The sequence below is a fragment of the Cervus elaphus genome, chromosome 3 (genome assembly GCF_910594005.1).
Source record: "Cervus elaphus chromosome 3, mCerEla1.1, whole genome shotgun sequence".
Taxonomy (NCBI): domain Eukaryota; kingdom Metazoa; phylum Chordata; class Mammalia; order Artiodactyla; family Cervidae; genus Cervus; species Cervus elaphus.
The window spans coordinates 25387383-25448330 of NC_057817.1; the positions used below are offsets into that span (position 1 = coordinate 25387383).

The 60948-nt window shown below is 46.4% G+C and overlaps 2 protein-coding genes across 3 annotated transcripts; both read left to right on the plus strand.

Annotated features, from left to right (window-relative positions):
• Positions 1–25887: 25887 nt before the first annotated feature.
• Positions 25888–28701, plus strand: LOC122677985 (glycosylation-dependent cell adhesion molecule 1-like). Its single transcript, XM_043878338.1, has 4 exons — positions 25888–26086; positions 26987–27031; positions 27831–28055; positions 28452–28701. Exons 1-4 carry the CDS (start codon positions 26023–26025, stop codon positions 28580–28582), a joined length of 465 nt encoding a protein of 154 aa, XP_043734273.1. The 5' UTR covers positions 25888–26022; the 3' UTR covers positions 28583–28701.
• A 23849-nt stretch (positions 28702–52550) lies between these two features.
• PPP1R1A (protein phosphatase 1 regulatory inhibitor subunit 1A) lies at positions 52551–60610 on the plus strand. 2 transcript variants are annotated; one of them, XM_043881784.1, is made up of 7 exons: positions 52551–52777; positions 56454–56514; positions 57484–57521; positions 57897–57927; positions 58530–58685; positions 59579–59685; positions 60473–60610. In XM_043881784.1, exons 1-6 carry the CDS (start codon positions 52694–52696, stop codon positions 59653–59655), a joined length of 447 nt encoding a protein of 148 aa, XP_043737719.1. In that variant the 5' UTR covers positions 52551–52693; the 3' UTR covers positions 59656–59685; positions 60473–60610. The 2 variants fall into 2 exon arrangements, with proteins under 2 accessions (XP_043737719.1, XP_043737712.1); XM_043881777.1 differs by having other exon boundaries at positions 52556–52777; positions 57864–57927.
• Positions 60611–60948: the final 338 nt, after the last annotated feature.

Below are 60948 nucleotides of genomic sequence, written 5' to 3' on the forward strand. Positions count from 1 at the left end.
GGTAAGGACAAAACTAAGGCTAAGGATAACTAGGCAAGGAAAAGATTTTTTGTGAATAAAAGTGGAAAAAAAGATGAGGTTAAATAACAAGGGAAATATCCCCACGGTATTAAGATCTTCACCCACAGACACCTCCCCTCACTGCTCCTCATCAACCTCACTCATTTCCAGCCCCACATTCCATTTCACTCCTTCCTGTACCGCCCACATCAGCTCAGCTGAACTTGTTTACATTCCCCACACCTGTCCCACCCATGCCCCCCTCCCCTCCACCCCCACCAGCTCTTGCTGACTCATTTCCTACCCCCCAAGGAAGAATTGATGCTTTTGAACTGTGGTGTTGCAGAAGACTCTTGAATTTTTTTAAATATTTCTTTATTTTATTTTCTGGCTGCATTGGTCTTAGTTGCAGCGTTTGGGATCTTTTCATTGCATCGCGTGGGCTTAGTTGACCCTCGACTTGTGAGACTTAGTTCCCCAATCAGGGATTGAACCCACATTCCCTGCATTGCAAGATGAAATCTTGCAATTGAAATGAAATCATTGCAAAATGAAATCTTGACGTTCCCTCAACATATAGATTTGAGAGGGGTACAAACATTCAGTCCATAACAGGTATATAGTGTGTAGAAATTTTATCTCCCTTAACAGGACAGGATTCATGCCACACCATTTCTGTATTCTGGCAGCCAGCAGCACACATCAGGTATCCTGACTGCCCATTCCAAAGGGAAAAAACACTTTTGATTTTGTTAAAATGAACAAATTGGTATGTTTGTACCTAAGTTGATGAGGGGACCACAGCTCCAACAGAATCTGCTTCACCCCAAAAATACAGCCCCAACAACCCAGGAGATTTCGAGAGCACCTCAAGAGAAGCCCAGCTCAGAATTCAACCCACTGCGTAAGTATCCTCAGAGGACTCTCCAGTAGCATGCTTGCATGACACCTCCAAGCAGAGACAAGTCCAGGGAGAAGCAGCCATATGCATTCACCTGAACACAAAGGCACAAATGGGGTTCACCCTGCACCCACCCACACACAGAGTTTCTACAGTAGGCGATGGTGCTGCCTGCACCGCATGTGGTTTCTTCCTGACCCACCCACGCTCCCATGAAAGAGAAGCTCAGTCCCTCCTTAAAACCTCTCCACTTTAGGAATTTGTCCAAGGATAATGTCTGGTGGGGGACAGGATTGGGGGAAAGGTGGGAGTCCTCTTTAAATGATGTGACCTTTCTGCTGACGTGATTCTTCTGCTCCAAAATTAGAATTCGGGTTAGGTAGAGGTCTCCCGATAGCCCAAGATATAAGAAAAAGAATACAAGAAAGAATTGAAGAAGGAAAGAAATTCTTCGAAGGTGAGTGCATACCAACTCAAAGTCTTGCGAAACTGAGAAGACTCACCCCTTTCCAGGGGTGGGAGGTGGACCGGAGCATATTGTCACCTGCCCCCCACACCTGAGTCCTGGCACTGTCACTGCCCATCCACACTGAAGCTGCCCCCATGCTGGGCCTTCACATGCCTCCAGCCTCTCACCCACATTCAAACCACCTGATATCAGATTCCCCCTGGGGTCTGACTGCCAGACTTCCCACTGCACCGCCTGCTTCTCTTCCTCTTGCTCCTGCCCAGGTTGCGGGGGGGTGGGGGGCAGTTTGGGGGGCAGGGATGGGCAGGTCCTTCAGCCTCTGCTGTCTCTAACCTCCATCCCTGATTCCTAGGTAAAGCCCTCCTGCTGGGAAGCAGGAGATGGCATGAAGGAGGGTGGAGAGGGTGGAGCTGGTGCCTGGGACCCCTCAAACCTCATTCTCATCTCCACTTTCTTCTAGAGGGAGCTGAAGTGGCACAGGGCATAAGGAGAAGACTCAGTCCAGTGACATTGTTACCCGGCTTTTTGAGAAGCTGAAAAAATGGAGTCCCTGGACTTCAAGCCTTAAACATACTTGTAGCCCATAGCAATTAAAGTGAATGCATCCAGCTTGCCCCGTGCCTGTGTTCTGTGGGGTGGGCCCAGGGGCAGAGGGGGAGGAAAGCCCGACGTGACCCAAGCTCCCAGTCTGTCACAGCCTGCCTTGAGGACACAGCCTGTGACAAGCGCTTTCATCCACCCTGAGCCACAGTCACATGGACTGGGCCTCGTTCAAGTCCAAATGCCACTCCAGTTCTGGTCTGCCTCCTTGCTCTTCACTCATGGCTCCCAGTGACCTTTGAGCATTTCCAAAAACTAAACCAACCTCCAGAGAAACAGGATTTATCATCCTGAAAAATAATCGAAGCCCGAACCATTGCTATTACAGCCGTGTTCTGGCACTGTTATTAAAAACACATCTCCCCTGCCGTACATTCATACTTTGTACACTGGGCCAAAGTGAATGGCAACGGCCAGTTAGATCAGACCAGTTAAATAATGAGCTGCTGCAGCAAAGGCTTGACCAAAAAGGCCAACTGAATCCATCACAATTACCCACGTGCTCATCCTGTTATCTCCTCCTTCCCTGCATCCCAGTCCAAGACAGCCCTTCACAGATGGACAGGAAAAGACATGCATGACCACAGAAGAAGAGAGAACCATCAGCTCTCCTCCCGCCTGCCCTCTCCTGAAGCCCAGTCCATAGCACGCCTGGGATCTAACACCCCCAGAGCCACTGACTCTAGACTAGCCTTCTCCCACTCCATGAGGTTCCCTCCCCTTCTAACCTGGGCATGAGGGGCATTCAACCTAGACCTTGTTGCTTTTGATTTTGTTTTTTTTGTTTTTTTGCCACATTGAGTCTTCACTGCTCTATGTTGGCTTTCTCAAGTTGCAGTGAGCAGGGGCTACTCTCTAGTTGCAGTGCTCAGGCTTAGTTGCTCCAAGGCATGTGGGATCTTCCCGGACCAGGGATCAAACTCATGTACCCTGCATTGACAGACAGAGTCTTATCCACTGTCTTATCCCACCAGGGAAGTTCTAGACACCGTTTTCAATGAATCAAGCAATGTATTCTCCTACTCAGCCCTCCTACCTCCACCGCAGATCCTCCGTTTCCAAGACACTGCCAAGGAAACAGAGGGAGACCCTCAGGAACAGGCACCCTTGGAGCACCCATTATGATCAACACGGTGCACAAAGCATGTCACACTCGAGTAGCCTACCATCCTGTACGTGGGTTGAATTGTTCCCCCCCCAAAAGGCCTATTGAAGTCCTAACCCCTGGCCGCTCAGAAAGTGACCTTATTTGGAAATTGTATCCTTGCAGATGTAGTTAATTAAGGTCCTACTGGAGTAAGGTGAATCCCCAAACCAAAATGACTGTTGTCCTTATAAGAAGGGAGGAATTTGGACACGGAGACACACAGAGGAAAGACAATGTGAAGACACACGGGATAGACAGTCAAGTGAAAACAGAGGCGGGGACTGAGTGATGCCTCCAGAAGACAAGGGAGGCCAGGAATCACCAGCAGACACCAGATGCTCTAAGAGGTCATAACAGACCACCGGCCCAGGTGGTATGCATGAGACAGGTGCTCCGGCCAGGTGCACTGGGAGGACCCAGGGGAATGGGGGGGGGGGGTGGGGGGGGGGGGGGGGGGGGGGGATCGGGATGGGGAATACTTGTAACTCCATGGCTGATTCATGTCAATGTATGACAAAACCCACTGCAATGTTGTGAAGTAATTAGCCTCCAACTAATAAAAATAATTGGAAAAAAAAAAAAAAGCTCCTCAAAGGTGCCACAACCAGAAAGGAGTCTCCTGGGACTTCCCTGGTGGTCTGCGCTTCCAGTGCAGGAGACACAGGTTCAGCCCCTGGTCTGGGAACTAAGATTCCCTATGCCACTTGCCCAAAAAAGAAAAAAGAAAAAAGGAGTCTCCTGTACAGATTTTGGAGGGAACATGGCCCTGATAACACTTTGATTTCAGACTTCTAGCTTCCAGAACTGTGAGACAATAAATCTATTTTGTTTTAAGTAATCCAATTTATGGTATTTTATTATGGCTACTGTAAGAAACTAACACACAACACCATCTCAGATTCATCCACACATCAGGCTACTCATCTTCTACCTAAACATTCAGATCCCGTGACCACCATCACCTATTTCTCCCACCTCCCAGCCCCTGACAACCACAGTCTTCTTTGTTTTGTGCAGTTTCGTTTTAGATTCCCCATATGAGATCACACTGCATTTGTCTTTCTCTATCAGATTTATTTTGTAGCATAATGCCCTCAATATCTATCTATGCTGATGCAAATGGCAGTATTTCCTTTTTTTCTCATGGCTGAATAATATTCATATAATATTATAATATAATATCCATATAATAAATAATGGGGTTTCCCAGGTGCTCAGTGGTGAAGAATCCACCTGCCAAGCAGGAGATGCAGGTTCAATTCCTGGGTCAGGAAAGTCCCCTGAAGAAGAAAATGGCAACCCATTCCAGTATTCTTGTCTGGGAAATTCCATGGACAGAAGAGCCTGGCAGGCTACAGTCCATGGGGTCACAAAGAGTTGGACATGATTTAGAGGTTAAACAGCAGAACAGCATAAAAAATAATATTTATATAATACATATTTTTATATATGTCCTGAATTTTCACCTCACAGATTTTTTACCTCCTTGGTTAAATTTATCCTTAAGTATGTTATTCTGTTTGATTCTATTGTATATGGGATTGTTTTAATTTCTCTTTCTTATAATTTGTTCTAAAAGAATTTTTTAAATGAAGTTTTAAAACCCCTTCACATATGTTAAAGCTGGCATCTAGAATTTTTTATTCAGAGTTTAAATAATTGCAAAAGATATGTATTAACATCAACATGTAATCTAATGATTCACCCCCTTACTGCCATCAAATCTTTGTTCAAATGCCACTTTTTCAGAGAGGTCTTTCCTGGCTAGCATGTCTAAAATTGCAACTTGCCCCCACATAATCCCTACTTTATTTTTATCTTTAGCATTTCTTTTTTTTTTTTCAGGTTTTTGAGGTGCAGTTAAGATTTTAAAAAATTGCACATATTTCATATATACATTTTGGTGAGTTTGGACATAGGCACAGACCCATGGTACCACTACTGTAATCAATATAATTAACATATCCATCACCTCCAAAAGATTTCTTGTGTCTCTTTGCTGTGTGTGTGTATTAAGGACACTTAGCATCTTAGCATGAGATCTACCCTCTTAACAAGCTTTTAAGTGCACAACGTCTTATTGTTAACTACTGGCATTAGTTCACACAGCAGATCTCAAATTCATCCTCTAGCATTCCTCACTATCTCACATACTGTATAATTTACTTATTTGTCTGTTTCCTTCACTGGAACTGAAGCATCCTGAGGGCAGGAATTTCTGTTGTTTTCACTGTTGTAGCCACAGGGCCTAAAACAATGCCTAGAATGTACAGGCACTCAATAAATGTTAGTGGAATGTTGAATGAATTCACCACTCCTGCCCACCTCTCCATTCTGATCCTGTGAAGTTAATGTCTCCATCCTCTTGTTTTATGCTGGTCTGAGTCTATCAAAGACGAATGCTGTGGCTGGACAGCCCTTGCAGTCCTTCAGCAGTAATTGTCAGGAAACCTTCCGGCCGGGGAGGGAGGGGGGGACGTATTTATTACCTTCAGAACTGAAACCTGCATGCCCCAGCTGGGACCACACAGCATGTTCATGGCAGCAGGGTGGAAAACTCAGGCCTAGGGTTCTGCTTTTATTGAAATTGAGGGCGTAGGCCTAGGGTTTCAAGGGCTCACTCTTTATTGGTGAATTTAAAATGTAAGGGCAGGAATTTAAAGTATGGGAAGAAAGGGCTTTTCTGCTGGCTCAGTGGTGAAGAGTCTGCCTACCGGTGCAGGAAACATGCATTTGATCCCTGATCCTGGAAGATCCCACATGCCGTGGATCAACTGCACCACAACTACTAAAGCCTGAGTGCCCTAGAGCCCTCGCTCCACAACAGGAAAAGCCGCTGCAATGAGAAGCCCATGCACCATCTCTAGCCCAGCTACAGGGCAGACCCTGCCCCCGCCAGAACTAAAGAAAAGCCTGCACAGCCACAAAGACCCAGCGCAGTCAAAATAAATAAAGTTTTTTTAATTAAAAAAATAAAGTATGGGTAAAGAAAAAGCAAGTGACCCCAAAGGCCATCTATCAAAACCAGCCAAGATCTCTAAAATAAAGGAGCCACTGGTGGGAGGTGGAGAGGTGTTTCTTCACCTAGTCCTATGGCTGGTAATTGTGTTTATTCAAAATAGTCATCTTTTCTTTTTTTTTCAAGATAGCCATCTTTGAAGTGGATGCCTCTCTCAAGAGGATGTCCTGACAAAGAGTAAGTTAGGCACTTGTGTTACCAAACTAGGAATCAGATTCTTTTGCCCAACGTGCAGCAAGCCAAATGCTGAGACACCAAGAGATTTGCAGCTTAGAAAGGATTCATTCACAAGGCAGCCTAGTGAGGAGAACAGATCTCAAATCTGCCTCCCTGAAGGCAGGGAGCATGGAATATTTAGAGAAGCAGGGTGGTCTGAGGTGTAGGCAATGGTATTTGGAGGTAAGAAAACGATGAGGTAATCCATGTTCTGTGCAGGCGTATCTGAATTACATGCTTCTTCATGGAATGCATGTTCAGAAAATAGCCATGTTAGCATGATCTGAGGATGGAGTTTCGGGCCCTCTGACGTCAAAAGGTCATTCACTGGACACTTACATGGACCTAGTTTGAGGGTCAGGGTCCCCATGACCTGGGTTCCCCTTACCCAGTTCAAACTGGACAAGCGCTGACTTCCAGTTCCTGAAAACAACTTAAGCAATTATTACTATAGCAACCCATCTCTCATCTGTCTGATTAAGCAAGTTTAAGGGATCTTATCTGATGACTGCCCTCAGTTTCACCTGCATTACAAAAAAAGAGAAAACTGTCAGGACTAATGTTACACCTCTCTATTCTCAGAACATGCTTTTTGCCTGTGTACTACCTCTTCACCAGACAGGTGACGATGCAGGTTTATGTGAAAGTCACTTCAGTATCCCTAATATGCAACAGGTAGCAGATGCTTCTTTCCATATATTAAAAGAAGGGGATTCTTATGATTCAGGCTCATACCTGCACACAACACTTCTCCATTTCCCCACTGACAGTACCCACCCAGGCTCCTGTGATGCCTGCCATCCAGCACCCCAACACAACCCAGATCCTCCCCCCTCAAAAGAGGGCAGACCAACCATCTCTCATTCAAACATCGGTGCCCTTATAGGCACAGTAATCACAGCAAAGCCTAATGAAGGGGAGCAGCTTCCCCAGGCAGTTTCAGAGGAAACTCCAGCTGGGATAAAATCTTTTTCAACTCTGAAGACAATGGTAGTAGCAGTCCAAAAGACCTAGACAGACTTTAGTCTGCCTTCCCTGTCTACAGGTCCCACATCTGTGGATTCAATTTGAGGCAGGAGGAAGGTGGGGCCCTTCCCCAGGTAAATGATTGGAGATTCATTCCATCCAGTGGATTGAAACTGCAAGACTAGAACAGCAGGACAATTAAGGGAGGAGGCTGGGCTCTGCCCAGATGACATGTTTCTGATTCTCAAAGTCAGGAGACCTCCCTGACCACACATGTGCAGAAAGACTCCTTGGAGGTCAAAGGGGAAGTGATGCCAAGGGATGTTCTAACCACAGGCCTCTTCAGTAGAATCCGTCTAGGCTAAAATTTGCATGCGCACACATGGAAGGGTCCTGAGATATACCAAATATGGACTGAGGACCAGGCAAATCAAAATGATTCATCAAAGGAAAACCAGAAGAAACACCCCATATAAGTGATTCAAACTGCCACGAGGGCACAATCAGGGACTCTCCCTGAGTCTGCCCATGTGTCTATCCACACATACTATACTCTTTTTCTCACTTAATAAATACTTTACTTGCTTCACTACTTTCCATCTTTGTGGAAATTCTTTTTTGCAAAGTCAAAGGGCCAGGGCCCTTGTCACTGACACTGGTCTTATGGCTAGGATCTGGTGTTTTCACCATAGTAACTCAGCCTCAATCTCTGGCTGGTAACCCAAGCCCCACTCCAAGTTGCTGCAGGCCGAGGTTGCCCGAGATCATATCGACCACAAATTGAAAATATTCAGAAAAAAATTCCAGGAAGTTCCAAAAAGCGAAACTTGAATTTGCTCTGCCCTGGCAACTATTTATATAGCTTTTAATGTTACATATATAATCACCTACATAGCATTTACATTGTATATACAGTTATTCATGTAAAATTTACATTGTATGAGGTGTTACAAGTAATCTAGAGATGATTTAAAGCATACGAGAAGATTGCATAGGTTATATGCAGACACTAGGCAATTTCATACAAGAGACTTGAGAATTCAAGTTGGTGGGGGTGAGGGGGGAGGCTGTCCTGGAACCAATCCCCTGAGGATACCTAGGGAGGGTTATATAAGAAAAAAAGAAGCAGACCACTCCTCCTTGTGGTATGGATCTGTACACTTGAACATTACTTTGGGTAAGGCAGGGTGCAATGCATATTAAAAAGCAGAGACACTACTTTGCCAACAAACGACCATCTAGTCAAAGCTATGGTTTTTCCAGTAGTTATATATGGATGTGAGAGTTGGATCATAAAGAAAGCTGAGCACTGAAGAATTGATACTTTTGAACTGCGGTATTGGAGAAGACTCCTGAGAGCCCCTTGAACTGCAAGGGGAGCCAACCAGTCAGTCCTAAAGGAAATCAGTCCTGAATATTCATTGAAAGGATTGATGCTGAAGCTGAAGCTCCAATACTCTGGCCACCTGATGTGAAGAGCCAACTCATTTGAAAAGACCCTGACGCTGGGAAAGATTGAGGGCAGGAGGAAAAGGGGGCGACAGAGGATGAGATGGTTGGATGGCATCACCAACTCGATGGACATGAGTTTGAGTAAGCTCCGGGAGTAGGTGATGGACAGGGAGGCCTGGCATGCTGCGGTCCATGGGGTCGCAAAGAGTCAGACATGACTGAGTGACTGAACTGAACTGAACTGAAGGTGCAGTGCATACATAGAGAGTCTGTGGGACAAACCACTCAAAGTACATACAAACACATCTGTGTCCAAAAGGAAGGCTAAGCGCGACTTTCTACCTCCCTACCCACCCTAAATTTCATGAAATGACCAAAAAATAATTATTTAATTAAAAATAGGCTTCTTTCAGGACTTCCCTGCTGGACCAGTGGCTAGAACTCCACACTCTCAATGCAAGAGGGCCAAGTTCAGTCCTTGGTCAGGCAGCTAGATTCATATACCATAACTAAGAGTTCACATGCCACAACTTAAAGAAAAGATCCCACATGTGTTGCAGTGAAAAAGGAAAAAAGAAGAATGAGTTTTTCTCTTTCCTTTTCCTGAGAACAAAGAGAATAAAGACATTAGTGAGCAGACCTGAACATTCCTACTTTTTTTACTTTCACTGAAAGTCACTCAGTCATGTCCGACTCTTTGCAACCCCATGGACCATCCAGTCCATGAAATTCTCCGGGCCCATACAGTCCATGGAATTCTCCAGGCCAGAATACTAGAGTGGATAGCCTTTTCCTTCTCCAGGGGAACTTCCCAACCTGGGGATTGAACCAAGGTCTCCTGCATTGCAGGCAGATTCTTTACCAGTTGAGCTATCAGGGAAGCCCTTTTACTATAGCTGCTCCTAACTCTATATGTCTATAACCAAGTGTGCTTTTCTGCCCCCTAACTCTGCAGGAGTTCCACCTCACACCTATTTTCCTTTGACTCTATGCTAAATACATCTTGTGTCCGGTGTTTACTCTTATGACACCCTTCCCCTTGTAGTTACATATCAGAGCCACCAAACTGCCAGACTCAATACTGGGTTACTGGCACCAGCACATGACTGTCTTTGAGACAATGCAAGAGGACGAAATCAAGATCCTAAACACCTCATCATCGACTGCTGACTGGGAGCCTCATCTTATAGAAGCCCCTAGGTTCCTCATGGGAAAGGGGGCACAGTTCTTTAGGCACGAGCCTGCTGTGTGCCCCTGTCCACTAGCTGAAAATTGAAACCACCCTTCTATTTCCTCCAAACTCTGTCTCCATATTTTTTATTCAGCTTCAGTGAGTAGAGGAAGTCAGGATTTTGGCCAAGAACAATTTCCACCCTAAATTTCATGAAAATGACCAAAAAAAAAATTTTTTTTAATTAAAATAGGCTTATTTCAGGACTTTCCTGGTGGTCCAATGGCTAAAACTCTGCACTCTCAACAGAAGAGGCCTGAGTTCGGTCCCTGGTCAGGGCACTAAATCCACATACCACAACTAAGTTTGCATGCCGAAACTATAAAAAGGAAAAGATCCCACATACTACATCTAAGATCTGACACAGTCACATAAATAAATAAAAATAAGTGTTTTAACATATAGACTTATTTCTGGGTTTGCCATTGTTTACCCGGTGTTATGGAAGTTTGATGTTCAGATATGAACATAGCAGCGATGGGGCAGGGACCCACGCAGTTACACAAATCCAAATGTAAGGAGCAAGAGTAAAGATACATCTACCAACCTCTTATCTCTGAAGTCAGTTGAATTGATTACAACAAGAAAAATAAAAGCAGATATGTAAATCCCATTTTGGATGAAAATAGAAAGTACTAACCCCAAATAACACTTTCTATGACAAACTTCTGCCAAGCCCAGTGAAACTGGAACCAAATTGATGGAAGATGCTGACAATATCCCTTAAAGACAGATCACAAGCAGACCTGGCAGAGGACAACTTCTCTGAAGTACATGATATATTCAGAGGAGCATAATCAAGGACACTTTATTTATAACTAGATTCAACATCTGTATAATGACTGCTGAAAAAAAAGAACTGAACGCCTAGAAAAGAAAAACATAATTGAAGACACTGTTTCTTAAAAAATAAAGAAAACATGAATCTTGCTGTAAGGAGTGGGAAACGGGGAGTTGTTCAAGGGTTACAGTTTTGCAAGATGAGAAAGTTCTGGAGATGGGCTATACAAATGAATATACTTTGTACCATTGGACTATACACTTAAAAATGATTTAGATTGTATCCACTGAAAAAAAATGCGCAACCTAAAACTGGAGAATTAGATTTTATTTAGTGTACTTGCTGAGTACTTAAGCCTGTAAGTCAGCCTCTCAGATAGCTCTGAGGGGCTGTTCCAAAGAGGTAAGGAATGCACCAGGATACATAGGAGTGTTTGCCAAAAAAAAAAAATAGAATAACAAAAAATTATTGTTAATTAGAGAAAACCAGACATCTCAAGTTAATGAATTCAGTACTTTTTTATGAATAGGAAGATGGAAGAGTCTGGACTCATTGAAATCATTTCTTTGATATGCACCTTAACTGTCTAGGACCCGTATCCTGTTCTTGCCCATCCAGAATCCACTCTGCGCACTCTGTTGGGGATAACTGCAGTGACTGAAGGCTTGGTGGCAGGCATCTATTTGTCTGCATCCAGAGTTCCCTTGGGGCTCACCGTTGAGCCGAGGCTGCTGTAATGGCTGATGGTTTGATGGCCGCAGCGTCCTTTGCTGATTTGGCAGGCAGCATTCTTTGTACCCAAGGTAAATTCTGTGTTACAGGTATTTTACCATAATTTAAAATTTAAATTAAAAACTTGGACTTCGCTGGTGGTCCAGTGGTTAAGAATCCACCTGCCAATGCAGGGTACACGGGTTGGATCCCTGGCTGGAGAAGATCCCACGTGCCTCAGAGCAACTAAACCTGGGTACCACAACTACTGGGCCTGAGACCTACAGCCGGTGCTCTGCAACAAGAGAAGCCACCTCAACGAGAAGCCAGCGTACCTCGACTAGGGAGTAGCCCCTGCTTACTGCGATTGAAGAAAGACCACACAGAGCAACGAAGACCCAGCACAGCCAAAAATAAAATAATAAACAAATACAGTTTAAAACTTGAAGTTATAGATTGAAAGGAAAAACTGATTCAAAATGATCAGTGCTGAGACTGGCCTAGTAAAGTTCCTTATCTTCAAAAATAAAGAGTCATTGGGCATTCAACATACCCACTGAGGTAAGGAAACAAAAATGCACACACACAAATATGGGCTTGCCTGGGGGCTCAGACAGTAAAGAATCTGCCTGCAATGTGGGAGACCTGGGTTTGATTCCTGGGTTGGGAAGATCCCCTGGAGAAGGAAATGGCAACCCACTCCAGTATGCTTGCCTGGAAAAATGAGGAGCCTGGCAGGCTACAGTCCATGGGGTCTTAAAGAGTCGGACACGACTGAGCAACTATCACTTTTACTTTTCTCACACACACACACATACACACACACACACACAGAGTCTCGTTTCAGACTTAAGCAACAAAAGACAGTGGAGAAATCCCTACAAAGTCCTCCAGGAAAAGAAATGTGAGATCCAAGCATTTTGTACTTCATCAAACCATTTTACCAGACTAAAGGCAACAGACAAATATTCTAGCATGCAAGAATTCAGGAAATTTCAATCCTATGAACGCTTTCCAAAAAAGCACCAGGCAATAAATTCTAGCCAACTGAGAGATTAAATGGAGAAAACTAGATAAAAGGATTAGTTGTGAGTTTTAAATCCACTTTAATGCAAGACAAAAGCTAAAACTGTTGCAGGAACCCACTCTAGTATTCTTGCCTAGAGAATCTCACAGACAGAGGAGCCTGGTGGGCTACAATCCATGGGGCCGCAAAGAGTTGGACATGACTTAGCGACGAAACAACAAATGTTAAAAACCATGAGAATGTAATGAAAGATCAGAATAGGAATGATAGAGATAGAAGAGAGAGCAGAGTAAATATAAGTAGGCAGATATACAACTTCTATAGTTGGAGTATCAAAAATTATTTTTAAATCAAGGAATAAATATAATAAAGGAAATTAGTAAGAAAATTAATAATAATAGTTGAAAATCAGTTGGTGAAGAGGAAGAGAGAAAGGAGAAAATACACTTTTTTAAATAGTTATTCTGTCGCTAAGTTGTGTCTGACTCTGCAACCCCATGGACTGCAGCACGCCACACTCCCCTGTCCTTCACCATCTCCCCGAGTTTGCTCAGACCCACATTCATTCAGTCAGTGATGTTACACCTCCTAACCTGAGGGGGCTCATCTCCTGGTGCCATATCTTTTTGCCTTTTCATACAGTTCATGGAGTTCTCACGGCAAGAATACCGCAGTGGTTTGCCATTCCCTCCTCCAGTGGACCACGTGTTGTCAGAACCTTTCACTATGACCCGTCCATCTTGAGTGGCACTGCACGGCATGGCTCACGGCTTTATTGAGCTACACAAGCCCCTGCACCGCAACAAGGCTGTGATCCATGAAGGGGTTTTTTTAATTGATGTTTAGTTAATTTACAATATTGTGTTAGTTTCAGGTGTATAGCAAAATGATTCACTTATACATATATATTCAGATTATTCTCCATTATAGGTTATCACAAGATATTGAGCATAATTCCCTGTGCCATACAATAAATTCTTAGTGCTTATCTATTTTATGTATAGTAGTGTATATCTGTTAATTATATACTCCTCGTTTATCCCTTCCCTCCTGCCCTTTTTCCCTTGGAACCATAAGTTTGTTTTCTATGTCTGTGAGTCTGTTTCTGTTTTGTATATGGATTCATTTGTCTTATTTTTTTTGGATTCCACATAAAAGTGATATCATATACAGTAAGTCCCCTACATGCAAACAAGTTCTGTTCCAATTTGTTCATAAGTCCAACACAGTTAGCCTAGGCACTCAACTAATGCAATTGGCTATGCACTACTGTACTGTAATAGGTTTATAATACTTTTTACACAAATAATAAAAAACAAACACAAAAAACATTTTTAATCTTACAGTACAGTACCTTGAAAAGTACAGTAGTACAGTACAATAGCTGGCATACAGAGACTGGCATCAACTGAACCGGTAAGAAGAGTTACTGACTGAAGGAGGGAGAGAAGGTGGGAGATGGTAGAGTTGAATGATCATCAGTGATAGGGGACAGAGGACAATTTAACTCACACCTTACGTGATTGGACATGTGATACACATTCTAATATTTGAAAGTTTGCAATTTGAAGGTTCATATGTACTTACTATACTACTTTTTCTCTGACTTACTTGGTATGATATTCTCTAGGTCCATCTATGTTGCTGCTATTTTATTTTTTTTATGACTGATTAATATTCCATTCTATATACATATAAACCAGAAAGTACACTATTTGAATGATTGCTAGTAGAGGGAGTCAACTCTAAATAATAAAGCACTGAGTATATTATTTGAAATTATGGTCATAAAGATAATCAAAAGGACAATAAACAAACTATAAATCTTTTCTATCACCAGAAGAGATACACATAAAAGAGGAAAAAGAAGCACAAATAATATAGCAAAGCATGGATAATAAAAAATTGTTAAAACAAGAGGACAGTATTAAGAAGATGAAACTAGTACCTAACACAACTTTCATATGAATAAATAAAATAACAAATTTATGGACTGAAAGCAAAAGATTCTCAGATTGGATCACAATGCAAAACCAAGCTATAAATGATGGATCAATAGATGTATCAATAACAAAGTAATTGCTTCATATTGTCTTTCTTCCAACTTGCTTGCACTCCTGCCTTCCTTCCCAGTAATTCAGCACAAAAGCCCATAGGTAGAGCCCAGCAAGACAGACATCTGCATGGGCAGGAGATGGGGGATTGCTGGAAAGCTGAACAAGATTTTGGAAGTGGAGTGAGATGAGCGTGTCTGCCCAAGGGACAAGTGTGGAGGAGGAAGTAGTGGCCCAGTCTGGGGTGTCTGAGCCCAAGGAGGGTAAGGAGGGGTCTCCCTGCTGCAGGGTGACGCAGCCTGTATTCTGTGGAGCCAAACTGGAATTGGAGGTAACACTGACAAATTATATATATATATACATATGGGTTTCCCTGGTGGCTTAGTGGTAAAGAATCTGCCTGCCAATGCAGGAGACATGGATTTGATCCCAGGGAAGATCCCCTGGAGAAGAGCATAGCAACCCACTCTAGTATTCTTGCCTGGGAAATCCCATGGACAAAGGAGCCTGATGGGCTACAGTCCATGGGGTCACAAATAGTCAGATACACCCAACAACAACAACAACAGCAAAATATGTATACATATATATGTGTATGTGTGTACATGTGTATATACACACATATACGTCTAGCTGTAAAATATGTATCACATGTTATTTATCTGCATGAACATACATCCATACATCCATATGTACATAGATGCATACATACAAACATGCACACATCCTCTATCTTTAACCAATGGGAAGGCCTGGAAGCAGCAACATCCCAAGAACAATGAGCATACCTACAGCCTGTATCTTTGTTTCTAAGTATCATTAAGAGGACAAAAGTCCTTGAAGAAATGGCTGATACCAGGACTGGGGTAGAGAGAGTACACGATGAGCCGAAATGCCTTGCTGTGCCAGAAACTAAAAAAGTGCTCAAAGGATGATGGAGATGTGTCAGAAGAATACACAGGCTAACCAAAAGGGCGGCTTAATCCCCTTACTGTCAAACTGTCTCAGACTAACCAAGTTTAATGCAAAAGAAAAGCACTATAAAGGATTATAATTATAATAATCATCATAATAATAACAAATAATTATGGCAACAGGATTATCATTCATTGACTAAATAGAAAATCACAAGTCCATAGTGATATAAATAAATGAATAAATAAATGAGGAAGTAAGAAACTGCTGTTTTCCTTCCAGCAGAATAGCAGCTAATGAACAGAGAAAGAATGATTGAACTAGAAAATCACTATTTGGCAACCGTTACAGGAGTAAAGAACTCAGCCAAGAAACATCAATGAATGTGAAAACTAATTGGTAAAAGTTTGATGAGGAATATGATATTTACACAGCCTCGAAGTAACTTGTCACAAAATATTTATTCATTACAAAGAGGAAAAAGGGTAAATCCCCAGCCGAGAAACCTGGCGGACACCACATTAATCAGTGATCAAAGTTAACATCACAAAAGTGGGCCAAGTCGAATTATGTCCTACCTGATAGAATGTGAATATGAAGAGTACAGTGTCACTTCTTGATATTCCTGACAAAAAAAAAAAAAGAAAGAAACTGAATCTAATTACAAGGAACATTCTGCACAACTGGTCTGTAATCTTCAAAAGTGAAAATGCCATGAAAATCAAGGAAAGACTGAGGAACTGTGACAACTAAATGATCTACAGAATCTTGGATTGGATCCCTTTGTCATAGAGGACATTACTGGGACAACCAGCGACATTTAAATAGGTCCTATGGTACTCATAGATACAGAGAACAAACTAATAGTTACCAGCGGTGGGGGAGAGCAATAGCGGGGTTGGGTAGTGGGAGGTATAAACTATTGTGTGTAAGATAGCTGATATTTCATAATAACTGTAAATGGAAAGTAACCTTCAAAATTGTATAAAAGTGTTTAAAAATTAAAACAAATCAATGAAATAAAATAAATGAGACCTGTGGTTTAGGTGGTAATAAGATATTAATAATATATCAAATGTTAATTTTCTAGGGAACCCTCCTAGGATGTTGGTGGGAATGAAAATTGGTATAACCACTATGCAGAACAGTATGGAGGTTCCTTAAAAAACTGAAAATAGAGCTACCATATGATCCAACAATCCCACTCCTGGGCTTATATCCAGAGAAAACCATACTTCAAAAAGATACATGCATCCCGGTGTTCATTGCAGCATGATTTACAATAGCCAAGACAAGAAAGCAACCTAAATGTCCATTGACAGATGAATGGATAAAGATGTGGTATGTATATACAGTGGAACACTACTCAGCCATAAAAAAGAATGAAATAATGCCAACTGCAGCAACATGGATGGACCTAGAGATTATCACACTAAGTGAAGTATCAGACAAAAACAAATATCATACGATATCACTTATATATGTAATCTTAAAAATTATCCAGATAAATTTATTTACAAAACAGAAATAGACTCACAGACTCAGAAAATAAACTTATGGTTACCAAAGAGGAAAGGTAGGAGAAGGCATAAACTAGGAAGTTGAAATTAACATATACACACTACTTTATATAAAATGGGTAATCAATAAGAACCTACTGTATAGCACAGGATGCTCTACTAAATACTTTGTAATAAGCTATATGGGAAAAGAATCTGAAAAAGAATAGATATATATATCTGTATATCTAGATAAATTTGCTGTACAACTGAAAATGATATGACATTATAAATCAAATATACTGCAATATAAAATTTAAATAATTTAATGTTAATTTTCTGATTTTAATGGTTGTATTGAGGTTATGATGAGGATGTCCTAGTTTGTCAAATTACACAAAACTCAATAGAAAAGAAAAGAAGTAACTCAGAAATTTGTTGTTGTTCAGTCACTCAGTCGTGTCCAATTCTTTGCAACCCTGGATTGCAGCACGCCAGGCTTCTCTGTCCTTCTCTATCTCCCAGAGCTTGCTCAAATTCACATCCATTGAATTGGTGATGCCATCCAACCATCTCATCCTCTGTCGCCCCCTTCTCCACCTGCCCTCAATCTTCCCCAGCATTGGGGTCTTTTCCAATGAATCGGCTCTTCACATCAGGTGGCCAAAGTATTGGAGACTCAGCTTCAGCATCAGTCCTTCCAATAAATATTCAGTGTTGATTTCCTTTAGGATTGACTGGTTTGATCTTCTTGCTGTCCAAGGGACTCTCAAGAGTCATCTCCAGAGCCACAGTTTAAAAGCAACAACTCTTCGGTGCTCAGCCTTCTTAATAGCGCAACTCTCACATCTGTACATGACTACTAGAAAAACCATAGCCTTGACTATACGGACATCTGTTGACAAAGTGATGTCTCTGCTTTTTAATATGCTGTCTAGGTTTGTCATAGCTTTTCTTCTAAAGAGCAAGCATATTTTAATTTCATGGCTGTAGTCACTGTCTGCAGTGATTTTGGAGCCCAAGAAAATAAAGTCTCTCACTGTTTCCATTGTTTCCCTATTTGCCATGAAGAGATGGGACTGGATGCCATGATCTTAGTTTTTGAATGTTGAGTTTTAAGCCAGCTTTTTCACTCTCCTCTTTCACTTTCATCATGAGGCTCTTTAGTTTCTCCTCACTTTCTGCCTTTAGGGTGGTGTCACCTGCATATCTAAGGTTATTAATATTTCTCCTGGCAATCTTAATTCCAGCTTGTGATTCATTCAGCCCAGCATTTCACAAGATGTACTCTGTATATAGGTTAAATAAACAGGGTGACAATATACAGACTTGATGTACTCCTTTCCCAATTTTGAGCCAGTCTATTGTTCCATGTCCAGTTCTAACTGTTGCTTCTTGACCTGTATACAGGTTTCTCAGGAGGCAGCTATGGTATTCTGGTATTCCCATCTCTTTAAGAATTTTCCACAGTTTGTTGTGATACACACAGTCAAAGGCTTTAGTGTAGTCAATGAATCAGAAGTAGATGCTTTCCTGGAATTCCCTTGCTTTTTCTATGATCCAACAGATGTTGGCAATTTGATCTCTGGTTGGTCTGCCTTTTCTAAATCAAGCTTGTACATTTGAAAGTTCTCGGTTCACATACTGTTGAAGCCTAGCTTGAAGGATTTTGAGCAATTTTGAAATATTGAAAGTCAAAGGATGGGCAAAAGCACATAAAGTTTTTCAAAGCAGAATATTGATCTTAATATCAGATAACATTTATATCAATACAAAGACATTAAATGAGAAGAGTATTTATATGAATAAAGTTTATCATTCACACACAAAAATCTCACAGACACAAATGTTTCTGCACCTTCTAAAACAGCACCAAAACTTGAGGACAAGCAAAATTAGTGATTGGAGAGGCTCTAATTACCTGTCTCAGTCCTCAAAGGTCTAGTAGAGCAGGAAAATATGGCTATGGAATATCTAAGTATCTTAAATAGTAAGATAGAGCTAATTTATTAGTCTTGAAAAGAACATATTTCTTTATTTCAAAACCTCAAAAAAATGCATCAAAAAGCATATCATGATAAATAACCACAACAATAATTATGACTAACATTTCTATAAACCTTAAAAATGTGTCCAGCCCTGTTCTAAACACTTTACAGATTTCAATTTCTTTAGTCCTCATAACAATTCTATGATGAAACTCAAAGCAGAGAAGTCAAATAAGGTCATGTAGCTAGTACACGGTGAACTGGGGTTTGAACTGAGTCAGTCTGGCTCCAAGTCCACTTTCTTAGCCAACACCTTAATAACCTCTAAAATGTGGAAACAATACAAACGGACATTCTCTCATCATAAAACTGTAAAACTAGAAATTAAGAATAGAACTAGATAATCCCCCTTAAAAAATTTTTATCCAAATGGGAATTTATAACCTTCTTAAACAGCCATTGATTTAAAAAAGAAAATAAAAGCAGAACTACTTAATATCTAGAATGCAACAGTAATAAAATACTACATATCTGAGATATTGCTAAAACAATATTCTTGGGGAATTTCAAAACCTTAAATATTAACATTCATTAAAGAAAAGATAAAAATACATTACTTGAGCAACCAACTCAAAAAAATTAAAGAACTAAATTTAATGAAAGTATATAGAAGAAATTAGTAAAATCAGAAATTAATTAAATGGGACTTCTCTGGTGGTCCAGTGGCTAAGACTCTGCACTCCTAATGCAAGGGGCCCAGGTTCAACCTCTGGTCATGGAAATAGACCCACATCCTAATCCTGCATGTTGCAACTAAAGATCCTGCATGCTGCAACTAAGACCAACCAAATAACTGAATAAATAAATGAACAAAAATAAATGTTTATAAAGAAACAAAATCTTTTTTAAAAATAAATTAATTAAATGGGAAAAAGTTATAAAACCTAAACTTAAAAAAAAAAAAAAATCCAAGAGCTGATTCTTTAGGGGAAAATAGATATACCATTATCAAACTTAACCAAAAAATGAGGTGGAGGGAATGGGGAGAGAAAAATCAGAATAAGAAATAAGAATGAAGACATACCAAAGATAAAAGGAAACAAATAGTTAAAAGATTATTTTGTTTCAATATGTACAAATAAAATTTTAAACCTGAATGAAAAGGATTGTTTTCTAGAAAAATATCCAAGAAAACTGACCCTAGAAGTGCTAAATTACATAAACAAACAAATTAATATAGAAGAAACAGAAAATATCAAGAGCTATCACACACACAATAAAGCACCAGGCCCAGGGGACTTCACAAATGAGTTCCATCATCCCTTTAAAGAACCTGATTCCATTTAAACTGCCCCAGAGCACAGAGTGAGGAGGAAACCTCACAAATAGTAAAATGAAGCCAGTAGAACATTGATTTAAAAAGCCAAAGGAGTGCCCATGAAGGGAGTGGAGAGAAAAAGAAAATACAGACCAAATTCTCTTAATTTCAAACACTGAAAATCCTAAGTGAGACATTACCAATAGAATCTAGCTGAAAGTAGAGTCCATTCTCCTTGTTTAGTCACTCAGTCATGTCCGACTCTTTGTGACCCCATGGACTATAGCCCACCAGGCTCCTCTGTCCCTGGGATTTTCCAGGCAAGAATACTGGAGTGGGTTGCCATGCCTTCTCTAAGGGATCTTCCCTACCCAGGGATGGAACTCGCATTCTTGTGTCTCCTGCATTGGTAGGCAGATTCTTTACCACTGAACCACCAGGGAAACCCAAGTTGAATTCATACCGGGGTGGGGGGGGCAGCGGGGGGGTGGGGGGGAATGGTTTAGGGACTTCCCTGGTGGTTCAGTGGCTAAGACTCTGCACTCTCAAAGCCAGGGGCCCAGGTTCGATCCCTGGTCAGGGAACTAGATGCTACATACTGTAACTGAGACCTGGCACAGCCAAATAAATAAAAATAATGAATATTAAAAAGAATGGTTTAATAATAGGAAAAGTATGAATGTAATCATATAAACCAGTGATCAATAAAGGAAAGCATATGGCTATATCCCAAGAATTCTACATAGGAATTTGACAAAAATTCTACATTCATGCTTTTTAAAATTATCATTTAAATTATCATTTAAATGATACTCATAATAAAATCACACTCAAAAAAAATAAATAAATAAAATCACACTCAAAAATTTTGCCACAAAAATTTCTGCTTAGAAAGCAATCATTGAATTATTCAAATAATTCAATCTAAGATGAGTTAAGAGATATGGCAAATGAAAACCATTAAATAATTGTTTAAAGGATTAAGGAAAACTCAAAAAGAGTCTCATAGAACTAAATTTATAATATCATAGAACTAAAATTCAAGACAATATCAACATGGTGAGATGTGGGGAGAGAGCAAAGGGAGAGAGCAGCACGAAATATTTGTCTGATTAGACAGAAAAGATAGATCTTCAGCAGGCTTCCCCGGTGGCTCAGCGGTAAAGAATCCACCTGCAATGCAGGACCCCCAAGAGATGCAGGTTCAACCCCTGGGTCAGGAAGATCCCCTGGAGGAGGGCATGGCAACTCACTCCAGTATTCTTGCCTGGAGAATCCCATGGACAAAGGAGCCTGGCGGGCTACAGTCCATGGGGTTGCAGAGAGAGTCAGACAGGACTTAGCACGCATACACGCGTAGATCTTGAGCACCTCATTCTACTCGTCAATGTTTCAGCAACTTCCCCACTTTATTCCTCTGCTGGTGTTGAAGGGAGAGCTCGAAGTTGGGATGGAAAAGTGGAGAAAGTGGGTGCTGAACTGGACGTAGTATGGAACCCCTAATGCCCCAGGCCAGAAAAGTGAAGTCACTCAGTCGTTTCTGACTCTTTTCAACCCCATGGACTGTAGCCTGCCAGGCTCTTCCATCGATGGGATTTTCCAGGCAAGGATGCTGGAGTGGGTTGCCATTTCCTTCTCCAAGGGATCTTCCTGGCCCAGGGATCAAACTCAGTCTCCCACACTGCAAGCAGACTCTTTACCATCTGAGGCCAGAAACCACCACAATAATAACAGATACATACACACATACACACACACACACACACACACACACACACGTACTCAAAAGAATAGGCTCTCTGCCTCCCAAAATTCTTATCAAAACAAAAGCTTGAGATTTGCTTACAAGCTGTTGTCCTGTCTGCCAAAGAGCATCCTCAATGTCTCCAAGTCAGAATGGTCCTAGACACTGGTTTTAAAAATGTGAATTCCTGGGTTGCATCCCAGACTTATTAAATACAGAGGAAGAGGAGGTTTCCCAGTGGACCCTGTGTGCCCTGAAGTTCAAGGCTAACCAACCTAATGCTGCTATCCTTCTAGAAATGGCAATCTCCAATAAGCCACCACCCCTGACCCAACAGTGTGTCAGATCCTGAAAAACAGGAACCCTAGAGATCCTTGGAGATCCCTCAGGACCGTTCCTCTCCTTGCTGGAGAGGAGATTGAGGCCTACAGAGGGGGAGTGGCTGGCCAAGGTCCATACAATGAAGTCACAGCAGATTGACCCTTGGACTTGGGTGTCCCGACTAAAAGCTAAATTTTAAAAACAAAATAGGCTTCTCTAAGTTTATAAGATTCACTCCAGTTACATCAGCTGACACAGGCAGGAAGGGTGATCAGGAAAGCATCTCAGCAGGCCCTGTAGAGTGCTGTGCAGGGAGCAACAGGCAGGTGGCGGAGGGGGGGTGGGCTGTGAGCCCCTCCAACTGCTCTGGCAACACTCGTCCTGCCGTGACATCAGCCCCAGGCAGCGTATGTCAACCTCCCTCTGTCTCGTTGCATCTCTCTGCCTCCCCCTTCCTCTTCTGCAAATACCACTTTTATATCTCATTGAGTTCTCATTCTGTCTAACTCACATTCAGAATTCACTGAGAAGGATCTTGTTGACTTGGTTAGAGACCATCCTGTAAGGAGCTCCAGAAGTGGACATGTCTCTCACCCAGGTATCCTCATAAGCCACTGGTCTTCCTTATGTCCAGCCAGGTGATAGCTCTCTCTGGATAGGACCCAGGCTTCCTCACCAAACATGAGTGGCCAGAGGAACAGGGTCGTCTGACGCAGTCGGGAACTTGTGCGTTAAGAGCCACTGTGACCTCTTTTCTCGGAAGGAAGCTACAGGCCGGGCACCTGGACTCCACTCAGTCCATTGTTCTCCTGCCTGTGAGCCCTTAGGCACATAGGACAAAGCTCCAGCTAGAAGGGACAGGCGGCATAGAGTGGAGGCTGCTCTGGAGCCTTGGGGTAGGATTGCCAAACTTGGCCAACAAAATACACAACACCCGGTTAAATGTGAATTTAAGAAAAATGATAAGCAACTTTTCAGTATGAGCTGGTCCCATGCAATATTTGAGTATATACTTACACTAAAAAAACTATTCACTGCTTATCTGAAATTTAACTGAGCAACTTGCATTTTATCTGGCAATCCTATCTAAGAGCGCAGGAATCCAATCTGTTTTGCTCACTGTTGAAGCTCAAGTACCTATCACATACAATTCTTGTTGGAATATTCAATTATTGAAGAAGACCTCTCAGAGGTCCCTCCCTCCCCACTAACAGTAAACATATCCCCCAGGGGCCAACTTTGAACAGACAAATTGACTCATTCAATTTACCAAACTGGAGCACTTAGCAAGTGTCAGGATCTGTGCTAAAAAAATGAGATACAGAAATAAACTATGGCTCCTGTCCTCAAAATGGTAATTGACCAGAGGGAGCAATCGATCAAAGCAGAGAATTACAATCAAGTGTGATAAATGCTAGACAACAAAGGCCATTGAGCCAAGGCCAGGCGATTTTACTCACTACCATATCGCCAAAACTTATACCATAGCAGGCACTCAAGAAATAGTACCGGGATGAAATCACAAAAAGACGAAGATATGAACTTTATCATGGGGACCACAGAGGCATGGTGATTAACCGAGGGAATTGTCATGGCGAGAAGGTGGGGTTCACTCGAGGGAGGAGGTATCATTGATGTGGATTACGATCCAGGAGCACAGCTGGCAGACAGAGAAGGAAGAGCATTCCTGACAGAGGGACAGCTTGAACAGGAAGAACACGCCAGTGAGCGAGGAGTAATTCAAAGGGCCAAGAGATAAAGTCAGAAAGGTGGAGCACCTTGAACACATGCCCAGCGAGTTTGGACTTTACCCTACGGATGGTGGATGGTCATTAGATACTTTTGAGTAGGGAAGATGGCTTAATTAATCCTCCAGCATTAGCACTAGAGTGGAGACAGACTGGAGGCCAGAAGGGCAGTGGGAAACAGTGAGAAATAGCCTAAGCTGGAGGTGATGGAGGCCCGAACCTGCGAATTATGAAGTGTGTTAGGAAACAAGCCTGCAGGGCTGCAAACATGTACTGGAGAACACTGTGAACACCCTCCTCTGTCCCTTCCCTGTTCTTAAGTGCCCTCTAAGAGGGGAGGTGGCCCATCAGCGGGGGAAACTGGGGAGGAAGGGGAAGTGGGAGGCAGCCCAAGACAAACTGCCTTCACTTCACAGCCCCGCTTAAGCAGAGAGCAGTGCCCAAGCCATTGGAGGGGGACTGCCAGCCCCCTGGGCCCTTCCCTCCTGCAGCCAGCGAGAGGAGAAGGGCCTGGTTGACACAGCTCACAGCCCTCTGTGGTCCACAGGTGGGGCCTTACCCTCTGTGGGACCCCCACATGCCCAGCAAGCCATGCTTCCTGCTGAGGACAGGAAGCTCAGTCACAGGGACAGCAGCCCTCACCTTCCTGGAGATGGTCCAAAAAGAGGCTCCAGAGAGATCATCAGCTCCAGCCAGAGGAGGGCACAGGAGGTCAACCAGTTCAGTCTCAGGCCCAGGAGCAGGCCTCAGGCCCTAGGTGCATTCCCCACCACCTCTCCAGATGCCTCTCTGGGTGTCCTGCTATTCTATCTTGTCTGCTTCTAGAACTACCAGCCCCTGTATGTATAAGACATAGGGTCTAGAGTTAGACTAACATGGGTTCAAATTCACCCAGATGTGTGACATTGTGTAAATTGCCTCAACTCCATGAACATGTTTTTTTTTTGTTTGATAAATAGCATATATTTTAACAACCACCATGATTTAAATAAAAGATCCCACTTGCACAAACTCAAAGCAATGTCTGGCATATAGCTGGAATCCCTATAAAAGCCTGGCCCTGGGACTCCCCTGAAGGTCCGTGGTTAAGAATTTGCCTTCCAATGCAAGGGATGTAGGTTCAATGCCTGGTGGGGGAACTAAGATCCCACATGCCATGGGGCAATTAGGCCCGTGCGCTGCAACCGGAGAGAGTCCACAACTGGAGGGTCCACACGTCTCAACGGAAGATCCGACATGCAACAAAGATCCTGCAACTAAGACCCAGTGCAGCAAATAAATAAATAAAAGTAAATATTTTTTCCAAAAAAAATCCTGGCCCTTTCTTTCCTGAATGCCTGGGGAGTGTTCATCTGTAGCCCCAGAGGATAGCCTAACCCTTTCTTTATTCAGTCACTCTGCTTGTCTAATCTGTCCCTACTCTCCTAGGGGAGATAGATATTAATTTAATGATCACTTAAACAAAAGTAAAATTCTACCAGTAATAAGTACCATGAAGGAGGGAAACTCATACACTCATAGTTACTGTGAACATGTTTTTTTGTTTGATTAAATTGCATATATTTTAACAACCATCATGATTTAAATAAAAGATCCCATATGCACAAACTCAAGACAATATCTGGCATATAGGGAGCCTGGGGCTGGCTCGCTTGGCACATTCCAGGCCAGGGGGAATGCTGGCACCTTGCTTTCCTGTTAACTGGTTTCCCAGAAGTTCCAGTTCCCCAAAACAAATGTATACAGAATAGGGAAATGGGGAGGGGAAACCTGGTTTGTTCCCAGGTCCAATCCTGCACCAGATTCCAAGAGCCGATCCCTACCCTCAAATACATAAGGCCCCTGCCAGGCAGCAGCCTCCTCAGCATCACCCAGCAGCCTCCCCGGGGAAAACAGATGCTGCTGCAGCCCCACCATGAAAGTCCTCTGCGTCCTGCTTCTGGCCAGCTTGGCCGCCACCTCTCTCGCCATCCTTAACGGTGAGTCTGGCTTCCATCAACCTCCCCCTGTCCCCTGGGGTCACTGAGCTGTGGCTGGAGAGACCTCAGTGCTCCAAAGGCCTTTCCTTAATCCTTGTGATGTGTTGTGTGAAGAGGTCAGGAGATGCAGTCAGAACCAAGCATTCACACCTGGATAAACTTAGGGACGGAGGCAGGGGGCTAGGACACATGACTCCAGGAATTCTGCACCCTAGAAAGCTTATGGCTGGGATGAGAGGGGCCAAACTGAACCCAAATCAAGGCAGACTATGGGTCAACAGAGATTCAGATTAGATTCCTGGTTCAGATGATGCTGGAAACCCTCGGTAGAGTCACTACCCCTACGTGGAGCTTTCTGCCTTCCTCTGTACAGTGAGGCCAAGACATAGACACACATACATTCAACAGCTATTTATTGAGCACCTAATGTATGCCAGACACATAGTTCTAGATGCTTAGAATACACTCAAAATACAGAGATCTCGGTCATTATTGAGATTACAACCTAGGGAAATAAACCAACAGTGAAGTGAAGTCCTTCAGTCATGTCCTACTCTTTGTGACCCCATGGACTGTAGCTTACAAGGCTCCCCTGTCCATGGAATTTTCCAGGCAAGAGTACTGGAGCGGGTTGCCATTTCCTTCCCCAGGGGATCTTCCCGACCCAGGGATCGAACCCAGGTCTCCCACATTGCAGGCAGACACTTTACCGTCTGAGCCACCAGGGGGTAAACCAACAGTAAGCACATTAGATAAATGCCAACGCGTTAGAAGTGTGAAGAAAAAACATAAAACATGGTAAGGGAGAGGAGGATGCTGGGGCAGAAGGGGCTGCATAAGAGCATCTCACATGTTAAATGTCTTCAGACCTTCAGAAAATTTAACCCTCTTATTTTTCAGAGCCAGAAGATGAAACCCACCTGGAGGCTCAGCCCACAGATACCTGTAAGTCTCACACTGGCATCCTTTAAAGTAAGTCAGTGGTGGTAAAAGATTGTTCAGTGAGTGATGAACAATGACGAATTCTCCATCTGAGAAAGAGGTGGAGCAAAGACAATCCCTTCTGATGTTGGATCTTAATCCTTCCTACAGTACTAACTGGCCAAGCTCTAGGGGCCAGAAGCTCTTTGAACCAGCACTTCATGCTGGTTAGTCATGGGAGATGGGTGTGGGGACCACATCTCACTCCTGAATGCTAGCAGGTGAGGAGTTTCAGCTCACCCTGAGGTGAGGATGCTACTGGGGGCTCCTCAGTCCCAAGCTCCCTACCCCACAAAAACCTTGAACATTGCAGGATTCTGCTTTGTGAATTACCCATAAATATGGTTTAATCTCAGGCTAACTTCCTACACACACACACACACACACACACACACAATTTACCTGGCAAAAGCCAGAGAAGGCAGACTCAAGCAATAGCCAAAATTCAGGAAAAAAAAAAAGAACCAATATTTACTGAACCCCCTCCTATGTGCCAGCCAATGGGACAGGTATTTGCATAGTTATTCTCTTTTTGTCAGGAAGGTAAATTTGCTAAAAGTTCAATTCCTAGTCAAAGGCATCCAAAACCAGGGGCTTGTGGATTTTGATGCCGGCATGGGACATCAACCCTGCTGTATGATAACTGGGCAATGACTCAACCCTGGTGGCCACCAGTGTTATGGGAGATAACACAGCCCCGACTGGCTGCTCCTCACCATGAGCTCTTTCTCTGCCCTCATCTCCTCCATCATCTTGGTCCCAGCTGCTCAGTTCATCATCAGCAACCTCCAGATCTCCAATGAGGACCTTTCTAAGGAGCCTTCCATCTCCAGAGAAGAGTTGATTCCCAAAGAGCAAATTGTGATCAAATCTTCCAGGAGACCGCAGAATCAGAACCCCAAGCTGCCTCTGTCCATACTCAAGGAAAAACATCTCAGAAATGCTGCCCTTGAATCAGAAGAGACTACAGAACACACTCCCAGTGCTGGTAGGAGCTAGGGGAAGGGGTTAGGGGCTGGGCAAACAGTAAGCAGCAAAAGAGGGTGGAAGTGGTTGGGTTAGAAAGAGAAAGCAAGCTGCAGCAAAAAGAAGTGAGAGAGGAATTTAGAGAATAGCATTGAAATATTACACTACCATACATATATATACCTATGGCTGATTCATACTGATATATAGCAGAAGCCAATACAACCTTGTAAAGCAATTATCCTCCAATTAAAAATAAATGAAAAAAATTTTTTAAGAAATGAGAGTTAAAAGCAAGTCAAAGGACCTGTTAGTTGCCTTTGCCAGTGCTGTGGAAAGCTGTCGCTAGAGTGTAGGGAAGCGGTGAGGGTGCAGGGGAATAGCTCTACCCTAACTTTTCTCTCCCGGTATTCCCCAGCATCCACTACAGAAGGAACACTGATGGAGATCGGTCATAAAATCAGGAGGAATCTGGAAAACACAGTGGAAGAAATCATAAAATATCTGAAAAGCCTATTCCCTCATGCCTCTGAAGTCATGAAGCCGTAGTAATGGGGATGCCCACAGCCCAGGCGGGCCGCTGCAAGTACCTGTAGCACCCACACCGCTTGGACCATCACCACCATCTCTCAGCTCCTCAAGTCCTTTACTAAAGCATCACATCCCAAGCCTGGCTCTGTGCTGGCTTTGTAGCACCAGAAAGGAAGACCCAAGGCCCCCACTCTACTGGGATTCTTCCTTTAGTCACCCCATTCCTTTGATTTTAAACTCCTCCCCCTCCTCCTCCACCAGCTTCCCTGGTGGTTCAGTCGGTAAAGAATCTGTCTGCAGGGAACTTCCCTGGTGGTCCAGTGGCTAAGACTCCTTGCTCATAGTGCAGGGGGCCTGGGTTCAATCCCTGGTCAGGGAAATAGATCCCACGTGCTTCAATAAGACTTGAAGATCTTAAATGCAGCAACTAAGACCCAGCACAACCAAATAAATAAATAATAAAAAAAAAAAAAAAAAAAAAGAATCTGTCTGCAATGCAGAAGACCTAGGTTCAGTCCCTGGGTGGGGAAGATCCCCTGGAGGAGGGCATGGCAACCCACTCCAGTATTCTTGCCTGGAGAATCCTCATGGACAGAGGAACCTGGCAGACTATAGTCCATGGGGTTGCAAAGAATCGGACACGACTGAGCAACTAACGCACACTTACTTACTTGCTTACTTCCTCCTCAGTTTACAAATGTGTTCAAATCTCCACATCCAAAAATATTCTTTGTGAAGTCTTGGCTCTTCTCTCCAGCTGCCCCTCCACCTCACACACCACTGCCCCCGGGCTCCCTCACCCACCATGCCCACCTCACTGGCCTGAAGTCTGCCTTGCCCACCCACCAGCCTGCAGCAATTGCTCACCCAAAGCCCACTGAGCCCAGTGAACCCTGTGACTGTTTCACAGTGCTGACACTCTTCAATCTGTCTGTAGAACTGGATAGAATATTCTAGAATGTTCTTCTCAGGGAGATGCTGCACTGGCCTGGTTCTCCAAGCTCCAGGTTCAGGTCCCTGCACATTCTCTGACTGCATTCTGTGCTCCCAGGCCCCATCCAGTGCCTTCTCATTCCTTCTTCACTTTTCTTCCTCATCTATACCCTCATCTGCCAAGACTTCTGCCTCAACTCAGGGTGGGCGACTCCATCCATACACACAACAAACATTCACCAAGTGCTTCCTACGTGCCAGATTCATCTACAAATGTGTGCCAGTCTCCCTCAACTGCAGCCAGTTTTCACTGTCAAGGCATATGGAACTCATTGTGGTGGAAAGAACATGGGAAAATAAAGTAATAAATCTCTTTTTTCTTGCAACTGGAGAGAAGACTCTTCACTCCAGGACAGATGGGATGACAGGAAGGGAGACGTGAGATAATAGAAAATGTGTATATTGGTCTCTGCCCCTGGTTCTTGGCACAGAGCTCCTAAAACTCTCATAACTTCCTAGGTGATGAGCACATTTAGGAGCATCTCTTATTCTAACATTTGGTCTTTGGCTCCATCTATGACACAGGGTCCCCAAAACCCTTGTAAATTCCTAAATGATAAGGGCACTAGGAACATCTTTCATTGTATTGAGGCAACTCTGGGTGAGCTCCTGGATGGCAAACCATGGTTTGAAGCTGGGAATTTTCAGCCCCTCCCCCTACTTGTCCAAAGTGAGGGCAGGGCCTGGAAATGGAGTTAATAATTGATCATGCCTATGTAAGGAAGCCTCCATAAAATCCCGATAGTGCTGGATTCAGAGAATTTACAGGTTGGGAACACATCCACGGACCAGGAGGGTGTGTAGCCCAACTCCACGGGGATGGAAGCTCCTGTCATCAGGACCCTCCCAGACCTCGCCCTGTGTATCTCTCCACCTGGCTGTTCATCAGTATCTTGTATCACCTCTTTTAATAAGCTGATAAATGTGTTTTCTTAAGTTCAGACATCAGGGCCATTATGTGTCCAGAATCTAGTGCATGGCTATTTGTAGGGGTTTTTTTCAGGGCTAGGGTGGAGGCCAAGAAACTCTTAGTGAGAGTTCAAGATACAAGAGAAAGATATTGTAGAAATGCCTCCCTAGTGCATTCTCCACAGAGGCTCTCTAGTGCTGCTGCACGGGGAAGAGCCTGTCTGGTCGGTGCTCATCTTGAATGTGATCTTCAGTCATCCGCTCATGGCAGGACAGGGGCAGAGAGCTAGCTTACTCAGCCAGGGCAGAATACAGTTGGAACACAAGAGGTGATGGCCAGGCATCTCCACGACAGTTTCCTCCTGACCGGTGGGGGCCCTGAGCTCAGCCAATCAAGTTGCCAGTGCTTGCACTGCACCACCCGAGAAACTCAGTGGTACCTGGGACAGTAGCACCTCACCAGAATGGTCTCAGTCCATGCCATCTCTCTCCCAACACGTGAATTTAAACTCCAACTGCGAGAAACCTCCAACTGTTACCGAGCCCAAGCTCTTTCTGCTAGCCACATGACAGGTGAATTGGAGACAAGGTGTGGAGCCAGCTCACCAAGAAGATGGCAGACTGATGTCTCAAAATAACCACCTTATCGGGGTCTGGGTGCCAGGTTCTTTTGCAGATCAGAGATGGGGGGAGGTGAGGAAACAAACCATAAAGGTCATTAATCTTGTATATATCTCCTAGAATGGCAAGGGGAGGGTGTGGGGAGGGGAGAGGGATGGGTTAGCTTCTTCCTTCCTGCCGTCTACAGGTAGACAGGGTTCTGAAGAAAGGCACTTTAGTGTAACAGCCAGGCGGACTGGCTGGATTCTGAGGCAGACCATTATATGTGATTATAACAACAAAAGCAATGGAAAGCAAGTTAAAGAAACAGTTCCAACCTGGAGTCAGAATTGGCTTTTCTCTGCAACACAATGAAGGATTGATTTTGGTGTTAATTTTGTCATAGCGGGATGAGGGCATGCCTACTATGTCTTCTCTCAAAGAGGGGCACTTCAGACATTTTTGTCATCCTGCAATAAGTAGAAATTTAAAATAATTCTGCTGGTAGTCCCAATTTAACTCAGATGTGACTACATCTATTTCTTGCCTGCATGAATTCCCCTTTGAGTATGTTTCACCTTCTCAGTGACTATGTGTCCTGACTCCACAAATTCCTGGGTGTGGGCTTGGGCAATACACACACCACTCAAATACCCGTGTTCGTTTAAAGTTACCTACCTAATGACGCTCACACTGCTCCCACCAAACCACCTGGTCCTTCCTCCCTCTTGCTGGGCAACTGTCTACACTAGTTTCCTGGGTCCATGCTCCCTCTAGCGGTCTGACTCCACTTTGCATTGTCAAATCTGCCCATTCGTCCTCCTCGATCTAGAAATGAACACTGTGCTCTTTTCTAGTTCCGCCCTTAAAATCATTGATGTGTGAAAATATTCCCTTTTTCTCTTCATACATCTCAATCACGCTCTCTAAAAACTCAACATTTTTCTCAAGAAAATCTTCTCTTTTCCCCTAGTTTGAGCAATAGAACTTCCTTCTTTATCTCCTTCCCCTTACTTGCTGACTTTTCTCCCTACGAGACCAAGACTTGTATCTCACATGGACCCCATGCCTGCTTAATTTCCTGAATAAGTCTGATTTCTAGAGACAGAATGTTCCAGGTACAAGATTTGTTCATTTCTCTCTTATCTTTCCGTTTGTGATAATTCCAAATTGAGTTTTTTTCCACTTTCACACACGTGGGCATTTCCTCCATGCGAAGTGTCCTGGTCTTCTTATCAGTATGAGGTCACCACACGTCTGTGGTTAACCCCACAGCAAGTTGCACAAGGTCTGAATACACAGGGCTAACTTAATAAAGATACAACTCCAAGCCAAGTTGAAACAATGTACCAGGAAATAATTCTAGGAACCTGGAGACAGGTTCCTAAGCAAAACCCCTCCATGGTTCCTTCTGTGACCCTAAGTGAAATTCATAACAGCATAGATAATCACGATCTGGGACACCCAACAGAGCATCACTTACTAAAGATTAGCACAAATAATCTGAAGTAAAATTTTAAGTCTTGGGCTCTGTACCCACATGGAACTGTGATAATTTCTTTCCAGCTTCAACTGTACCTATAAAACTTCAGGCCACAGGTAATTTCCGAGCCTTTTGCCTTTTTGAATCCACTGTACTGGGTCCTCATGGGCTTCCCCGTGGCTCAGTTGTAAAGAACCCGCTTGCAATGAAGGAGACTGAAGAGATGGGAGTTTCATCTCTGAGTGGGGAAGATCCCCTGGAGGAGGCCATGGCAACCCACTCCAGGATTCTTGCCTGGAGAATCCCATGGACAGAGGAGCCTAGTGGGCTACAGAGTCCATAGGGTCGCCAAGAGTCGGACACGACTGATGTGACTGAACACACACACGCGCAGGTACTGGGTCCCCAAAGGCCAGCCCTTGATTTTACCATCAGGGCCATAGGAAGGCCCACCATGTTGTCAGCCCTCCCCACTCTGAATCTGGTCAGTGGAGAACACACCCAGAGAACAGAGGGCAGAAGGGAGACAAAGTATCAGTTTTTTTAAAGACTGTACCAGTGCCAGACATCCCACAGCACTCTGACCTCCCTGGCCAGCTGAGCTGGAGAGTGCAACTGAGACAGAAGAGGGAAAGGGGCCTCCTCTCCTTCCTGCCTGCCTGAGCCTCTGCACAGAGAGGAAAACAGCGGACATTCACAGGGAGAGGCGGGGTGGGGAAGCCTATCCGAGGGTGTATGTTTGCATTAGGAGAGGGCAGCAGAGAAAGAGACAGTGCTATTCAGGAACATTCCTGTTTCTGCATTAACTCCACTCCTGGGTGAAACATGGTCCGAGAAATGTTCTGCCTTACCAGCTGTCATAGAGTCTCATCCCACAGCCACCAAGAGAAAAATTTTTTCATCTTGTATTCGTTTTCTTTTTTGTTGAAGCATAGTTGATTTACAATGTTGTGTTAGTTTCTGGTGTGCAGCAAAGTGATTCAGGTTGATATCTGTAGATATGTATGTACGTATATACATACATATACAGTGGCTGCACTTTGCTGGAGCAGCTGTGAAGAGATAACCCCTGTCCAAGGTAAGAGAAACCCAAGTAAGACGGTAGGCACTGAGAGAGGGCATCAGAGGGCAGACAGACTGAAACCTCAATCACAGAAAGTTAGCCACTCTGATCACATGGACCACAGCCTTGTCTAACTCAATGAAACTAGGCCAAGCCATGTGGGGCCACCCAAGACAAACGGGTCATAGTGGAGACGTCTGACAGAATGTGGTCCACTGGAGAAGGGAATGGCAAACCACTTCAGTATTCTTGCCTTGAGAACTCCATGAACAGTATGAAAAGGCAAAAAGATAGGACACTGAAAGATGAACTTCCCAGGTCGGTAGATGCTCAATAGGCTACTGGAGATCAGTGAAGAAGTAACTTCAGAAAGAATGAAGGGATAGAGCCAAAGCAAAAACAAAACCCAGTTGTGAATGTGACTGGTGATAGAAGCAAGGTCCGATGCTGTAAAGAGCAATATTGCATAGGAACCTGGAATGTTAGGTCCATGAATCAAGGCAAATTGGAAGTGGTCAAACAGATGGCAAGATTGAATGTTGACATTCTAGGAATCAGCAACAATGGACTGGAATGGGTGAATTTAACTCAGATGACCATTATATCTACTACTCTGGGCAGGAATCCCTTAGAAGAAATGGAGTAGCCATCCTGGTCAACAAAAGTCTGAAATGCAGTACTTGGATGCAATCTCAAAAATGACAGAATGATCTCTGTTCGTTTCCAAGGCAAACCATTCAATATCACAGTAATCCAAGTCTATACCCTGACCACTAACACTGAAGAAGCTGAAGTTGAACGGTTCTATGAAGACCTTCAAGACCTTTTAGAACTAACACCCAAAAAAGATGTCCTTTTCATTATAGGGGACTGGAATGCAAAAGTAGGAAGTCAAGAAACACCTGGAGTAACAGGCAAATTTGGTCTTGGAGTACAGAATGAAACAGGGCAAAGGCGAATAGAGTTTTGCCAAGAGAATGCACTGGTCATAGCAAACACCCTCTTCCAACAACACAAGAGAAGACTCTACACATGGACATCACCAGATGGCCAACACCAAAATCAGATTGATTATATTCTTTGCAGCCAAAGATGGAGAAGCTCTATACAGTCAGCAAAAACAATACCAGGAGCAGACTGTGGCTCAGATCATGAACTCCTTATTGCCAAATTCAGACTGAAATTGAAGAAAGTGGGGAGAACCACTAAACCATTCAGGTATGACCTAAATCAAATCCCTTATGATTATACAGTAGAAGTGAGAAATAGATTTGAGGGACTAGATCTGATAGTATGCCTGATGAACGATGGACAGAGGTTCATAACATTGTACAGGAGACCGGGATCAAGACCATCCTCAAGAAAAAGAAATGCAAAAAAGCAAAATGGCTGTCTGAGGAGGCTTTACAAATAACTGTGAAAAGAAGAGAAGCAAAAAGCAAAGGAGAAAAGGAAAGATGTACCCATTTGAATGCAGAATTCCAAAGAATAGCAAGGAGAGATAAGAAAGCCTTCCTTAGCGATCAATGCAAAGAAATAGAGGAAAACAATAGAATGGGAAAGACTAGAGATCACTTCAAGAAAATTAAAGATACCAAGGGAACATTTCATGCAAAGATGGGCTCAATAAAGGATAGAAATGGTATGGACCTGAGAGAAGCAAAAGATATTGAGAATAGGTGGCAAGAATACATACAAGAATTGTACAAAAAAGATCTTCACGACCCAGATAATCATGATGCTGTGATCACTCACCTAGAGCCAGACATCCTGGAATGTGAAGTAAAGTGGGCCTTAGGAAGCATCACTATGAGTAAAGCTAGTGGAGGTGAGGGAATTCCAGCTGGTCTACTTCAAATCCTAAAAGATGATGCTGTGAAAGTGTTGCACTCAATATGCCAGCAAATTTGGAAAACTCAGCAGTGGCCACAGGACTGGAAAAGGTCAGTTTTCATTCCAATCCCAAAGAAAGGAAATACCAAAGAATGCTCAAACTACTGCACAATTGCACTCATCTCACATGCTAGCAAAGTAATGCTCAAAATTCTCCAAGCCTGGCTTCAGCAATATGTGAACCGTGAACATCCAGATGTTCAAGTTAGTTTTAGAAAAGGCACAGAAACCAGAGATCAAATTGCCAGCATACTTTGGACCATCAAAAAAGCAAGAGAGTTCCAGAAAAACATCTATTTCTGCTTTATTGACTATGCCAAAGCATTTGACTGTGTGGATCACGATAAACTGTGGAAAATTCTGAAAGAGATGGGAATACCAGACCACCTGACCTGCCTCTTGAGAAATCTGTATGCAGGTCAGGAAGCAACAGTTAGAACTGGACATGGAACAGACTGGTTCCAAATAGGAAAAGGAGTACATCAAGGCTGTATACTGTCACGCTGCTTATTTAACTTATATGCAGAATATATCATGAGAAACGCTGGGCTGGAAGAAGCACAAGCTGGAATCAAGATTGTCGGGAGAAATATCAATAACCTCAGATATGCAGATGACACCACCCTTATGGCAGAAAGTGAAGAAGAACTAAAAAGCCTCTTGATGAAAGTGAAAGAGGAGAGTGAAAAAATTGGCTTAAAGCTCAACATTCAGAAAACTAAGATCATGGCATCCGGTCCCATCACTTCATGGGAAATAGATGGGGAAACAGCGGAAACAGTGGCTGACTTTATTTTTCTGGGCTCCAAAATCACTGCAGATGGTGATTGCAGCCATGAAATTAAAAAACACTTACTCCTTGGAAGGAAAGTTATGACCAACCTAGATAGCATATTGAAAAGCCAAGACATTACTTTGCCAACAAAGGTCCATCTAATCAAGGCTATGGTTTTTCCAGTAGTCATGTGTAGATATGAGAGTTGTACTATAAAGAAAGCTGAGTGCCGAAAAATTGATGCATTTGAACTGTAGAGTTGGAGAAGACTCTTGAGAGTCCCATGGACTGCAAGGAGATCCAACCAGTCCATCCTAAAGGGGATCAGTCCTGGGTGTTCATTGGAAGGACTGATGTTGAAGCTGAAACTCCAATACTTTGGCCACCTGATATGAAGAGCTGACTCATTTGAAAAGACTCTGATGCTGGGAAAGATTGAGGGCAGGAGGAGAAGGGGACGACAGAGGATGAGATGGTTGTATGGCATCACCACCTCAATGGACATGAGTTTGGGTAGGCTCCGGGAGTTGGTGATGGACAGGAAGGCCTGGCGTGCTGCGGTTCATGGGGTCGCAAAGAGTCAGACACGACTGAGTGACTGCACTGAACTGACTGATATACATACGTGTATATCTGTTCTTTTTCACATTCCTTCCCATAACAGTTTATCAAAGGATGTTGAATATAGTCCCCTGTGCTTATACAGTAGGACTTTTTGTGTATCTAATATAGTATGCATCTGCTAATCCCAAACTCCTAATTTATCCCTCCCCTACCCACTTTCCTCTTAGTAATCATAAGTTTGTTTTTTATGTTTGTGAGTCTGTTTCTGTTTTGTAAATAAGTTCATTCATATCTTAATTTAGATTCTACATATAAGTGATACCATATGGTATTTGTCTTCCTCTTTCTGACTTATTTCACTAGGTCCATCCATGCTGCTGAAATGGCATTATATCATTCTTTTTTTATGGCTGGATAATATTTATTGAGTGTATGTACCACATCTTCTTTATCCATTCATCTGTTGGTGGATTGCTTCCGTGTTTTGGCTATTGTGAATAGTACTGTTATGAACATTGGGGTGCGTATATTTTTTCAAATTAGAGTTTTCTCTGATGTATGCCTAAGAGTGGGGTTGCTGGATGGTATGGTAGCTCTGTTTTTAGTTTTTCAAGGAATCTCCATACCATTTTCCATAGCAGTTGCACCAATTTACATTCCCACCAACAGTGTAGGAGGGTTCCCTTTTTTTCACACCTTCTTCAGCTTTTGTTATTTGTAGTTGACGGCCATTCTGACTGGTGTGAGGTGATACTTCATTGTAGTTTTGAGTTGCATTTCTTGAATAATTAGTGATGATGAGCATCTTCTCATGTGCCTATTGGCCATCTGTATGTCTTCTTTGGAGAAATCTCTATTTAGACCTTCTGCTCATTTTTTGGTTGGGTTGTTGAACTTTTTTGTTACTGAGTTACAGGAATTGTTTGTATATTTTGGAAGTTAAGCCTTTGTCGGCCAATCACTTGCAGATGTTTTCTCCATTCTGTGCGTTATGTTTTCATTTCGTTTGATTTCCTTTGCTGTGGAAAAATGTATAAGTTTGATTAGGTGCCATTTGGTCTTGGGGTGTTTGTTTTTGGTTTTATTTTGGTTTTGATTTTTCTTCTATGGCTTTGGGAGACTGATCTGAGAAAATACCGGTACAGTTTATGCCAGAGAAAGTTTTGCTGAGTTCTCTTCTAGGTGTTTATGGGGTCATCTTTTATATTTAGATCTTTAAGTCACTTTGAGTTCACTTTTGTGTATGGTGTGAGGGAGCTGTATCAGTTTTCTAATTACAAATTACCACAAATGTACTGGCTTAAAACAACACAGATTTATCATCTTATAGTTCTGGAGTTCAGAGGTGCAAGATGGGTCTCACTCGGGCTAAAACCAAGATGTTAGCAGAGCCATTCCTTTTCGAAGGCTCCAAGGGAGAATCCACTTTTATGTCCTTTCCAGCTTCTGGAGATCACCCACATTGCTTGGGTCATGGCCCCATTCTCTCACTTTCAAACCCAGCAACATTCAGCCAAGTTCTCACTTTGCTATCAACCTGTTTCTCTATTCTGAATCCCTCTTCCACACTTAAGGTGCCTTATGATTTCACTGGATCCACCCAGATAATCTAGGATAATTTCACTGTTTTAAAGCCAGTTGATCAGCAACTTTAATTCCATCTAAATCCTTATTTCCCCTTTGCCACATAATCTCATATATTCACAGGCTGAGAAATCTCCAGTTCAAGAATCCCACCCTCCATCTACAAACTGCTGGCCGTCCATCTCCTTTACTCTAGAAGCCTGCATGCATTCACCTTGTCCAGACCTCCAATCTACTGATTCTGCCATTATTTTCACGTAGCTAATGACTACATTTCCCAGACTTCCTTGCAGCCAGACGTGACCCTGTGACTAGACTGTGGCCAGTAGGATATGAGCAAATATGATAAAAGCAATTACGGGTGAGGCCCTTGACAAAAGAGGAGTGTGTCCGCCCCTTCTCTCATCTCCCTTTCCCAATGACTGGAGTGAGATGAAGGGTGGGACTTGGAGCAGCCATCATAAACCATTAAATAGAAGCCACATTAAAAAAAAAAAAAAACAACAGTAGCAGAGACTTCTCTGGTGGTCCAGCAGTGAAGACTCAGAGCTCCCAGTGCAGGGGACTCAGGTTTGACCACTGGTCAGGGAACTAGATCCCACATGCCACAACTAAAGATCCTGTGTGCAGCAACTAAGGCCTGGCACAGACAAATTGGAAAAAAAAAAGTTGCAAGACAGAAAGAGCCTAAGTCTTGACTATGGCAGAGCCACCATACTACCCCAGTTTAACTTTTGTTAAAGCTGCAGTATTATGACCTTATTACTGCGTCTGAACTAGTATCTTAATACACTTGTCCACTTCATCTTGCTAGCTCACTAAATATAACCTCCATATAATCAATTATTCAAGCCAAAAACCTGAGTCAGTTTTGATTCGTGCTTTTTCTTCAATCCTCACATCAATAAGGCTTTGAATTCTATCTCCAGGATATATCTTGACTTCCTCCCTCTCTCCCCTTCTCCTTAGCTGCACCACCGTGATTCATCACTTAGATGTCAGCAACAGCCTCCTGACTAAACCTCCCTACCTCCACCCTTACCCGTTCCAAGCCACCCTCCCTTCAGCATTTAGACAAGTGCTATTTTCAAGGTATATATCTAATCAGGTCAGCCAGTCTGCTGCTTAAACCCTTAAGTGTTCTCCATTTGCACTTTGATGCAGAATCCAAACCCTTTCCCAGGGCCTACATGCACCCCCCCAACCCCACCTCATCCCGTTCCACTTTCCTCCTCAATACCGCACAGCCATGCTGGCCTCCTTCATGGGACACAAAGTTTTTGCCCAGCTCAGAGCTTTCATCCTCATGGCTGCTCCCTCTGCTTAGAACCCCATTCTTCTTGCTCTTTGCTCAGCTGACTCCTGCTCATCCTACAAATCTCAGCTCACACATCTCTTCTCAGGGAGAGCCTTCTCATCTACCCGACTCAGCGCCCAGCCCCATCTCCCTTTCCACCAGTTACTTCTGTCACCCCACCCTGTTTATTCCCTCATTGCACTTACTGTACTCTGACATTATTTATACACTTGTTTACTTGTGTATATGGTTCCCACCTCAGAAAAATGTAAGCTCCATGAAGCCTGAGAACTTGTCAACCACAAGCATTCACCATTTTCTCCCTGGGGCCTTGAACAATAATAACTGGGCAAACAGTTGGAGTCCAACGAATGAAGCTCAAATGACTTCAAGAGTGAACTGAATGAATGAATGACTGGATGAATGAGTGGTGAAATATCACCCCTTTCCTAGGAAGAAGCAAGTAACAAACCAAGAGAAGCTAGAAGGGTTCACTCAGACCCTGTCTCCTGAGGAAGAAGGGAGCAAAGTCCTCTAATGGAACGAGGCGCAGGGGGAGGGTTGTAGATAAGGGTGTCCCTCCCTGAGAGTGGTTGGGAAGAAAAGATCCCGGCAAGGGCTGAGACACTTTTGCTCAGAGGTCCAGTGCTCACTTCCCCAGCCTCTATAGGATTAAGGCAGAGATGAGACCACCTTCCCAGAGAATAAAATACAGCATCAAATGTGCAGGCACTGCAGTGCGGGAGCCTGAGGTTGTGTCTTAAGAAGGGCTTCTCCACACATGTACAGATAGTTGTTTAGTCTCTAAGTCAGGTCCAACCCTTTGTGACCCCTTGAACTGTAGCCCATCGGGCTCCTCTGTCCATGGGATTTCCCAGGCAAGAATACTGGAGTGGGTTACCATTTCCCACTCCAGGGTATCTTCCCTACCCAGGGATCAAACCCACATCTCCTGCATTGGCAGGGGAATTCTTTACCACTGAGCCGCCAAGGAAGCCTCTGTACAGGTAGGGGAACCCCAGAATCAGGACTTTCTATTACTGGGGGTGAGGGAAGGGTCTTTAAAAAGAATATCCCCCACTAGACTTCCTACATAGAATATGCAATTCCATCCCGGGGAGACAGGAGTGGGGACAGAACAACCTCCACAGAGCCTCCTGCCTGTACTCCCTCACCCAGTGAGACAGGAAAGCTAAGCTGGTGGTCTGGCCCAGAACCAGGACAGACACTGGTTCTCTCCACTGTGGGCTCCATCTCCCCTGTCCCAGGGGCCCTTCTCCTCCAAGGGGAATCACGGAAGCTTCCATTCATAGACTCCAATGCACAGTTTCAGAACAACCTAGGATCCCAGAGAGTCCTTAAAGGTCCAGCTCTGGGCCTAATGTAAGGAGCCTCCAGACAGCCTCTGGGTACTTAGAGGCTGAGATCTCCTTACACACATGCAGCTTCTTCCAGGTTTGGGCAGTTCTGCTTATAAGAGCTTGTTCCTCTGAGCCAGCTGAAATCCCTTTCTTTCACACCAGCATCACTAGCTCAGGCTGGTTGTTCCCACGTGACAACCTTTGAAACATCTGAAGGCAAGTATCATTCTAATAATAAATGCTGCCATTTAATGATGCTTACCAGGCACTGTGCTAAACATTTTATGTATATTATCTCATTCAATCCTTGCTGCATCCCTATCTTGGAGGAATTATTGGTCCCATTCTGGAGATTAGGGGAAAAGCTTGAGAAGTAATCAGCCCAGGGTCACCCGGGTATTGGAAGAATCGGGATTTGTTCCAAGACTGATCTGACTCCATCCAAAGCCCATGCCCTCACTTCTCCTGTTATGCAATGTCATCCATCCCTAACAGAATCATCTTTAGTCCTGGCTGGATGACACCAAATCCTTCAAGCATTTCTTCTCTGAGAAGCTCAGGGCACCCATCTCCCCATTTGCTCAGATAACTTCCAGGTTCAATAAAATCCTTGCATCATCTAGCCTCAGACCCTCTTTTGGAGACTGGAGAGTGAAAAGGGAAGCTCTGCTTCTGTGACAGCAGAAAATGGGAGTCTTCCCAAAGGTCCCGCACTGGGCCCCAGTGCCCCCTCAGTCCTCAAACAGCCCTGATGACCCACCAGTTCCCACTACTCCCACCTACCTTATCACGTATCAACTCCCCTGTCTCCCAGGATTTGTCAGTCTGGCTCCTCCTTATCTCATGCCTCTTCTACCCCAAAGGTCCACTCATCTTTAAACAAACCCAACTCCAATTTCCTCTCCTCCATGAAGCCTTCTCCAGCTCCTTCCCCTTCCTCAGTGCTCCCAAAACCCTCATTTCTCCTGTTTCCAGCTTCCCTGAGATATAACTGACATATACCACTGCATACACTTAAGGTGTACAATGTAATGACTTGATATATATATATATTATGAAATAAGTACCACAATAAGTTTAGTTAGCACATCCATCACCTCACATTGTTACAACTGTGTGTGTGTGTGTGATAAGAACATCTAAGATCAATTCTCTTAGCAACTTGCAAATACACAATACAGTATTGTGAACTGTAGTCACCAGGCCGTATGTTATATCCCAGAACTTTTTTATTTCACAGCTAGAAGATGGCACCTTTGGATCCCCTTCATCCATTTTCGCCTCCCCCACCCCTGGCAACCGTTAGCCAACTCTCCGTTTCTATGGATTTGATACAAAGCGCTTGTTTCTGCCTCTACAGCACCAGTTGCTCTTTTGCATTTCATCACGTCTCCTGCAGCTCTGGCTAGGCTCCTCCGGGGCAGAAAGTGTGGCTTTAACGACTAGGCCTGTTACACAGTAGGTGTTTGGTAACTGGATGCTACTGTCAAATGCAGACTGACATCTTTGATCCTTCAACTGGAAGAATGGTGGTTAGACTGCAGAAAGTCAGAAAGCAGGGCCAACAGTAAAGGGCCAGTTGAGATACCAGAGGAGTGAGCCCCTCCACATGGCCCAGCATCTGGGCATCACCTGGTCTCCCGGAATTGAATGAAAGAAGCCAGCCTCCATGAGTCCAAGTAAGGAAACAAGGTTTCAAGCAGGATCTGCTTCTTCCTGATGACCATTCCACCTCAGGGCTATGTGCTTGGTATTCTCACCTTCATGACACAGAGAAGATGCTGGTATGAATTTAAAACCTAGTGCCCCTTTCTCCAGGCACAATCTTAACTGTCCCAAATGATTTCGTAACAGAATATTAAAATCAGAATTTCAACTAGCCACCAAGATACATTTCAATCATCATATGAAGAATTTCAAAGGAAATGTTCAAGAACTAGTTTCTGATCCCCAGATCAAGGATACAGAAAGAATCAAGGATACTAAAAGGCATCATTTTAGGGAGAGGAGGTATTAGCGAGACAGTAACAAGGAAGCATGGTGTTCTTAGTCACTCAGTCGTGTCTGACTCTTTGCAACCCCATGGATTGTAGCCCACCGGGCTCCTTCGTCCATGGGGATTCTCCAGACAAGAACACTGGAGTGGGTTGCCATGCTCTCCTCCAGGGGATCTTCCCAACCCAGGGATCGAACCCAGGTCTCCCGCATTGCAGGTGGATTCTTTACCAGCTGAGCCACCAGGGAAGCCCAAGAATACGGGAGTGGGTAGCCTATCTCTTCTCCAGCGGATCTTCCCAACCTAGGAATTGAACCAGGGTCTCCTGCATTGCAAGTGGATTCTTTACCAGCTGAGCTACCAGGAAGGGATTGGGTTAAACCAGAGTATGTCATATCCTACAGAAGTAGAATACCAGGCAATAACAGAAATTGTAACATGCACTGGACAAAGTTAAGAACCAGAGCACACATTTTAGAAACTTTCTCTGTTCTCTTTACTGATGCTTGGGAGAAAGGTGAACTATGACCTCCTAGGTCTTCAGGTGGAAAGAATAAGTCTCAGTAATTAATGATTTTAAAAAGAAAAAGAATGCAGAAACAAACAACTATTTTCAGGAAAAGAAGTAACCATAGGAAAGATAATAAATCAGTCTGAAAACATCCAGTTCAGAGACTTCCCCTGTGGTCCAGTGGTTAAGACTCTGCCTTCCAATGTAAAAGACATGGGTTCGATCCCCAGCTGAGGAACTAAGATCTCACATGCCCCTGGGCAATTCCTGAGCCCGGCACCACAACTAGAGAGAAGCCACGGCAGAAAACCCTGCATGCCGCAATGAAGAGCCCTCCAGGTGCAGCTAAGACCTGACACAGTCAAATAAATAAACACATTTTTGAATAATAGTAATAAAGGCACTCAGTTCTGTTTCAAAGGTAAAGATCGACCTGAAGCACATTCTTGAGCTATTCTGCAGGATCCAAAGCCTCTCAACCACTCAACCAGCAGATTCACTGGAGCCCAGGGAATGAGGGCGCTAACCTTGGCTGACCCTCATGACTTCACTCAATAAGCTGCCTGGATTTTGTCAACCTAGAGTGCCCTGTGCCTCATTTTAATACTAAAATCTCCACTCCAAGGGCCGGGATTGCTGCCATTTTTGAACATGCAACCTATGTTTGAACATGTCACACTGCACATGCATATCTGGAATTCCACGTCCACATGGATGATCACATTCACCCCTTCGTGAATATGCATGCATTTTAGCTTAAAACTTCCCTGATCCTGCTGTTATGGGAGATAACACTTTGAGAGCTATCTCTGTGTCTCCTGACCTGTCACAAGTAATAAATTCTTCTGCTTTAATCAAAAGTACTTGATGTGTTCATTGGCTAAGCACCCCAAGCAATGGACCCATCGCATCCAGTAACAAAGGGAGGATTTTTCAAGAAGGAGATGCATGGAGGGAGCTGTGCTGTGAACCCCATCCCCTCTCTCCCAGGGAAAGGGAGGGGACCTACCCTCTTACAGCAAACCTAGTGGATGCTGGCATGGTTATCCCAACAACAGAATATGTGGCCCCTAGAGTGGGGGGTTGGAAGTATCCTAGGGCATGGATGCCTTCCAGAAGTTTAGAAGGAGAGACAAGGACAAGGGACCAGCCTGTGAGCAGGCTAGCCAAGCTGGTGCCTTGTGATAGCCTGGGCTCCCAGAGTTTGCCTGGCCAAGGAAGAACCAACTACGGGTCCTGGGAGAGAAACAGGTGTGTCCCCATCCATCCATCTTGGGTGCTGTCCAACATGGCTTCCTCAAGGGACAAAGAGACCCCAGCAGCTGAGGAAGGAGGCTCAAGTTCCCAGGATAAGGAAATACAGGTAGACAGGGCTGATCGCAAAGCTCTGAGGAGCCAGGAAAGCACCCATGAGAGAATGGTCAGCAGAGAACATCAGAGAGGAAGGGCAGGGACACTGCCAGCTGATAGAGAAGGAGGCTGAGTGCCAAAGGATGTAGAAACTCACCTACCCCTTCCTGTCTGCTCTGCACCACCCCACCAAACAGGGGTGGGGGGTGGGGGTGCAGGGGAGGAGGGAGAAGAGAAGCCAGCCACTGGCCTCTTCTCAGCCTCCAGCTGAAGCAAGGCCCAGCAGTCCACGGAAGAGCGGTGGTAAATAGAATATTATGCTTAGTGAAACGAGTCACAGAATGACAGATACTAAATGACATCACTCATGTGGAATCTAAAAAATAATAAAATGAATCTATATGCAAAACAGAAATAGACTCATAGACATTGAGAACAAATTCATGGTTACCAAAGGGGAGAGGAAAGGAGAGAGAGACAAATTATAAGCATGGGATTAACAGATACATACTACTATACATAGAACAGATAAGCGACAAAGATGTACTGTATAGTACAGAGAATTATATCTATCTTGTAACAACCTATAAGAGAATGTAATATGCAAAAAAACAAAAAACAAAACAAAACTGAATCACTATGTTGTACACCTGAAACTAACGCAATATTGTAAATCAATTGGACTTCAATTTTAAAAAAGACTAAAAGAATAGCAAGCCAAAAAAAAAAAAAATTAAAGTTTCAGATTTTGGTTCATATATTGATTGGTGTGGTCATTGTAATTTCTGAATTGAGCCTGTCTCTTATCTGAGAGCAAGCAGAAGAGTTAAAAGGCTTTCCTGGGTTTTCTCCAAGGAGCAAGCAAATAAATTCTCCCTGCCCACTAGCCCGATAAAGTATAAAGGATTGCATCATGAAATCAAACTCGTCAGATATTCAAAATGCAACTTTATTCTTTTATTACACGACAAGTTGTGGTTTTCATATAATATATAGTTTATAACATGCACAGTAATACCTGTAATATAGAATATGTACAATGTATAATGTAATAGGGGTTAGACTCTCCCCTACAACGGGACTAAATTACAGGGACCCAGGATTTCCTTCTCTCCTCCAGTCTAGAGCACCACTACTCCCATCCCTTTGTCTCTGTACCATCAGTAGCCTTTCTTTCTAGGCTTCTTGAGAGCCAGTCCAGCCCCACCCATGGGTCCTGAGCACCTCCTCTCCTCCTTGGGGAGGGGGAGAGACCTCCCGTACCAGCTCCAGCACAGCCTCCTGGAGCACTCACCACCTCCCTGCCCCGCCAGGCACTCTCACCATCTATAGTGGGTCGAAGAGAGTCTCAAAAAAGTTTGTATCTACCTAGAACCTCAGAATGTGAACATATTTGGAAATAGGGTCTTTGCAGATATAGTTAATTAAGGATCTTGAGGGGAAATTATCCCGGATTTAGGGTGGGTCCTAAATCCAACAACTGATGTCTTTACAGGAAGAGGAGAGGATGCAGAAAGACATACAAGAGGGAAGAAGGCCATGTAAAGAGAGAGGGAGAGATTGGAGTTACTTGTTGCCACAAGCCCAGGAAAGCCTGGGGCCATCAGAAGCTGAGCGAGGCAAGGATTGTCTCTGAGATACTTCAGAGGGAGCAGGGCCCATCTGACACCTCAATTCCAGGCTCCTAGGCTCCAAAACTTAAGAGATTAAATCCCTACTGTTTTAAACCATCCAGTTAGTGGTACGTTGTGACAACAGCCCGAACTAACACACCGTCTCCCCCTGTTCTTCTGGCTGGAGCCGCATTCAAGGGCCAACCCCTGGCAGGAGGAATGCCAAGGCTTGGGCTGGGGCCCAGTGACCTCTGCCAAGCCTGGGAGGAGTGGGGGAGGAGGATGGGCTGTGACTTTCAAATGACCCCCGATTCCTGCTCCTGCTGAGCAGCCCCAGGAGAAACCAGGCATCTGTTCCTCAGCCACCTACCCTCAACAATGCACCCAGAGCCCAGGGGCCCCTTCCCTCCTACTGCTAGTAACCTACCTCAGTCCAGTCCTGTGGCTGGGGAATTTTCCATCCCACTCCCAAGTCAAAGTCATTAGATTTAATCATTAACAGGGCGGGTGTTAATTAGCAGGACAGAGTGATCATCCATCCTGATGAGGACACAGCTGGCCATCAAGAACAGCTGACCAGACAAGGGTGCGGAGAGCAGGCTCTGGCTAAAAAGGGGCAAGGGGTGTTCTGCAGACCCCTTCCCAAAGCCTCTGTTTCTTTTTTTCTTTTTCTTTTTTAAAAATTTATTTTAATTGGAGGATAATTACTTTACACTATTGTGATGGTTTTTGCTATACACCAGTATGAATTGGCCATAGGTATACAGGTGTGCCCTGCACCCTGAATCCCCCTCCCACCTCACTCCCCACCCTATCCCTCCAGGTGGTCACAGAGCACCGACTTTGGGTGCCCTGTGAAGCTCCCATTTCTTCATCCCTGCCTTTTCCCGAGTCAAAGGAGAAAACATTAGCTAAGATGAGCTCCTTGCTACTCATGTTCATTTCTCAAGAGCTTAATGGGTTCCAGGCACTGAGCTAGGCACTCCTGTGGATCCCATCATCACTAGGATAGTAGAGGCATTAATACCTATTATTTACAAATAAAGAAACTAAGGCTCAGAGAGGGTAAGCATCTTGCCCAATGTGGCAGAGCTGGGATCTGAACCCAGGAGACTGTTATCCGAGCAATCAGAGGTCATACTGACCTTCCTCCTTCCCCGGATGCACCTCATCCTTGTACTTTCACTTTGCGATATCTATCATTTCTAATTACTTAGTTACCCTACTCCACCCAGAGCCCTGCTAGGGCGTAAGGTACCAGTGGACAGAGATTGTACGTGTTTTGTGCTCCACTGTATCCCCAGCACTGAACACAATGCCTGGGACACATGCATACCTGATAACAATTTGTCGGAAATATAAATTCAACCTATTAGAGAGTTGATGTAGAAGGCAAGAGGTGATGATCACAGGGCTAAATCGCATCTCAGGAGGTCCTCGGGTTCATGCCTCTGCTTCAGGTCCAGCTGTGGCCCTGCCATAGCCTTCAAATCTGGGGAAAGTATGGCCTCGGGTTTGAGTCCCTGAGAGAGCTGCTGCTTCTCTCTTGGCCTCAGTTTCCCCTCTTGAGCTCAAGGGGGTGGATTTGGCTGATCTCTAAGTCTCTTCCATCTCTACCAGTCTTGTGGTTCAAGAGGCAAAGCACTTGGGAAATGAGCATCCCTCGGTTTGAATCACCAGCTCTGGCCCCATTCCCAAGAATGCCAGCTGCAAGGGGGTGTGCACCCAAGCCTGGCAGAATTGCAACGATGGGCTTTTTCACAGGCAAACTAGGACCCATGCAGCTGGAGGAGGCTGGGCCTTCTGAGTCATCCCCTGAGAGGCCACACATCTACCCCTGTGGTGCTACTGGGGCTCACAAGATGCTCTGGAAACTTCTCTTGTGGAGATGCCTTCTAGATGGGGCTTGGAGCCCAGGGGACAGACAGTCTCACTGCAGGGCACCCACACCTCGGCTCTAGGTCCAGTTCTGCTCCTCACCTGGTTCCCCTCCTTCTTCAAAAGGCACAACCCCTAAAGACTCTCCCTTGTTTCCAGAAGAGCAGAGCCACCCCAAAGGAGAAAGATTGGCTCCCCAGGAAGGATTTACAGAGCAGATGCCACACATTCTGAGCTTATTCCAAAAGAATTTCCAGAGATGTTTGAGAAACTGCAGCAAATTGGTGGGAACATATGGCTTCGCAGGGGGACCACTTGGCTAGGGTTCTTACTCCTACGGGTGTGTAAAGTCTCAGCTGAGTGTGTGCAAGTGTGCACGCATCATGTTTTCAACAGGCAGGAATTCCGCCCTGCCACACTGGCCAGCAGGGAGACACAAAGATAGAGGTAAGGGCTCCACCTCCTGGGTTCTAACCCTAATTCGGAGACTTCCTGCCTGTGTGACAGTGTGTGTGTTCGGTCGCTTCAGTCATGTCCGGCTCTTTACAACCCTATTGGACTGTTGCCCACCAGGCTCCTCTCTTCATGGAATTCTCCAGGCAAGAATACTGGAGTGGGTTGCCATGTCCTTCTTCAGGGGATCTTCCCAACCCAGGGATCAAACCCAGGCCTCTCACACTGCAGGTGGATTCTTTACCATCGGAGCTACCTGGGAAGACCACCCATGTGATGGTAGCATCCCTAACTCAGAATGACAAAAATTAAAACAGGAAGAAACCTGCACAATCACCTGGTCTTCCTTGTTTTACAGATGAGTGTGTGTGTGTGTGTGTGTGTGTGTGTGTGTGTGTGTGTTGGGGACAAGGGGGAGTGATTGCTCCAGGGTGGACCAGAGAGTTGGAAGCAGGGGGAGGAATTGAACTCTGACCTCCCAAATCCCAACCCAGATGGACCTTCCCAGCATCACCTCTCTACACACCCTTGCTTTTGAAAAGTAAAATAAAGATCATAATTCTGCCCTCCTTCCTGGTTGGGTGTGGGGATTAGTGAATTAACATGGGAGAAGGTTAGTGAGGAATGAAGAAGACAGACAAATAAAAGCAGAAAGTGCTGAGAGCCACAAAGAGCAGCCCCCATTAAGCCTGAGTCCAGCTCCTGAGAGAGTCAAGAGTCGGAAGGGTGGGAGATGCAAAGTAATTGCATGGCCGCCACATCCCTGTAACCTTAAATATTTTATGGACCCAGAAGTACACCACGTGGAACAGCCACTGCTCCTCCAGTGGGCCGGGACTGCAGCAGGGACGTGAATGCTTGCACACACACAAGCACACCTTGCACAGACACGTGCAAGCGGGGAAGGGCTGGGACAGGGCAGGCTCTGACTCTCGCTCATTCTAGGAAGGGCTCCAAGAGCAGGCATGGCAACTCCCTGCCCCGTGTGTGAGCGACACATGTTGTCTTCTTCCACCCACGAGCAACAGACACCCACAGTCACCCCCCCAGCTCTGGGCATTAGAAAGGTCAAGATGACATCACCCAACACCTTCACAGACAGACACCTTCCAGCTCGTGCGGCAACCCCAGCACCCAAGTCTGCAGCCAGCCACACTCCCCTCCCCGCTCCCCATCAGCGCTTGCCCCCGCCATCCCCAGCCTCCTCCCAGAGCCAGAAGCGAGAGCTGCCTCTCCTCCCTCCCCCTCTTGCCTCCTCCGCCTCCACCCCAGCACCGGCTGCTCCCAGGACCCCTCGTCCCACGCAACCCCCATCAGCCATCTCTTCAAAGCCTGAGCGCTCCGGGCACTCTCCTGACCTGAAGCTTCCAGGGAAGGCAGTCTGAGAATCTGAAGCTTGAGAAGGGAACATGAAGGGTGGGTGTGAGGTTTTGAGAGGAATCTCGACGACCAAACCAAAGTTTGAAGGGCATGGAACAAATTGGGTGACAGGGGTGGGTATGCAGGGTCTTCTTATGAGAGCCTGGAGAGGTGACTCCCCTAATTCTGCTGTCCGCCAGGAGATAACATGACAGTAATGGGGTGTGTATGTGTGTGTGGTGTGTGTGTATGTGTGTGAAGTCGCTTCAGTGGTGTCCGACTCTGTGAGCAGTTATCAGTTAATTGAGGGCCTCCTGCATGCTAGGTACCTTACCTCCTATGATAGTCAATCCTATCGTAGGGAAAATTCTGCCCATTTTAAATGTGGAAATCAAGGCTCAGTGAGGGGCATCTGAGGGCCTAGATGTGTTGTTGTTCAGTCGCTCAGCCACGTCCAGCTCTTTGTGATCCCATGGAGGGCAGCACATTGGGCTTCTCTGTCGGGCTGTGGGGATCCCGACTTCAAGTTTTAGGTTCCAGGGTCCTTGCGGAATAGGCGAGGGGGAGGGAGGGACAAGTCACCTATTCAAAGGACACTTTGGCCCCGGTTCTGTGTATGTGTGGTTAGGAGAGAGATGAGTGGAAGGAAAGCCAGAGAGCCTGTCCTGTTGAGCCCCTGTGTCTCCCACCCTATCCTATCCTCTTCGCTTCAGTGTCCACACATGTACTCCCACCACGGCCACTTGTGCGGAGGAGAGAAGCAACTGGGGGAGGGAGGTATCTGGGGTTCACAACCAGCTGGGCTGGTCCTGCTACATCAAAGAGAGCACAAAGGGACCATGCAATCACAGGTTGGGTGTAGGGGGTCATTCCTGGAGCAACAGTGAAACAGAAGTTAGTTCACAGCAGACAGAGGTCTGGCTGGCCTACTGGGTCCCTTATAACCCCAGCCTTGCCCTGAGAAAACAGCCAGGCCTGTGGTGTGTAAAAGGATCCGGTTAGGGGGAAGGCCAGAGGTTATTTTGGTAGGTAAGAGGGAAAGGGGCAATGCGAAATCCAGGCCAGGGAAGGGCTGCCCGGGAGAGGAGGCAACCGAGGATTTAGACTGACCCCTTAGAGGGGAGGATGATCCCAGGGTCCCCAGAGGACCAGGTGTCAATCTGTATAGAAGGGGCCAGTTGTTCGGTTTGAGGTTAAAGAAACAGATCTCTGGCCCGGGCCCCTGTTCAGCCCCTCCCCCAGAACTCCCTGTCCCTGCTCCCTGGGCCCAGTTCTCCTCCTCCCCCAAAGAGGCATCATCCAGCCTTGCCCGGCCGCAGTGCCCCCCACCTCTCTTCCCTCCACTCAGAGGCCCCCAGCCCCTGGCAGAGTGCCCACCAGGTCTGGTGAATATTCTGTCTCCCTCACTCACTAGTATTGGCATCTTGGTCCTACACCAAACTAGTAAGTTCTTCGCACGGTCTCACCTCCATCTCCTCAATTACGGCAGATCCTTTTCATTACTCTGCCAATAGTGGAACTAGAAACCAACCCCCATCTGTAAACAAGCCACCCCACCAAAGGCATGTCCCTCTCCACCAGCAAGGAACTCTCTCCGCTGGGAGGCCTTCCACCTGCTTTACATCCCCAGAATTTAGCAAGCAGAAAGAGAAACCTATTTCACAAGCATTACTGGCTCCCCACCCGTTTCTCCTCCTACTAAGTCCTAGATGGTCCTCGCTCCCAGAGCCCTCCACCCACTGCCATCAAGACAGAGGCTCCGGAGACCCTCTAAGATCTTCGTTTCCCCCTCCCGCCGCAGAGTGAAACCAGACCTGTGCCCAGACCCCAGGCCTCCCCTCCAAGCTTTCACCTCCGAGCTAGCCTTTTCCTTTCAATGGAAAGTCCCTCTCCTAGTCTAACTTTAATCCCTCCTGCTGCAAGCCTAGATCCCCTTTCTTTTCTCTTTGAAGCGACCCCTTTAAGATCAGAAAGGAAATCTTCCTCTAGCGTTTGCAGCCTCCTCTCTCGCAGCGCCCCTCCACCTTCCCAGCCCCTCGATTTTGCCCCAGGTTGGAGAAGTTCTTCGTGACCGCTCCGCACCTCCACCCCCCACCTCCCTCCACCCTACTAGAACTCAGGATTCCCCGCCCGAGCCGCATCTACTGCGACCCGGGCCGGGCCACACCCGCCTCGCCCTTCCGCGAGGCGTTGACCCCCGGCAGCCGGCGGCGCGGCCACGACGGGGTTAAGGCTCCGGGCGGGGGGAGGCGGAGGGGGCCGGGAGGGGCGGGGGCCGAGCCAATCGGCGGCCGCGGAGTCCCCTGGGCCGCGAGCCGGGACCGCTGAGCCGGGAGCCGGGAGCCGAGCGCGCCGGGCTGGGGCTGGGCCGGAGCGGAGCGGAGAGGCAGCGCGCCCGCCCCAGCCCCGAGTCCGCCGCCTGGCCGCCCGCAGCCGCCGCCCCCGCCATGGAGCAAGACCACAGCCCCCGGAAGATCCAGTTCACCGTCCCGCTTCTGGAGCCGCACCTTGACCCCGAGGCGGCGGAGCAGGTGCGGAGCGGGGCGGGGCGGCAGGGGTCTCGCGCCCGGCGGAGGACGAGGGACCCCAGACTGTGCGATCCCAGACCCCCGCTCAGTCCTCCCTTAGCACTGCGCCCCTGCGAGGGCCAGCGCGGTGTTGGGGGGGGGGTCTTCTCTCCCCTCCCCCACCGTGGGAGCCCCATCTCCCCGTCTGTGCTTCTCCGAGATGGACAGAAGGACGAACGCCTGCCCTCGAAGCCGGTCCCCACGAGAGTCGCTCCCTTCCTCCCCCAGCCCTGGGGGAGGGGGCTTGCCTGAGGACACGACCCCTCCCCCCCTACACCAGTCTTGCATCCCCCACCCAGTCAAACCCCGCCAGAGTTTCTGAGCTCGGTGGGGACGCCCAAGGCTGTTGGAGGGGTTAAGGGAGACGGCAGGTAACCGAGGGAGTTGAAAGAGGGGAAAGAGCCCACCCCAGCCCTGTCCTAACTGGGGGCGACCCTGCCGGGCTCCAGAGAGTGAGGACGAGAAGGGGTTGAGGAGAGCTGCGAGGGCTGGGGCTTTGGGGAGAGGAGCGGTCGTGCGTGCAGGCTGGCTCCCCTCTCTGCAAGTCTGGACACGTGGGTCCTTGTTCCCAACTCCTGCCCTTTGGATCGGTAGTAGGGTGGGGGGGGGGGGGAGGGCATGGAGAGAATGGCCTTGGGGAGGCCGAAGCGGGGGCTTTCTAGGGGCTAGGGTCCAAGCTGATCGTAGACAGGGAGAAGCCCTGTGCTGGCCTGGGCTCAAGGGTGGGAGTCCAGGGCCCTGGCCCAGCCTCCCGTCCTGGCCTATTTTTAGCTCAGAGCAGCCTGGCAGAGGCGGCAGTGTATGAGAGTGTGTGAGCAACTGTGTGTGTCGGGGAGAGTGAGCATGTGTGTGGAGACGGTGACCACCCGTGGTGGCTACTACCACCCATTTGCCAAATATTTGCTCTTTGCTCCATCGTTTTTGGTGTTCTCTGTCCATTTGCCTAGACATCCCTGCTCCTAAAGAATATTCATTTCCCACAAGGTCTCTGCCCTGTTTCCCCACCTGACTGCAGGGTCTCTGGCTGGGCCTCCCCCTGCCCCCCGAAAAAGCTCTGAGCTCTTGGGATGGGCTGGAGAGCATGTTCTTCCTGCTGCTCCAGCTGTTTGGGGAAATAAGGTTTGGATGTGAAGGTTCAGTACACTCCCTGTAACTTTAGCTTCCCAGAGTGTGGGGAGGGGTTAGGGACCTGCATCTTCATCCCCTCCCTAACCTGGTGGAAGCCGCATCTCCAGACCTCAAAGGTATGACACCAGGGAGGGAGGGTGCGAGACTGCAGACCTCCTGAGGATGAGTGTGGAGAGCCAGGAGCATGGGGAGCATTCCCTTGGGGTCAGGGAAAAGGCTGATTTGCCTGGAGGCAGGAGACTGGCTAAAATAACCTCAGATCCAGGGAGAGGGGCCCAAGAGTGTGAGTGAGCCAGGGGCTTAGGGGTGAGGTTCCAAACAGAAATGCCTGCCGCTGATGCAGCCAGTACCCGTGCCTGACACCTGCCTCTGTTTGGTGTTAGAGGAGACAGGTGGAGGTGTGTGTTGAGAGGAGGAAGGGGTAGGCCAGCTGGCCTAGAGGTTTAGGGGGCCAGGGGAGGAGGAGGAGGCAGTGCTATAGAGCCAGAGAGAAAAAAGGCCTGGGACTTCAGCCTGCTTTTCTCTCCTCTTCAGAAATCTGTGTCTGCTCGGCCTGAAATTCTACCTGCAGTCCAACTTCAGCCCCTCTTGCTATCTTACCCATGTGTGTAGGCAAAAAGCTCCAGGCTTGGCAGGAGCACCTAAGCCAGATCGACCTGAGAGGGTGGCAGGGGTTGGAAACTCTGAGTTATGGAGACAGAGTGGCAGGGGATGGAGGGGTGCCCACAGCTACCAGGTCCTTGGCGTAACTGGTTTGGAAATAAATCAGAGGCAATGGCACCAAGCGTCCTTGAGAGCTAGAATTTGTGATAGGGGCAAGGAAAATGAAAGAGACCGACACTCATTTCCTAGTAGTTCAGGGACCTGGGAGTACTTCCAGAAGTCTAACTTTCCTCCTCCTGTAGGACATCAAAATTCTCAAGGACTCTGAGCGCTTAGAAATCTTGTCCAAGGCAAGGGATTTGGTTATGGAAGGGACCTGTCCAAGGTCAGAGTCCTCCTGCCCTCTCAAGGCCCTTTCCTATCACACTTGCAGTGTCCTTCTTAGGCTCCCAACACCCTCTCATCCCCACCCACCACATCTTCTCCCTGCCTCAGCACCCCTCCCCCAGGGCGGGATGAGTTCCCTCCTGTAAGAATGGCCTCACTCCACATGCAGGAAACACACTTGCCCACCTGAGGGCCCCCAGCACGTTTGCACCAGGAACAGCCAGAGGTGGACTCACAAATATTGTCTGTGCAGCGCATGCGTGTATGTGTGCATGATCACACACACACACACAACTGGTATTGCAGGGACCTTAAAATGTCACCCCAAAAAGACGCTGCTGGCTTCTCCTGAGAAAACAATGCCTACCCCAACCTACCCCTATTCTACACACCCATTTCTTCTTTGGGGAGCCCCTCAATAGACTAACCCTGCCCCCTGCTATGGCCGATACCCACTTTCTGGGCAAAGAAAAGGGCAGGCGTCTTTCTACTCCCACCCCCACCCCTTTACCCCACTCCGGTAATGATTCTAAATAATGGACACAGAGAGATAGGGATGTGATCATTCAGTGTCCTCAGCCTACTTCTCTCAGCCCTGGATAATTTTAGCCTCTTTCCTAGTCCCATTAGTCTTCCCTCCCCTCCTCTGCCCTGGAGGGAGTTGCAGGGACTCCAACCCCAAGGTTCCCTTCACTTCCAAACCTCCAGAGAAAGGGGAAAAACTACACGTCCCAAGAGTCCTTGGACTGGCTTTGACAACAATCAACTTTATTGGCAGCAAGACAAAAGAACAGAGGTGGGGGAAGAGGGGCTCAGAGGCCCGGCAGTCAGTCAGCTCTTATCTGTTAATTTCTTAGACTGGGACCCGGGAGCCCAGGATAAGATTTCTCAGCTTAGCTTTAGTCCCTGGCCATGGTCCTGCCTCAGGCTCCTCCTCATATGATATTTACCATGACAAGGATTTCTCCAGACCGTTATTTCCTGACACATCAGAAAGGCAGTGTGTCCAAAGATAGGGAGGAGATGAGGGAGGGAGGGGCACAGGCCAGAAGGAGGCACATTCAGATCAGACCTGCCTTCTCTGTGCTGTCCTCCCAGGCTGGGTGGGAGTGGAGGCATGCTCTCCGCTGGTGCTGGCCCATAGCAAGTTCATGTCCTTTTGGGGAGTGGGCTGGGACCCTGAGGGGAACGCTTTGTTCCCTCTCGGGTTATTTCTGAGCATTGATCCAGGGTGGACGGAAGGACAATGGGCTGGAGATCAATGCATTAGCACAGATATAGATGCTGAGATGGAGAGCTAGGCCAGGACCTGGGGAGATGCACAGACAGAAAGGGGGGCTGGGGGGAGCAGCGAAGAGTGGGGAAGGTCTTCTGGGTCCCCAGGGCAGAGGGAGGACCCAAGAATGTCCCCCAGGGACCGAGGGTTCAGTGTAACGTGGCGTGCTAAGTGGGCGGTGTGGATTATGTTGCTGAGTGTGCTGGGGCCGTGACGCTTCCACATGTACTTGACCTCTTCCCTCAGATCCGGAGGCGCCGCCCCACCCCTGCCACCCTCGTGCTGACCAGTGACCAGTCATCCCCAGGTAAACCCCAGGTTGGGTCACTAAAGGGAGTGGGGGCTGCTGAAGACAGCTTGGTCCCAGTGAGAGAAGGTGGGTGCTAAATAGATAGCAGGGCAGGTCTGAGGAGCCAGAGGTCTCCTCGGTCCCAGAGGCATGAAAGTAGCAGGAGGGTTTCCTTTGCTTTGGAAAGACCGAGCAGGAGACCACTTGGTTCCTAAGCCCCCCAGGAGTTGGGGTGGTCAGTGGAGTGCTGGTTGCTGTGGCAACAGCCTTCCAGATTTCTCCAGCAACTGAGAGGCCGCTGCCCCCATCCCCAGAGGCGGTGACAGCTGTGAGGGGGTGGGACCGCCTCCATCAGCTATTTTCACAGCCCCCAGAGGGAAAGGGGAAGGTTAGAAACAGCCTAGGGAGCAGCTGGCGTTCTGGTCGCCAGTGTCCCATCAAGGTCTGGAGAGACAGCAAGGTCTCAGAGAATGTCAGGGGCGCTGGCGGGAGAGTGGAAGAGAGATGGTGGCGCTAAGAAGCCCGACTGGCAATCTGGATGTCTGAGCCTCCAACTACTTAAAAGGATTGTCCTGTACAGGACAAGTTTGCCGTTCTCTCCTCTGCTCGGTCCAATTCTAGATCCAGGGTAGGGAGTATGGTTGGAAGGAGGCAGAGATGGATATTTCAGAAGGAGGAAAAGAGCAGAAGGACCACAAAGCCTGCCTTCAGGAACCTCCAGGTTTGAGGCAAGGATGTAGATGCAGGCTAACTACAGAGACAAGGACCAGACTAGAAGCAGGAGATAAAGCCAACCAGCAGAGCAGGATGGGGCTGGAGGGAGGAGGCCAGGACAGCCCATCAGGACCAGCTTCCTAGGGGCAGATGTGAGGGACCAATCACAAGGGAGCTGATTGCAGGGGCTCCTCCCCTTGAGAAGTCAGACTGCCCAGGGCCCCCCCTGGATCTCCCATCCCCATCACTTTCTCCTCTCCCTCCTTCCCTCAGAGGTAGATGAAGACCGGATCCCCAACCCACTTCTCAAGGTGAGCTGGCCCCTCCCGCTCAGCCCAGTGCAGAGAACCCCCAGACTTATTAGAGGATTATGCCTCCAGCCACAGCGCCCCACCTGTAGGACCTTTTGTCTCCCTCCTGCTTGTGCCCTTCACATGTTCTTGAGTGGAGCTGCATGCACAGTCCCCTACATTCCCCCGACACAGTCTTCTTGCTCACCATCATGGGCAGGGTAGGGGCTGGGGAAGCAAGAGTTTTCTTCCCCCCACTTTCTGAAGCCCACATCTCCCCCCAGTCTCCAGTCTAAAAGCCTGGCAAGGCAGAGGGGAGGGCGAGAAGGGTGGGCGCCCACCTGTGCTATATGCCCTTCACAGCCCACTTTGTCCATGTCTCCACGGCAACGGAAGAAGGTGACGAGGACCACACCCACAATGAAAGGTTCGGAAAACCCTTCCCTGCCACACCTGATGCTGAGCAGTAGCCAGGACGACACCCCTTTGGAAGGAATCCTTGGGAAGTCATTAAACCTGCCTTTGCCAAAGGAGAGTTGCTGGACTCCGGGGGGCGGCGGTGGTGGTGGGGGGGTGCTGCATTCCAGCTCTGCCACCGACTAGCTGGGTAGCCTAGAGAACCCGCTTAACCTCCAGGGCCCCTGAATACTACCTCACTTTGGCCGTTAAATAAAATATGTGAAGTCACCCAGCGCAGTGCACAGCACAGAGAAGGTATTCAAATATTTCTTGAATCTAAATGGAGTCTTTTCTCCTGCCCACAAGGGAGACCAGGTATCCCAGCAAGTCAGGGGGATCTTTCGTTCTTAAAGTCTCTCCCCTTCCCCTCTCTCAGCTTTGAAGAAAGTACATTTTATTGTTTAGCTTTAGTCCCTCCTCATTGGCCAGTGAATGTCCTTCCTTGGACAGGAAAGTCAAATCACACAGGCAGTGTGCGCTGGCCCTCTAGTGGAGCTGTCGAAGCTGAGGGTCCACAGAGGAGATAGGGCAGTCACGTCCAATGCTCTCCCCTTTTCCCTTCACCCCCAGAGCTCCAGATGATGGTTGAACATCACCTGGGGCAACAGGAGCAGGGAGAGGAGCCTGAAGGAGCCGCTGAGAGCACAGGGACCCAGGAGTCCTGCCCACCCGGGATCACAGACACAGCAGCGGAGTCACAGCCGGGCACCTCTGGGAAAACACACAGTACGTTGAGGCTGGGGAGGGACCAGCCCAGGGGAGGTCAGCCTTATTGGCTGTGGGGAGGGGCCTAGCAGTAGCCAGAAACCGTCTTAAGAATATGGATCCTTTGCATAACCAGCATGTGTTTGCATCTCTTCACCTTTCCTTGCTGAATGACACCATCCCCTCCCACTTGGACTTCCCAGGTCCCTGATATATGGTGGGGGGAGCCTGCCAGAATGGAAGCAGCTTTCTGGGCTAGAATTCTGGCTCTGCCACTACACCAGCCCCGAGGCCTTGAGCTACTTACTTAACCTCAGTCAGCTAAGTGATAATGATGGTGCCTATTGCATTGGGTTGTTTGTGAAAATTAAATGAGACTGATCCTTAGCTCGGCAGCAAATACACACAAAGCATGCAAGAAATGGAAGCTGCATGTCCACGGGTCCTTATCCCAGATGTAGGCGAGAAGTCAGAATTTTTCCAGTGACAACAATATACATACTGTGTGTTCCGTCATACTCCCAGCAGAGTCCCCCTGTAGTCAAACATGTGAATATTTCTGCAGGGAAATGAATGGGCACACTAAGAGGGATGCATAAGCTATCAAAAGCCTCCTCTCCATTCAGGTCAGGTTTAGCCACACACTGAGATCATACCCAAATGTTTAAGCTTTTTTAGAGGTTTATTGTTTTTGTTTTTTTTTTTCCTGATTGCAGACTTCAAAAAAATAGTGAACCTAAGTAGTCATTGTGACCAGAGAAAACCCCATAGGTCTTGCCCCCTTGCCCTCAGCTGGTCTTGGGCTCCTCTCAAGGGTTGTTGGAGTATGGGATGGGGTAAGCAGAAGCAGCTCCCTCTCTCCAAGCCCTGGTGAGCACTACCTCTCCCTCCTGCCACCTGTTCTCCCTCCTCAGAGCCTGCAGAATCCATCCCTAACACTCAGGAGAGGGGAAGTGAGAAACCCAGCACAGAGGGACCCTCAAGCCAATGACCACCACTGGATTGCCAGGGAGCCAACATGGTAAGACCCCCAGGCTGCGTGCCCAGTCTGCAGGAGAGCAGGCTGTGTGAGGAGGGCGAGGGCTGAGGTCTAGAGTCAGGGAAAGGTGACAAAAAGGACCAACTTCAGCCTCTGAAAAGCTGTCCTCTATGGCCAGAGGATTTGCATCTCCCCTGATGGACAAATGTGCTTCCCAGGTGGCTCAGTGGTAAAAACACTGCCTGCCAATGCTTAGGAGAGGCAAGCGACGCAGGTTAGATCAATGGGTCCAGAAGATCCCCTGGAGGAGGAAATGGCAACCCACTCCAGTATTCTTGCCTGGAAAATCTCATAGACAGAAGAGCCTGGCGGGCTACAGTCCATGGGGTAGCAAAGAGTCAGACACAACTGAGCATGTGCAATGATGGATAAAGAGAAATGGGATTCAGCTGCAGCAGGGGGTACTGAGGTTAGACTCTGAGGACTTCTGGCTCCTGGAATGGATGATGGAAGTTGACCATGGATTTTCTGATAGAGGGCATTTGGAACCCAAAGGAAGAGCTGAGCTCATCTGTCCAGGCTGGATGACCGCTCCAAGACGGCTCCAAGTGGTCTTGCCTGGATCAGAGACAGGGATGAAATGACCTTGTGAGCTCTGATTTGACAGTCTGCCCTCCCCTGTGGAGACTGGATGAGGGGCCAGGGCTTGGAATGGGACGTCATACTTAGATGCCTGACTAACGGGGTGGCTGGGCAGCCAGCAGGGGAGGGGACAGTAGGACCGCAGGCCTCTCACTCACTCTCTTTCTACCCGCTTCCCTTGCAACAGGTCTGAGAGTGAGGAGGCGTCTTAGAATCAAGCCCGCAGTTGAGAATGCATGGACACTGGATTTGTTTCTTATTTCCTCACTTCGGGGGAAAAACCTCTTGTTTTTAAAAAGTGATAAATTTGGTGTTAAGTCCTTGACATTTTCCTTCTTTCCCAACTTGAAGAATCTTTTCTCCCTCCCCTCTTGTCCTGCCTTCTCTGCAGCCCTCTCCCTTCTGCCCAGCTGCCTCCAGGAAGGAGGGAAAAGGGAAGCTGGGCAGGAGCCTTTAGAAGGGAGGTGTTTTTCTCCAGCTCTACCCTTACTCGCTGGGAGAAGAGAGCTAGGGGTCAGACAGGTGGGAGAACTGCCTTCCAAGGTGCCAAGAAGGCAGGATGGCCCCATGTTCTCTTCATAATGAGGAAAAAGACAACCACCTTCATCTGGCGGTCTTGGAACCCTAAGGCCTGGCCAGCTGTGATGGTGCTGTGGGCGCCCT

What these genes read in the sequence shown, in the direction of transcription:
- LOC122677985 (XM_043878338.1), top strand. Translation starts at nt 26,023, where the DNA reads ATGAAAGTCCTCTGCGTCCTGCTTCTGGCCAGCTTGGCCGCCACCTCT. An exon ending in CTCTCTCGCCATCCTTAACG is followed by an intron (nt 26,087 to 26,986) that starts GTGAGTCTGGCT and finishes CTTATTTTTCAG; the next exon opens with AGCCAGAAGATGAAACCCAC. An exon ending in AGAACACACTCCCAGTGCTG is followed by an intron (nt 28,056 to 28,451) that starts GTAGGAGCTAGG and finishes GGTATTCCCCAG; the next exon opens with CATCCACTACAGAAGGAACA.
- PPP1R1A (XM_043881777.1), top strand. Translation starts at nt 52,694, where the DNA reads ATGGAGCAAGACCACAGCCCCCGGAAGATCCAGTTCACCGTCCCGCTT. An exon ending in TCCCCAACCCACTTCTCAAG is followed by an intron (nt 57,522 to 57,863) that starts GTGAGCTGGCCC and finishes TGCCCTTCACAG; the next exon opens with CCCACTTTGTCCATGTCTCC. An exon ending in CACCTCTGGGAAAACACACA is followed by an intron (nt 58,686 to 59,578) that starts GTACGTTGAGGC and finishes CTCCCTCCTCAG; the next exon opens with AGCCTGCAGAATCCATCCCT.